This window comes from Pinus tabuliformis, chromosome 8 (assembly GCF_031772625.1).
Source record: "Pinus tabuliformis cultivar Carrire ecotype Pingquan chromosome 8, CPIR1, whole genome shotgun sequence".
Classification (NCBI taxonomy): domain Eukaryota; kingdom Viridiplantae; phylum Streptophyta; class Pinopsida; order Pinales; family Pinaceae; genus Pinus; species Pinus tabuliformis.
This window is the reverse complement of record NC_142294.1, coordinates 17,904,272-17,976,360: the sequence shown is the minus strand read 5'-3', so window position 1 is coordinate 17,976,360 and position 72,089 is coordinate 17,904,272.

Sequence of the window (72,089 nt, the reverse complement as noted above, 5' to 3'; positions counted from 1 at the left end):
AGACATTAATGTTCTTTTAAGGTTGGAAGACATATCCTATTGTTTTTCCTAAGGTCGGGAGAAGAAATTAAAAGGGGAAGGGGTCTTATATTATTTTTCAATATTATTTCCCCTAACCTTACTCTATACCCCTATTTTCCTATAGTCTGCCCCCTATTTATTTCCCTACCCCACCACTCGCTTACCCGTCACATCCCATCTTACCTATCCCCCATCTCTCATCAAATCCCCACTCATCCCATATGATCTGATGGCCCGTGTGCTTTTCTGGCCCCCCCTCACCCTCCGAAAGTTAATCCCGAGTGGGGGGGGGGTCTGAAATCAGTGGTTTCAAACCACTGACATGTCACGCTCTCATGATTTCGCACCCCCCCATACCACTTACCACTCCCCAAGCCCCCCGAAAAATGGTTTATGCCGTTAGTCAAACCGCTTTTCCGCTGTGACCGTTTTCCACTCCCACCACCTCACAACGCCAACCCATCCCATCTACCTATCACCTCCGTTCCTGCCATTATGCATTCAATTGGCTGGACCGTTAGCCAACAGACCTGTGCCAAGTCAGACCAACCCAACGGGAACACTCCAAAGCCATAAAAGCACCATTTCACGCCATTTTCTAATTTTAACTTTCTATCGCTACTATGAGGCGTAATTCCATTCAATTCAGTTATAAGCAGAAAGTGCAGTAAGCTCACTCCAACAACAATACAATTGCAGGAGAATTTATTTTTCTGCAATGATCACATATTCCCTTTCTCAAATCCCACTTCTGGTTTATCCCTTTTCTTTCTCCCTCTCCGAATTCCCATTTCTTCTTATCCCCTTCTGTTATAATTTCAACACAGGTCAGTTTTTAGAGGTTTCTGCAGAAGACAACCATGGCACCAAAGAAAAAGGAACAAGAAGTATTTAATCCAATGGTGCACCCACCATTGGATTTGGATCACATACCACTTGTAGACAGGGATTTTAAGATACATGAAACCCTCTCAGAGTTCGATTTATTTGACATATATTGCTGGTGGGAGGATAAATTTGTGGAGGAGATGGATGACATAGGCCTCTGGGACACTAATCTACCTTTTTACATTTTTCCTAAAACACATAGTTTCCCAGAACTGATTAGGAAATGCCACTCATGCTACAATCCACAACAAAGGGCAGTGATGGCCCCAACATGACATATATTGTTTACCATTGATGCCAAGTCCATTATGCAGATGATGCAGGCCCCTGTTATTGAAGGAACTACTCCCTTTTCCCATGAGATTCTCACTGAAATGTATCAGAAGCTTGATTTTTCTAAGAGAGCCAAAACCTTAGAACTTTTCATGACTGAGCACACACCTCTGCCAAACAAGAATCCTCCTTATTCCTCCTCTGTTTTCCCTGACAGAACTAGACACATTGTCATTGTTCTTTCTTATTTACTTGGCTATTATTCAGATCAATGGCTTGATGAAGCTATCATAGCTTTCCTGTCTATTCTGTCAACAAAATCCAAGCCCTCTGTCCTCTTCAATTTCAGCCAATTTTTAGCAGATGCCATTCATGAGCAGTTTGTCAATTTCTTCATAGAGGAGGTGTTTCAATACTCCTTAGTTTTGGTTTATATGCTTGTTTATTTTCAGGCAGATAGGTTCCAGTTTTCAATGAGCAAGTTGAATGAGGAAGGTGAATCCAAATTTGTTATTTTTTGGACAACGTTAGTGATGAAGGACTCAAAATAATTTAGCTATAAAACATTTGTAAAACTGTTTGTTCACCAAACAATGAGCCTCCTTAGTGGGACTGCAGAACCCAGGATCAATGAAGAAATAAGAAGTATTATGTAGTTGACAGACCAATCAAGAACAGGTGATTGGTGCTTGTATCAAAATTACACTGACGAAGAGTATATGACTCTGAGCTGGCCCCTTATAAGATGCCAAAGTTCCTCCCCATGAGGATCTTTGCACTTGAATACATTAGAAAAATGATTAATGCAGATGAAGTGAATTTTGTAGCAGCTAAGAAAATTCCCAGTTCAGGATCAAATCTCAGATTGGTCCCTTCATTTGTAACAACAAATCAGAAGGGGAGGAGGCAGATAAAAGAATGAAAGAAATTAATTTCACTCACAGTTTTACATGGTCCTATGACCCATGGATATCATCTCCAAGAAGAGGGTGGAGAACAAGTCAACAACCTATATTCACACTCAAAGGTATGAAATTGAAAAATACATGAACCAGATTGAGTGGATGCCTGACACACTACAGGAGGCTGAGGAACAAGTGATTTCTTCTTCCAACGCACAAAATCCAAGACAACAGGAAAAGAAAATCACTGAAGAAAAAAAAAGGGAAAAGAATAAGAACAGGTAGTAGCAGGGAAAAGGCCTAGAGAAGATCAGTCACCAGGGACTAATACTTCTATGAGGGAATTCAAGTTGAAATATAGGAAACATCTCAGAAAGAACATGGACATAGACAAAGGATCACCGAATAAAGCAATCACCAATATCATTGATATTCCAGATTCATCCCCAACTAGGAGGCAATCCTTTCCTGCCACTCTGATTTCAGAAAGGAAACAGTCTCTCCAAGTGTCATCTACAAATATGAATAGAGAAAAGGAAGATATAGTCTTTGACACATTTAGGGAGATCAAAATCAGGAATGAAATATTGAAAAAGAGCACTTATGCTCAACTTTGGAAACAGAGTGCAACTGCACAGGGTAGACTTCTCTCTACCTTTGATTCAGAAAAGGGCAAAGTGCATATTGAATTTTTAGAAGCACAGACAACAGAGCCTAAAACTCCAGCAAAGTACAAGAAAACTTCTTTTGAGTTTGATGCAAGAAGTGTTCATCCAATTGATTAGCTGGAAATGCAAAAACAAATTGGTGAAATGATTTTCTCTACTCTAACCAACACTTCCATGAATTTGTTTAAAATGAAGATAGCCCTATCAAATGCTCAATCCCAGTTAAAGATGGAAAGGATTTCATCACAATCAAATGACACTAAAATTAAGTCTTTAGAAGACATAGTAGTTGTTACACAGTAATTTGTCACTGTCTCCCTGTCAGTTACCCTACTGTGTCAAGAATTCACAATAATCAAGTTCATGCCTTCTGAACTGGCACAAAACCCACTTTTCCAAAGTTTTCCTCATCAGCGCGTCTGTTTCTAAAATATCCGCGCTGACCGGCGGCTCATAGTGTATTCAGTGCGCTGCTAGCGCGGAAGCACATCACTTTTCCGCGCTGGTCGCATTTTATGAGCCAGCGCGCCTCTCCTTTGTATTGGGTCGCGCTGACATGACTTTCCCAGTTATTGAGGCGCGACGTCAGCGCGTCAGTCGCCTTATAATCCACGCTGATCCTGTTTGGGCGAATTTGTTCCAACAGCCAGCCTTCCAGATCACTCCAGGTTTGGTTGTTGGCTTTGTGGGTATCGACTCCCTTCTATGGCATGTTTGTTCGACCCTTTGCAACCACTTCCCTCAAGGATAAGCTCATCCTTCCACCTTTTTAGGAGGCTCCTTCTCCTATATAAACTTCCACCATTACCATGAGCAGCTAGTTTGGAATAGCTTGGATTGTGTAGAGCTTATAGTGCTCAGATTGCTGCTACTATAGGTATTTGATGTGCTAAGTGTGGAAGTGATTGATAGCTTAGGGAAGGTTGTGTTGTGTTTCTTGTGTGAGAGAGAGTTTCTTGTCTTGGGAGAATCATTTCCAAAGGTGAATGCTTGAGACGCTTGCTGACTGGCCCCTCTTGAGAAGGATACCGACGTCAGAACATTTGGTTGTACTCTTCTCTATTTTTGATTAATAATAGATGACTGCTACTATTGTTCCATTCTCATTTGTCTGTGCAATGGTTAAATGTGAATTACATCTTTTCTGACTGATGTATGGTTGCTTTTACTAGATTTCACGCTTGTGTTTGTTTCCCCTTCATGTGTGCAGGTGTCTATTCGCGGGGATCGCGGAGGATTGTGACCAGCCAAAGTGAAGGAGCGAAGGCAGCATCTCTTCATCAAACGACAGCGCTGGAATCCAAGTAGGTGCTCTTTACCTCTTGTTTAATTGTAATTAGGAACATGCATAGCAGCATTGTTTGATTGTTGCTAGACCCTTGCTGGGCTAGTAGGGATCACCTCTATCCGTAGAGGGGATTTACCTCTCCAACAATTTGGCGACTCCACTGGGGATCAACCTTTTTGTCTCTTGAGTCGACTTTTTGTGTTTGAAGTTGATTTTTCTCTCTTTTCAAGTTTTGGGGATTGTTTTCTCTGCCTATAAACTTTCTGGGTGCATCTGGGAAGTGTCTTAATTGTTGAAAGATTCTTACCTTTCGTTTGGGAAGTTTTTGTTTTGGCTTCACTGGTTTTTTACCCTCAGCGTGCTTTAATTCAGAACAGACGCGCTGACGTCGCGCCCCTTCTTCTGTGTTGTCCTTGTCATCGCGCCTGTACAATCAATAGTTGCGCTGACCTCGTTTTTAGAGACAACGCACTTTATCCGTGTGCTTCCGCGCTGACGGCGCGCACCTGCTTCTTTGTCCTCCCTGTCATCGCGCCTGTGTGATTTATAGTCGCGCTGACCTCGTTTTTCTGAGACAGCGCGCTTTATCCGTGTATTTCCGCGCTGACGTCGCAAAGTTGCTACGGGACCCCTCCCGTCAGCGCCGAGTTGCTAAAGGCCACCCGCGCTGATCCTGTAAAACTTGATTTTGTCGAGATCAGCCTCCTGAACTTGTTGCTTTAGCTTTCCCCTCTTCTCTCCACTTGGTTTTTGACTTGTTTTTCATTATTTGAACTCTGAGCTGCTTGCTTGTGAAGTCTTGTTCCACAGGGTTTCGTTTTTGCTCATTTTTCGGGTTTGCATATACCTTCCTTTTCGCTTTCGCTGCTTGGATTGTTTTTCCGCCATCACTTTTACAACTGCTGGATTGTTTTGGATCTCTATTTCACTGGTTGAGACTCTTATCCTCCGGGTGTTTGCTTCTCTCCATTGATTTCGCACTCTAGCCCTAGGGCATCTAGTGGCCGTGTGTGTGTCAAGCCTTCCGTAGGGATTTTGTTTTCTTGTTCGACCAGCTAACTTCAGATTTGTTTATACGCTTGTTCAGTGATTGTTCAAGTGTTTTTGGGTTGTGTTTCTGAGTGGTTTGCGCTTCCTCCTTGCTTGCAATCCTTGCCTGTCTTGCCGAGCTTAGATCACATAGCTCGTGCAGAATTTGGTTTTCCTTTCGATTTGGAAACCTTTGTTGGATCTTTTGGGAACTTTGTGTGCTTTCATTAAGTGATTTGCTTGGTGTTCCAGTTCCTCTGGCTTCATTTAGATGCTTTGTGACATTGAAAGAAAATCAAACTAGTAGCTTTGCTTTTAGGAATTGAAAAGGAAAAGAACGTTTCATTGATTTGCATTTTCAAGAGAAAAAGTTTCCTCTCCTTGCTTTTCGCTGCATTAGGTGGTTTGATTGTTTGTATTCGTTTTTTTTGGTCGAAATCTCTCTACCTTTTCATAGCTAGAATTCATCGAACAAAATGAAATTCTTTGGCATGTAGCTTGCATCTAGGTAATTGTGAGAGAACATACGATAGAGCCTAAAATCGAAACTTAACTCAAGATTAACTATAAAATAAACCGAATAAATCTAAAAACGCATTGGAACTAAACGCAAACATCTAGAGGTCTAGGTTAGAGACGTGTTCCGGCGTCTTTAAACATAGTCACTGTTGTTTCACATTACGGTTGGGTGATTCCTCCTTCTGTGACTCGATAGTGGTCTAACACGGACTGCGCTCCCACGTACCGTCGCGTATATAGGGAGACCCCAATAGGCTTTTATCCTTTATCCATAGGAAGCTGAGTCTGCCGCCTTGTGAACCGTAACACACTGAACACAACATTTGGGAAGATTGACTGCAGTATGGAAAGTCCTTGGCTCTCATACGATTGCTGGGGTGTATAAGCAGTTTTACGGGTTGCTTGGTAAACCTTCTACCTATAGTCTCCAGAGCAATCACTTTTGATCCTTTTCGGACTCCATAAATGAAAAGGTGCCTGTGAGCGTCTTGTCACTTCGTGCTCATTAAACATTCGGAGGAGACTGGAGTCATCTTTTCGTCCTTTTCTCGACTCTCGAAACATGAAAAGGTCAAGTTTGGTTCTTGTGTCTTAAAATTAATTCGGCCACGATAACATCACCTGATTAGATCTTGTGTGTGATAGTTTTGAGTAGGGTTTCTATCGTTAGTTTCCTTTAGGTTTTCTAAGGGGTCTAGTCATCCTGGCTGACCCGTCAACTCCCGGTCCAAGTGATCAAGGTTCTCCATCTTCTGTTGCCCCAGAGGTACCGGTTGTAAGCGATACTCTTCCCATTGTTCCGAGTATCCAGCCTATCAACGTACGTGCCCTAGGCGACGAGGATTACATAGAAGATTGGAATCCTATCTGGGAGCCTGATTATACCCCTCGTACCCCTCGTACTCCTCTCGGTATGTCGTCTCCAATGTCTACTTCCCCCATGGATGAGACAGCTTCCAGCACCGGTGAGACGCCCGTGGTGACGGACATTGAGACTCCGATCCCAGCTTCTTCTCCACTCCCTCCACGATATTCATCAGTGAGGGACAGGATAGCCGCTAGAACTACTTCTACCACTATATGGGATCCTAGTCTTATTGCCACCACCGGGCCCTTTGTTTCGCGACCTCTTAGTACACCTCTTACTTCCAGGCTTGACACGCCCGTTACCTCAGTTCCCACTAGACCCACCGTTTGTGTAGCACGTTCGACTCCGGTCGTCAGTGCTGTACCGACGTCCTCATCTGCAAACCCTGAAGTTGGTCCCTTTTCTGGTGGCATTCCAGGAGCAGGGCCGTATGATGCTCATGGGCAACCCATTACGGACCCAGATTACAAAGGTCCCCTCTTTTATTATGATGAGAACGGTGAGTACCTCGAGAGCATTTTGGTCCTTCCTCATCGTCCTTACTCACATTTTTCATGGGGCCCGAAATCCTTCCGGACAACCCCAAGGACCACCCAATCAAGGCCAACTGCTCTATGTGCAAACCCCTCAGGGGCAACCACTTTATGGCCTGCCTTACCCAGGACAATCTGGGGGCCCACGGGGACAACCCTACCAGGGACAACCCTCGGGCATTGGAGGTCCGTCGTATTCATATCAAGGTCAACCTACTGGCTATCTAGGGCAACCTGGTACCCAGCAGGGTTACCCAACTGGACAACCCGGGCAGCCTTATATTCAACAAGGCCAATCCGGCTTCCAGCAAGGGTACCCATCTGGACAAACTGGGTCAGTTTATAATCCTCAAAATCAACCAGCAGTCCAGCAGGGATATCCTCATGGGCAAGGGGGGCAACCCTACTTACAGCAGGGCCAACCTACTCCCCAGACTGGTCATCTTTCTGGGCAGGGTGGGCAACCCTATGGTCAGCAGGGTCAACCCACTGCTCAATCCACGAATCCTTCTGGGCAAGGGGGGCAGCCTGCTATACAGCAAGGCCAACCCACTGCTCAGCCTATGCACCAAGGAGGGCAGCCTGCTACACAGCAAGCCCATCCCTCTGCTCAGTCTGTGCATCCTGGGGGGTAGACGGGCCAACCTTCTATGCAGCAAGGACGACCAGCTGTCTGCCCTATTCGTTTATCTGGACAAACTGGTCGACCTTAGGGCCGACCAGCTGTTCAGCCGGCTCAGTCGTCTGTTCCGCAAGGACAACCCTTGGTGGCACATGGACAACCTAGTGCCCAGCAAGTCTATCCTGCTGGCCAACCAGGTCCATCTCAAATCCAACCAAGTCAACCTTCGGGACAGATGGTTCAACCCCAGCCGGTTCAAGGACATTACCCTGGGCCTCAAACTCAAATAGGTTATCAACCTTCTTACCAAACGCAGCCTGCCTATCAGGCTCCGTATGGGGCCCAACAACCATATGGCTACCAGCAACCCCAGGGGCAAGCTCACTTTGCTCCTTACCAAAATTTCCAACAGCCACAGGTCACTCCTTATCAAAACTATCAGTATGGTGCACCTGTAGGGCAAGTTGCTAATACATGGGGAGTTGGGGGGCAGACACAGGGACAACCGTCCGCATATGGCCAGAATCCGTATGGACAGAACCCCTACGGACAAACTCCCTATGCGCCAGGCCCTTTCGGGCCAGGTCCATCGGGACAAAATTCTTACGCACCAGGCCCGTTTGGGCCGGGTCCGTCCGGATAGAATCCGTGGGGGCAACCACCGTCTGGGTGGAACCCTAATGTCGCCTCGAATCCGCAGCCACAAATTTCCTTTAACCCGCAGCTACCATTCTTAGCAACGTTGGAACTGCCTGATGTGTCCAAGTTAACAAATGATCCTATTTTGCATAATCCGTATTGGCCACCGGTTCCAACCAAAATACCAGGTGACTGTCCAAAGTTTGACGGCAAAGCCGGTGAAGACCCTCAGGCCCATGTAATGAATTATCACCTTTGGTGTTCATCAAACTCATGGCTTGATGATCTTATCCGACTTTGCCTCTTTCAGAGAACTCTCACTGGTTCAGCTGCTAAATGGTACATCGAACTCAATCGCGGCATGTTTCAAGATTTCAACTCGTTGGCTATGGCCTTCTTGACTCACTTTCAGCTACCCATTCGGTACGAGACTGGGACACATCTTCCCAGGTCTCTCAAACAGGATACGGCTACGCACATCTCTGATCATATACATGAATGGAGAAGGCGTCGTCGCTTGAGTAAGTTTTGGATCCCTGATCAACTCCTGACCGACTGGTTCACGACTTCCTTTGTCCCTAAGATTGCAAAAGATATCGCAATGGGAGCATGTGTAACTGAAGAGCAAGCGATTGCGCGAGCTCAGTACCTCGAATTAGTATATTCTCAGTCAGGTACTTTGTATGAGTATTTTCCAGATGCCCCGAGGCATGGACAGCCCAAAGCTCCACCAAAGCCTTCTGTTGATGGAGTCATTGGTTCTGTGAATGCACCATCAAAGAAGTCAGCTGCGAACCCTGGGAAGCAGAAGCAGAATACCTCTAGCGAAAATGCTCCTCAGGGCCAATCAATTTCTGGGAGTACCTCCGAGGTAAACGCCGTTCAGTCCACCGCGGCGGACAAATCCTCGAAAGGGAAAAAGAAAGGGAAAGCTAAAGATAAATCTGGACAGCCTAAGCAGGACCCTCCTAAGCCTTCTTCCGAGGAAGGAGCTAAACGGAAACCTAAGTATCCTTGTCTCATCTGCGATGAGGATCACTATACCAAGGACTGCCCAAGGCGGTCCGAGGTTAGTCGACTCTTAAAAGGTGCTCCGGGACCCCCTGCTGTGCTAAAAGAGCCTTTCCCTTCCCAGCAGACGCATCAGGTGGCAGATCCCTCTCAATCCTCTTCCTCGTTCGGTTCTCAAGTGTTCATGGCTGGAACGATCCCCATCCATGTTTCAACTCGAGCGAAAGATTATCCATCTCCATCCGGGAAAGAGCCGGAGGTTCCCTACAGCGCTCCTCCGTCCAGTTCTAGTCCCCTTCACATTGAACGGCCCAGCCCTGAGACGATCCCCCGACCCCCTCCCAAAGGTGTACTCAGGAAGTCATCTTATAACCCCAATGCTCGTACTGCTCAACACTATAGCATTTTCGAGGACTTAGCTCAGGCTCCGTCTGCTATGTCCGCATTAGAAGTCCTCCAGAGCTGCCCCTCCCAGAGGAAGTCCCTGCTATCAGCGATTGGTGGCATAGACCCGACGGATTCGGATTTAATTTCTTTTGATATTGAGGGTTTCACACAGAGACTGCCTCATCAGATGGCTTTCCTCATACAGGTTCTCATCAACGGCAAAACGATCCATCGTACAGTCATTGATGAAGGCGCCTCAACCTGCATCATGTCGGTTGCTTGCTGGAAGGCTATTGGTTCTCCTGCTCTGAGCCAGTCTCCTACGACCCTGGAGGCTTTCGATGGAAGAGAATCTCGTCCATATGGTATCCTCACGCGATTGCCTATCTCTTTAGAAGGGAAAACCGTAGAAGTGGAGGTTGAAGTTGTCGACTCTAATCTCACTTACAACCTCCTCCTTGGACGAAGCTGGACGTACGCCATGCAAGCCGTGGCTTCCTCCTTGTTCCGTGTCGTTCGCTTCCCCCATCAAGGAAGAATCGTCACGGTGGACCAGCTGTCCTTTTTTGCTTCCTCTTCTGAAGGAAATGTGCCATTCGTAGAGCATACCTCCAAATCGTTAGTGAGCGTGGGTGCTGGATTATTCAAAGATCCCTCCTTGATGGGAGTATTTCCCCTCCCACCTCCGAATCTCGCCCCTGTTAACATGATTTCAGTGCGTTCCGATCCATGGGTTCTTCCTCCCTTGAATCAAGAAGACTCTTGGGGTGATATGATGCCGTTGAGTCCTGCCGAGCTCAACTACATCAAGATTGTCGCTGCATCGGCTCCCCCTCCTGAACCTGCTTTTCCAAGCAGCGTTCCTGATTCATATGATCACTTCCCTTGGTTGGGAGATGAGGCCACTTCGGATCCCCTGAAGGAATCATTCCCCTCCGATGAGGCTATCATTGAGACTATGTCTCTCGAGGAGCTCCCTTGGTTAGATCACCACCATCGCTCTTCGTTTCTCCCTCCGCATTTGGAAATGGTCGCATGTCTCGAGCGGTTTGCTTCATGTGTTCCGTCTCCACCTCTCCAAACACCTGTTCAGCTATATCAAGTGTCTTCGGAAGGCAATATGTGTAACATCACGCAAACCCAGGCTATCGACATCATCGTCAAACCAGGGATTGTCGAGAATATTTTCATTGGAGTCACATGCACTCCTGAGGAAGTTCAACTTTATACCGCTTTATTTCGTGAATTCCGCGATGTCTTCTCATGGTCTTACGCCTATGTCGAGAAGTTGGCATTGGCAGCTGTCTGTGCCGTCCAACGATTCCGTCACTATATCCTATTGCGCACAACGACCGTGATCTCTGATTGCAACCCCATGACCTACATTTTGTCACGTCAGCTGTTGGGGGGCAAATACTCGAAGTGGATTGTCATCCTCCAAGAGTTCGACTTGGAATTCACTACAGCCAAGTCTAAGAAATCTTTGGTCTTTGCTGAACTGCTCTATTCCTTACCATCTCACTCCGCACCATCTCGCTCAGAGGAGCATATTCCAGATGAAACACTGTTTCTCATCAGCACCCTCGACCCGTGGTACGGGGACATTATCGTATATTTACAGACGTCTTCCTTCCGTCTGAATGTATCGAAAGATGCTCGACAGCGAATTCGTCACCAAGCTCAACCTTATCGCATTTTGGGCGGTACCCTGTACCGCCTCGGCGTTGACTCTGTTCTCCACCGTTGCTTGAATCTCGAGGAGGCTGAGCGAGTGTTGAATGACTGCCACTCTGGTGTTTGTGGCGGCCATATGTCTGGATATGCTATCGCCCAGAAGATCCTCCGTGCTGGTTATTTCTGGCCTTCCATCTTCAAGGATTGCATCCTTGCTGTACGAGCATGTCATGAATGCCAGGTTTACCACCGGAAGATGCGTGCACCTGTTGCACCACTGCACCCTGTTGTCACCGTAGGTCCATTTGCCAAATGGGGCATCGATTACACGTCCTGTAACCCTCGTTCGGCCGGGGGGCATGGGTACATCATCGTTGTCTTGGACTATTTCACCAAGTGGGCCGAAGCGATGCCTACATTGAATGAAGACGGTTACACAGCGACGCAGTTTTTATTCAATCATGTCATTACTCGTTTCAGAGTCCCGCAGGCTATCGTCACGGATCACGGAAAGCATTTCCGTAATCACATGATGACGGAACTAACATCCCAACTAGGCTTACGTCAGGATAGTTCGACACCGTACTATCCACAATCTAATGGTCAAGTCGAGGCTGTGAACAAAGTTTTGATCACTATGCTTCAACGCACCGTCAATACGCACAAGTCTAATTGGCATCTGATGCTGTTCCCAGCCTTGTGGGCCTACCGGACTTTCGTGAAGGACGCCACCGGCTTCACTCCATTTCAATTGGTTTATGGACTGGAGGCTACCCTTCCTGTCGAATGCAAGATTCCTTCGTTGAAACTAGCTGTCGAGTTGCTTCCCAACACCACTCCGGTGGAGGAACGCCTTCTGTACCTAGAACGGTTGGACGAGACTCGTCGATTAGCTTCTCTGGCTATCGAAGCGCAAAAAAGAGAGTCAAAGCTCACTTTGACCAGAGTATTCATCCTCGTTCCTTCGTTGAGGGAGATCTAGTACTGCTCTACGATCAAGCTAAAGATAAGCTGGGGGCAGGAAAACTCGAGTCCATGTGGCTAGGTCCCTATATCGTGAAAAGAGTTTTACAAAAGGGCGCATATGAGTTGATAGATTACGAAGGAAATCCTCTTGACAAACCCCGCAACGGGCTTTATCTGAAGAAATATTACGCATGACTTCGTGCACTCAATTTGTACATACGCGTGTTTAGTGTGTTTTGTGTGCATGATTTCGTGCTTTGCTTTAGTGTGAAGACGTTTCTGCCTCTTATTGTGTTTTCTTCTTCTTGTGTAGATGTCTAGTGCACCTTATGTTGGTTTCACTGATGGCGCCTGCCGTAGCACCTGCAATTTGTCTTCTGCGGCATGGGTGATCTACGATCCTCACGGAGAGTTGCTAGATCTTCAAGGAGTCTGTCTCGGTCATACCACTAATAATGTTGTTGAATACAATGCCGTAATTGAGCTACTAGCCGAAGCAGTTGATCTCGGCATTCGAGCAATGATGGTAAACCTGGACTCCCAACTGGTCGTTCATCAACTTAACGGGCGATATTCCGTCAGAGACCAACGTATCCTAAGGTTGTATCTACGTGTCCGATTGTTAGAAAGGAATTTTGATTATATTACATATCGACATATTCCGAGACGATGAAACACGTTGACTGACGCATTGGAAAATCATGTGTTAGACAGACATTTGCGAAATAGATAACATCATACAAGAAGACATAGAAAGCATAATAGAGTAAAGCATATGTAAATATTTTCTCAAGCATAGTTTGCATGCGTGCTGTGTGTGCTTTTAAGCTTGCATTAAAAACATTAAAATACATGGGTCATGTGTTGTGCAATTCATACATAAGATCACATTTGTACTGAACATTTGCATAACATAAGCAAAAACATCATCATATGTAAACAAGATCCATCCAAAAATCGGTATGTATATATATATATATATATCTATATATATATATATATATATATATATATATATATATATATATATATATATCGTGTGGCGCACTGAGGCGCTAAAAAATAAGTGTATGTGTCAAAAATAAGAGTCATTGTTCTCCATACATTCGAGACATATGTCTCTCAAAACATCAAAAAGAAACCTAGGCGACTACTGTGCTGGGTTGTGCTCTCTGTAGCACACAGCCGCTCGTGCCACCCGCCTCAACAAGCGGTGCACCCTGGGTACCACCCCCACTGTATGGATCTGGTGCTCTATGGGAACCTCCTCGACTCCCTGATAGTCCGGCACACCCTCCAGCAACCCCTCAAGGTTGCGAGCTATGGTCTCTGAAGTATCAACTCCTGGAGGGACCAAGGCAAGGACATTAGCTCCTTGCCCCTCTCTCCGTGCCTCTGGGGCTAAGCCGATGGGTCTAACAGGTCCCACATCTGCACACAGCGACATTTATCAAGACATATACATTAAAATAAAAAAACATTAAAAAACTCAGAAAAATCAAAGTGTCATACCTCCATCATCCCAGTGGTCTCCCGCGGGCAGTGGCATGTCAGGATCGTTGCGGAAGTCCATACCCGCGTACGGCCAGTCCTCAACGAAAACAACCTGCTGCTCCAACCACTCTCGAAAGATCACTCCCCAAGTAGCTGGCCGGCCACCACCTCCGCGTGGCATAATGCGAGCCCACCGAGAAGCCCTCGTCTCCCGAGGACTTCTAGGGGGATCCACGGCCATAGTCTGCAGCCGCATGGCTGGCACCCGCTCCAGAATGAGTGGGAGTAGGAGCGACCCATAGCCAAACTGTTTCGACTCTCCGCGTCGACAGTTGCTGAGTTGCCTCTTCATGCTATTGGTCACCGCAGTGGCCCAGTCAAACACAGTAGGCTGTAGGCAATCAAGAGCTAGCAGCAGGTGGGTCTTCGAGGCCTCATGGTTGGCCAAGCTTCCCGCTGCCCGGGTCACCATAAAAAGGATGGTGCAAAGAACTATATCTCTCACCGTGGGAATTGACACCTTCCCACTCCGCGTTTTCTCCGCCTCTGGACATACTCGAGCCATGAGTTGGTCGAGAGTCTCGCCGCTGGGCCGCTGCCCCTCCAGAATGGGCCTCGCACCCCGGCGTGACAATCCGGTCAAAAAATATATGTCCATATGGTCAAACTCGATGTCTTTACCACGGATGGTAAATTTTCCGTCTATTGGGTTCCATGACCGGATCAGGAACTCAAGTAAGTCATGATGAGCTCTCAAGCGTGGAGTCAGGAAGAATTTTAAAAATCCGCATGCCCGCATGGCATCTCGGCAATCCGCTCTTGCAAAAGCGGCTATGTCCTCAACATCGTGAGCCCTCTCTTGCCACTGGAAGGCCATTGCGTCCTGCATGAACATTAAAAGCAATTAGAACGCTGGCTAATGAAAAATTCACGTCCAAAATATAAAAAATAAAATTTGACTGCGCCAGCGCGGCTGTTTCTAAAACAGCCGCGCTGACAATGGCGGATCCTTTGTATTTTCTCCAGGTCAGCGCGGAAGAACACGAGTTTTCCGCGCTGACCCGAAATTTGGTACATGTAATTTTCATCGGTCAGCGCGGTCCCGAGCGGGAAACCCGCACTGACCGAGAGCGCACCAATGGCTCAAAAAATCGCCCAATTGGGCCAATCCCACCGTCAAAATGCTAATAAAAGGACTCAAAAAAGGGCGCGTGGCAAGAGGAACCTACCTGGAGCAAGCCGTTTGCCAAATGGTGTCCGCACGAGGAAGAATTGGCTCCGTCAACTTCACAGCTTCACAACGTTCTCAAAGGCTCAATTTGGTAACAATGGTAAAAATGACTATTTACCTTTCTATTTATAGCAAAAATGGCTTAATTGACTATAATTCTTACGAATATGGGTTTATGGTCATACTTTTACTATGGATTTAGCGCTTCTGTCGATGTTTTATACGTGTTTTAATATGTTTTTAACATGTCGAACGGATTTATGCGGGTATTTTTATTGTGCAGGACCTTCGGAACGGTGAAAATCATAATGGTCCTAAAATCACTTGGTCACAAACAATGTCGTCTTTGAGCTCTTTTCCGACACAAAACAAGAAAAGATGGCCGAGCCTCCTTTCAGCTCGTTAAAGGGAATGAGAGGCGGTCATTTTAAGCTCTTTTTCCGACCGTGTAACTTAAAAAGATTGCCGGGTGTTTGTCGTTTCGCACTCGTTATCGGCTCTAAAACGACGTGTTTTCAACCGCTTTTTTACTTTTTCAGGTCGAAAGCACTATTTACGAAAAGTACTCCTCGATCGTAATGGTCGGGCGGTTCTTTCGGGCATTGTTTTATACTTTTTCGGGCTCGAGAGACACAACTGTACGAAAAAGGACCCCCCTGGAGTCTCCTTTTCCGCTATCTTTTCAGACTCTCTAAACAAGAAAAGACGCCGAGTTTTTCCTTTGTCAGGCTCGTTAAACACTTGATGACATCGGACGTTGTCGAAATGACACTCTTCAAGCATATGCTATCCCCGTCAAGCTTGTCATCCAAAAATAACCGGTGTACCTGCCAGAAATGGTGGGGACAAAAGGAACTGTAATCACAGTCGTGTCGGCAGTATGTCGCTCTTGAACATGGCACTTCTCTGCTTCGTGTCTGGGTGGGACCACCTCATCTTGATTTTTCACTGGCCTCCGTGGGTTGGGTTATCCCGTTTGACCTCTCATCTGCTCATTGCCATCGTCATCATGCCCTCTGCTCATTTGATGTCAAATACTGCCAAATCCACTGTCGTGCCGCCGATATGTTCAAGAGAAGTTGACCTCTGCAATAATACAACCTCATCTACTATCTCACACAAATCATGTTACCTCTATCTCGTGTCGATGATGTGGGAAACATTATGGCCCACCTTCGATCGAAGTCACTTCCTGTCGACTTCAGCTCATTATCCGGGAAGGTGACTTAGAGACTCCCTTCAGGTGCCTTAGAGCCTGCATGCCCTAATGGCAGGTTCTTCGTGTTCGACGCGAGGTTTACGTCATTGGCCTCCGATCGAATGATTCCGTGGGTGTTCGACACCAGCTCATTGATTCACACGCCGCGGATTGTACCTATAGTACCTTGAGGGCCATTGTCATTATTGGTGGTACCTCTCATGTCTGTTAACAGTTTTCGTCATTGACTGGTAATCAGATGATGTTCATGCGTGTTTGACTCCAGCTCATTTTTTCACACGTTTGAACTTGTACTTTGTTCGGGTCGGGATGGAGCGCAAGACCCTGGATCCCTGTTTGTTATGGTCCAGGTTGCGATTTTGTGGATGATCATTACATGACTCATTGATGGATGGCTGCGCCCATACCTGAGTCTTCATGGATGGCTGCGACCATACCTTATCATTATTCTAATCTCTTTTGCTGGGTGGCTGCATCCATTCCACAGACCTTTTCGCATGTCTTTCGGATGGCTGCGCCCATGCCTAGACAACATGTACTTGATTATCAGAGATATTTGGTCCTTCCTGGTGGTGTTCCGGTTCGGCAAAGTGTTGTAAAGTATTTCACCCCTCCCACTCTCTCGGTCTTCATGCTTTAGGGGGCATCTGTTACACAATAATTTGTCATTGTCTCCCTGTCAGTTACCCTACTGTGTCAAGAATTCACAATAATCAAGCTCATGCCTTCTGAACTGGCCCAAAACCCACTTTTCCAAATTTTTCCTCATCAGCGCGTCTGTTTCTAAAATATCCCCGCTGACCGGCGGCTCATAGTGTATTCAGTGTGCTGCCAGCGCGGAAGCACATCACTTTTCCGCGCTGGTCGCATTTTATGAGCCAGCGCGCCTCTCCTTTGTATTGGGTCGCGCTGACATGACTTTCCCAGTTATTGAGGCGCGACGTTAGCGCGTCAGTCGCCTTATAATCCACGCTGATCCTGTTTGGGCGAATTTGTTCCAGCAGCCAGCCTTCCAGATCACTCCAGGTTTGGTTGTTGGCTTTGTGGGTATCGACTCCCTTCTATGGCATGTCTGTTCGACCCTTTGCAACCACTTCCCTCAAGGATAAGCTCATCCTTCCACCTTTTTAGGAGGCTCCTTCTCCTATATAAACTTCCACCATTACCATGAGCAACTAGTTTGGAATAGCTTGGATTGTGTAGAGCTTATAGTGCTCAGATTGCTGCTACTATAGGTATTTGGTGTGCTAAGTGTGGAAGTGATTGATAGCTTAGGGAAGGTTGTGTTGTGTTGCTTGTGTGAGAGAGAGTTTCTTGTCTCGGGAGAATCATTTCCAAAGGTGAATGCTTGAGACGCTTGCTGACTGGCCCCTCTTGAGAAGGATACCGACGTCAGAACATTTGGTTTTACTCTTCTCTATTTTTGATTAATAATAGATGACTGCTACTATTGTTCCATTCTCATTTGTCTGTGCAATGGTTAAATGTGAATTACATATTTTCTGACTGATGTATGGTTGCTTTTACTAGATTTCACGCTTGTGTTTGTTTCCTCTTCATGTGTGCAGGTGTCTATTCGCGGGGATCGTGGAGGATTGTGACCAGCCAAAGCGAAGGAGCGAAGGCAGCATCTCTTCATCAAACGACAGCGCTGGAATCCAAGTAGGTGCTCTTTACCTCTTGTTTAATTGTAATTAGGAACATGCATAGCAGCATTGTTTGATTGTTGCTAGACCCTTGCTGGGCTAGTAGGGACCGCCTCTATCCGTAGAGGGGATTTACCTCTCCAACAGTAGTGAAGATTGGGTATGATCCCTCAGATGTGAAAGTAGTTGAAGAAATAATAAATAAAAAAGAGATGGATATAGCATCTTTGAAGAAGTAGCTCAAGATGCCTACTACATATGACCCACTGAACAAAGAGATAGAGGAAATAGAGAGACAAAACACTGATATGATGAAATTAATAGTGGAGAAGTCTCTCCAAATCAAACAAATGGAAATAGAGATGGAGAATATGGTGCAAGAGAAATAAAAGGCAGCACAGATGGCCAGCACAACAATAGAGGCCCTTCCTCTAACAACTCTTCCCATAACCACTCCAGCAAGTGCTGCCATAGGAGCAGGAAGCAACACAGAACAACTGGCCAGATCAATGGAAGGCATGAATCTGCAGACTGAGGAGATTAAAAGACTGGAAACTCAAGTTAATGTGCTGCAGGATCAAATCAAAAGGGTCAAAAGTGACCACTTAGTAGAGATGCAGAGGGCAAGGACCTTGATTGAAAGGTTGCAAAAGTCAGAGAAAGAATCATCCATTGGGAACACTCTAGGAAGAGTTAAAGAGATTATTTGGAACAACATAATCAATGGTATGAATGAAATTTGGCCTAGCATCCAAATTATCTTTGAGCAGAAAGAATTAGTGGAGAAGGCTAGAGAAGCTATTTCAGCTACTAATGAAGAGCTGGGAGACATGCCAGCAACAACTAATAGGATAATCAAAATTTTAAACTCAAGAAACATGTATGAGCTGGAAGAGTTGGGAGTGGCAGACAAGTCAAATACTATAGTTCAAGTCAAGAAGCTACTGACTAAGAAGAGCTTAAATGTGCAGCTAGAAGAAAAAAGTCAAAATATGAAGCTAACAGTCAACAGGTTCTTCAACAAAATTCAACCTGAGAGAATTTTTTATGGATAATCAAAATTTTAAACACAAGAAATAGGTATGAGCTGGAAAAGTTTGGAATGGCAGACATGACAAAGACTATACTTCAAGTCAAGAAGGTACTGACTAAGAAGAGCTTAAATGTGCAGCTAGAAGAAAAATGTCAAAATATGGAGTTGACAGTGAATAGGTTCTTCAACATAATGCAACCTGAGAGAATTCAACCGAAAGACTTTGTTTAATTCATTATGGATCACAAAAGCTTGAATACAGAAAAACTAATTCAACCTTTAAATCAGAAAGGTCTCCCCTCTCTGTTTGTCGTAAATGACAAACTCATGGCCAGAGAGGATTATGTCAAGAAACTCCAGGGTATAGCCACAGATGTTGCAAATCTTTCCAACATCAAAGGCATCATAACAAGAAAGGCATTGCTGGAAGCTATCAACAATCAAATCTACATTGAGCATGAGCTTAAACATGTTTTTGTGGTTAAACCCACTTTTGCAAAATACACTAAAGCTGATGAAATATACAGGAGGCTAATGAAGATCAAGATTCTAGATGAAGAAGCATGGAGTGACTTGTGTGATTATTAAGAGGAACGAGACAAAGATGATTGAAGTGACAACGCAAATCTAAGTCAGCACCATCCATGTCAGCAGAGTCACTACAACAAAATTAATTTCTCAACAACAACATCCCTGAAAAGAGGACCAGGTGTCCCAGTTTTCTCAGCGTGGCCACTTCGTGGTTACACTAGTCAATTTTATTTTGTTGTAATTAATAACAGATTTCCAAGTGTATAAGGCAAATCGTTGTAGGTTTTGAGTTAAATACTTCATGCATTGGAAGTATTAGGGGTTGGACCCAAGTCATTTGAACTATCTGTTTTCATTGGAGTATTGTAATATTGAGCTGGAGCATCAATAAAAAAGGACCGTTTGCAAGATACTTGATCTGTTTTGACCTGGTGATGTCTTCCCTTCTGTGCTGAATATATCTATGTTTTATTCATTTATGCATCATTAAGTCTTATTGTAAAGCAGAAATTATAGATTAAGATATGTTGTTGGAGCACCTTATTTCTATTTGTGTTTACAATCTAAATGTTTTCTTCTAATGTATGATTAAGAAATACTTAACTTCTTTTTAATCATTACTGATATCACTTTTTTGTCATCTCATTTCTCATTCTACTTTTAGATCCAGTATAAACAGTTAGATTGCCTTGTAAATTCTCTGGAAAATTGATGTTACCACCCAGCCTTTGACTCCATAGCCCAATGGAAAGGATTCATATACGATCTACCCCAACCAAACAAACAAACAACCAAGCAATTAATTAATAAATCTCCTTCATTTTTACATCTAGCCTAACACATTAGAACTCTAAAAATAAAGTCAAATCCTAAAATACAGAGAGAGCCCTCTCTGAGTCTAGGAGGGCTAGATCCTAGACTCCTAAGCGGTTTGATGTATCTTTTGTGAATTTTGTCTTTCCAATCTTCAAAATCACAGAATGATACTAATAGTGACAGATGGAGGGTCCCCGTTTACATCCCATATGATCCAAAAGTTGGTTGAAAAATACAAAATCCATCATAGAACCACAACACCTTATCATCCATAAGAGAATGGCCAAGTGGAAAGCACCAACAAAGTCATTAAGGGGATTCTTACCAAGGACTGTGGCTAGTCACTGAAGGAATTGGGCCAATAAAATTCCAGAAATACTATGGGCATACATAACTATGTGTAGGAATACCACGAGATTCTCACCATACGAACATGTGTATTGTAAAAATCCCTTATTCCATATTGAGTTCGAAATCAAGACATTGAGAATAGCATTGGAAGTGAATTTGGATTTGGCTATAACACAAAAGCAAAGGTTGAACTAGCTCAATGAATTGGACGAGAAACGACTAGCTACTATCCAACAAATAGAGATTATCCAGTAGAAAAGAGCTAAGTGGCTTGACAGGTTCATTAATAAGAAGAAGTTTAAGAAAAGAGATTGGGCTCTCTTATATGATTCAAGATTCAAGGAATTCAAGGGTAAGCTCTGCACTAGATGGCTAGGTACCTATGAGGTAGATGCAATCTTTGAGAATGGGACTGTGAATTTGGTTACCATTGATAGTGAGAGGACACCATTGCTTGCAAATGGGCACCGTCTTCGGTTATATCCTAAAACTACTTCAAGGGATTCATTTGTTAACATTGTCACGAATTCAGATCTTCAGATTACAGGAGCAGGGGAAAACAACCTCTGTGCTGCCAAAATTCTAATTTTTCAATTAGTGTAACAGCTAAAAACCAACGTTTTTTAGTGGCTGTTTGCTAAAAAAAAGGGAAATAAAATAATATGGCAGTGAAAGCCTTTTTGGGTGCAGACAAGCAATTTCTGTAGCAGTTGAAAACCACTCTATGGTGACTATTACACACGTTATAACAACATTTTTATTTCAAGCATATCCTACAGTAATGCTATTACGCAACTTTTTTGCTTTGCTTTTATCTTTTGTGGAAAATAACTAATACATTAGCAATCATCTTGGTTGTTATAAATGTAACAACCGACGAATTCTAGAAAAATCCAAGTGAATTATTTATTGTGATACACAACATGCATCACCATGATTCGGGAGTAGTTGCCTTGACTGTTGGAATTAAATTTGCGCACCTCGTCACCAACGTCTTCTCTCCATGTCACACCAGGTACGTCATAAAATGGTAATATCACTATCCTCTTTTATTTATTAATTATGACAATCTAACACAATATCCCTTTTGACGGCTGAGGTCGGCTGTCAGATTTAAGCCGGGGGGGGGACTAATTACATGATGACATGACCTTTGCATGACCTATGAGAATTTAAAAACTGCAACCAAAGCATGGTGATCTTGTAATCATTGTAATTTAATGATCGATCATGCCAAAAAAGGGAATTGTACTTCAGATTAGACCTCCCATAACTTAGCATTAATAAGGAAATGTTATTGCGTAGTATGAATCCTGATTTGAAATTATTTCTTGTGTCACCCTACCATTTACCCACTGTTGAAGCATTGCATCCTCATTCAGATTTCTGAGATAGAAGTGGAGGGGAATATTTGCAGGGCTAGAACAACTGAGTATTGTGTCAACTGCTTCAGAACTTCTCAAGGAGGAAAAGAGAGGAGAACAACATTGAATTTGTGTAACAATAGGTGAAGCAACAATTCGACATGAACTAGGATCAACAAATGCTTTGGAAAATTGCCCCAAAGCATGCGAAATTTTTAAAGACGCAGGTTGGTTTGAGTTTTTCTAAAGGCTGGAAGGATCAGATGGGGCAATTGCTATGGAATTCGCGAAGAATTTAGCGAGTAATCAAATGAAGGTTAGGGGATTAAAGCTGGAAGTTACAGAAGAGGTAATTGCTCGAGTGACGACATTACCAATAGAGGGTAAAAGGTGGTTTAACAGAAAAATTAATGACCCCTCCTTAAAGGAGGATTTTCTTCAAGGGGAGCAACGTCCAGTGAAGAAAGGAAGGGGGATTGATAGGTTGTCGCTTCCCTAGCCATGGGACGATGTGTCCCTTTACCTCATCAAGTATATTACATGTGAGTGAAAGGAAAAAATTGTATTTAATTACCACTTCCTATTGCTAAACCAACTCCGACATTGACAATTGATAAACATCCCCTACTTTTCACTGGAAAATATCAAGCATATGGTCGCGAACGTAAAAATAGTTGCGCATCTAGAGACTTGCATCACAAACCACGACCTCATCAAGCTAATTGTGTTGGACGCCCTAAGTCACTAGGGCAGGAGCTGGGAGGAATTCATGAGAAATAAGGCTAGGACTACCCACAGGAAGCAAGCTGGGACATTTGAGGAAGCTCTAATGGAAACCAAGGAGTAGCCGCAGCCCTCGGAAGTAAGGACTAGAAGGAGACCAATTGACAAGCCAATTGGTGATAAGCAACCAAAATAGAGAGTAAGGGTTAGCAGGCACCCAGAGTCCTCATCCATGTCTAAGAAGAAGAAGGATACAAAAAGGAAGGAAGATGAAGAGCATGCTCGGCTAGAGGAACCTTCCTCACCAGGTAAGAACGAGACCCAGTCATTGGTGCTTAAAATTGAAATTTTAGAAAGAGAAAATGAAAAGCTAAGGAAGCAATTAGCAGAGGATAAGGTAGAGGCAAGGGTCTCGGGGTTAGAAACTTTGGATGAGGCTATAGATAGGACCGGGAAGGAAAATTTTTGGGTGTTGTGTGCACAGCCTGTGTTAAGGAGCTAGTGGTAGCAGGGTATAGAGTCTGTGTAGTGGACACCATTTTGAGGGAAACACAAACTGAGTCATGGGAAGCTGATGCACAAAAACCCGTTGAATACTCTGCTGTTACATAAGAACCAACAACTGAGGCAAAGTATTCCACATAAAGTAATTTGGTAGCCGATACACAGGAACCTTTAGTTGACACTTCTGTTACACAAGAACCATCAATTGTTGGCTTATTGGGGCCTAACCCATGTTCAGAGTTAAGTTAGCCAAACAAATCCTGATACTACTGGCCCTTTCAGAAATAGTCCACGGATCACAGACTGAGGTCTCACCCAAAGTAGTATGGGAGGGTGCTAGAACCAGGTTTCCACACCCTGGAGATGTCTGATGAGTTCAAGTGGTCCACGGTTAGACCCTGCGCACACGTTGCTATGCACATTGTCCCGTACCTCGCAACCAAAACTGCTACCTTCGCGCAGCCCTACTCGGGGGCCGAGCATTGTTGTTACCCAAGTCCTTACTAGTATTCTACTGTTAGTTGATTAACTTAGCTTATTTGTATGTGTTAAGTTATATTTAGCAATATAAATCATTCATACATGTGCGTGTAGTAAACAAACAATATATTTGCAATTTACATCAACCATGCATTAATCCAAGAATAGATACACGAATTGGTAACAAAAAATTTCTTTATTAAACTCTTCTTTGGTTACAGATTCAACTCCGTGCTGTGCACTCAGCTACAGACTACTAGGCCTTTGTGCACTCAGCTGCAGAGCCTTTTCCTATCCTACGACCCAAGACTCACTTAGTCACTTAGACTCTATCCTCGCCTCTTTTCTGCTTCCTTTGTTATCTTTCACACTTAGAGACTCACTCTATTTATATAATACCATGGTCCGCGAACCATGGGTAGGCTAAAATTACATGTACAAGACTAGTACGGATAACCCTATGACTCTGTCATACATTTCGTGCTCCGCACCCACAATTCACAGAGACTTTACAACAATATTCGGTCAAAACTTGGGCTTTGAGCCCCAAAACATGCCGTGGGGGGGATTCCATGCCCAAAAATAGTAGAAACATAGGCTAACCAAAGGGAAAAAGAAGAAGATGATATCCATGAACCTGTGGTTGACACTATTATTACACAAGAACTAGTAGTGGAAACAAAAGCTCACCAAGGGGAAAGTGATACACAAGAACCTGTGGATGACATTTCTATTACAAAAGAACCAATAGTGGAAGCGGAAGCTGATCAGAGAGAAAAAGAAACTATTACACAAAATTCCATTGGTGACGTTGTTGTTACATAAGAACCAGCGGCCAAAATGGAGAAGTTTCACCCTCAGGAGGCTGTTACACCTTCAATTATTAGTGCATGTGGGAGAACATCGGGTCCTGATGAAGGATGGTGTTATGAAAGAATGTTGTTTATACTGGAGTTACAAAAATGGAAGCAGAAGGCACACTCTCTACTGTTGGCATTATGATACAGGTATGACACAAGTGTTGTCCTTGATGGCAACTCACTCAGATGACAAATCATAGTTCAGACTCACAGAATGAAGAAAGGTATACACAGGTTCACTATATACCAAGTTGCGTATATACGTAGGTTCACTATATACCAAGTCGTGTACACACGCAGGTTCACTATATACCAAGTCGTGTATATACGCAGGTTCACTATATACCAAGTAGTGTATACACACAGGTTCACTATATACAAGGGTGTGTATAATGTACACACACACTTTCACAGAAGGAAAGGTGCGTACATGTCAGAAAACTAAGTTTTGGTCCGTGGTATTTGGTCCATGGTATTTTGGTATTTGGTCTGAGGTATTGACCCCAGGTATTGGGTCCAAGGTATTGGTCCTACGTGGTTTTGGACCATGGTATTGAGAGAGCCTAAACCTATATAAGGAGAAGAAGATCATTAGGCCAAAGGGGCAAGGGTGCAAGGATTGAATATCTGATGAAGTGTGAGATCTAGTATGCTGGTTATGGGTTTGTGATGCTTTGCTTGATCTGAACCAAGGATGCACCTATGTGGTTGATGATGGATGATGGATCAGGATCATAAGGCTTGGAATGCATTATAATTATGTGGTTTGATCATGGATAGACTAGATCTGAATTATTGATGCATGTTTTATTGTATAAATGTTATGATCTGGGTATGATTGATGTTTGGAATAGCTACAAAGTTATGAGTAAATATTTGTAGATCTATATGCGAGTTGGCTTTGGTAAAAGTGCGTATACACGCTAGTTTGGTTCATCATAGTAGCGTATACATTGTGAGATATGATATTTGAAGTTGCAGTTGGATCTGGTTGTTGTTGCAGAGTTCTGTGTTCTGCTCTGTGTTCTGGTGACTGTGTTTTGTTGACAGGGTTTCAGTGTTGGGTGATTTAGATATTGATGATGCAGGTGTAGTTGATTGGTGTATTGCAGTGGTGATTAATTTTCTGCTTCAATGTTGTTGATGGGTCCAGTATGAAAATTGGATGAAACGTGGCCTTCAGATTATGGTGTTGTGCTTCAGGAGTATCTAGTATGAAAATTTATGAAACGTGGTCCCTAGAGGAAGAGAGAAGGTCGTAGCCTTCTATAGGTTGGCACCTATGTACTGGTAAACATATTGGCCAGTACAAGAGCTAGGGGGTTAGAGCTCCCTTCCAGTAGCAGCTGGAAAACGAGTGAAGGTTGGAGCCTTCAGTAGGCCGACGCCTACGTACTAGTAAACATATCGGCTAGTACAAGAGCCAGGGAGTTGTAGCTCCCTTCCAATAGTAGCTGGAGAATGAGAGAAGGTTGTAGCCTTCTACAGGTGGGTGCCTACATACTGGTATGAGTCTGCACCAATACAATATTGTAAACATGTTTTCCTTATCTTAAAGAAAACAACAGCAAGTGGTTTTTGTCCCGCATTGGGTTTCCACCTTATATCATGGTGTTCATGTGTGCTTCTTATGTGTGATGATTTGTTCTGTTTTACTGTACCTGTTTACTGTTCATATGGTTAATGAATTTCTAATGCACTGATTAAAGATCAACACATAATGGATTAACTGAATCATAAGTTTACTAGATATACGCTAGTTGCATTAAACACAGTTGTGTGTACACGCGAGTTCCCTTAACTAAAGTAGCGTATATGAATCTAAGTATGTAAATGAAAAAGTTAGTGATTTGCTAATACTAATTCACCCACCCCAGTATTATTTCCAACAACTGGTATCAGAGTAGGTCCTTTGGAAGAAGCTTGATCGCTTAAAGGAGATCCGTAGACACAATGGGAAGGAAGCTAAAGAAGAAGAACACAACTCAAAGGAACGGGGACAATAGGAGAGACAATTGGCTGTCAGATGGAAGCAAGGATTCAGATTCCAAATCACCTCAAGAAGAGCAAGCAAATGAAGCATCAGATAAAATCATAGATCAACAAGATCTATTTAACAATAGGGAGAGTGCCCTCAAAGAAGAAGTTATCAGCTTAAAAGCTCAGCTGGAGTGTGCCTTCAGAGTACGTCAAATGCTGTAGGAGCAGAATGAAGAATAAGAAAATGAGATTCTAAAACTAAGGCAACAAGTGGAAGAAGGAAGAAAGTCCGAAGAAATCTTGAAGAAGCAATATCTCGAAAAGGAAGAACAACATCATGTCAAGGTAAATATCTTGAAAGGTAAATTAGAAGAAAAGGATGAACTATTACAATTTCAAGACAGTACTAAGATTTTGGATGATATTCTTAGTAGTCAAAAGTCTCTTGCTACAAAAGTGGTCTTGGTTTCCATGAATCTGTTGAAGGTGAATCTAGTTCACAAGGTGAGGCAAGGAATTCTAATGCAAAATCTGAAATGATCAACAAGGAGATAAGTGGTCAACTACAACAAAAACCAAGGAAAGAAATTATTCAAAGAAAATATTTTTCTCCTAAATATGGAAGTGATAGATGTTTATTTCCTCCGATGAATAATTTTGAATGTTATGTATGTCATCATTTTGGACATGTTGCAGCCAGATGCAAAAGTAGAATGGTTCAATACCATCACACAGAAAGATCATCACGTTCCAGGTACTTTAAGGGATATTGTTTTTCTTGCAATATGTTTGGTCACAAAGATGTTGATTGCTACAGTTGGAATATGAAACATGTAAGATGTTATGCATGTAACAAGCTTGGACATATAGCAAAGGAATGTAGGAACAAAGTACGGGCACCATACCAAAAGGAGAAAACATCATCATAGTCGAAGATATGGAAGAAAAATGAAGTACAGTCAGTAAGATGTGGCATAGCAGAGTATACAGACATCACAGACTCAGAGGGAGATGAAAGTGTGGAACCTCAATGTTCTAAATATCATATGTAATTTTCATGAAGACAAGTCTCGTGTATACGCGAGTTAAAGGCTGCAGAGTTGCGTATATGGATCTATGAAGAAAAAGCAGCAGAACAAACTCAGGAAAAGAGGTTTGATATGGTTCAATCATAGTATATGTTGGCTGGCACAGGTTCAAGGGGAGCATATGCTTCAAATAATTCGTAATTTTTGGCATTATGGTTAGAAGTCTTTGGTGATGATGCTTATTGATACATCTTGCTACTAATTGTTGATTGGCCAAGAGAATGGATTGCAGGTTAGAGGTCTGGATGCTAGTGACAAATGCTTATGGTGCAGATCATATATGGTGTACGATAGTTGCTGATGACTATCATGGTCTTATTTATATTGCTGGTCATTGTTATAAAAGTCATGTATATCATTTGATGTAAAGGTCATGAAAAGACCCAATTTGTAACCCCACTTTGCATGGGAATAATTGTTACAGGGAAAGTGTCTATGCAGAACTACTAATCCCACTAAGGGTGGTAGCTACCTTAGAAAAAAACAAAGTAAAACTACTTTCGTTTTCCTTTATGAAAGATAGATGAGAGAAGAATAAAGGAGACCAACCTCTGTCTTGCGCTTGGTTCCTTGATCGATTCCTCTCTCTTCTGATAGTCCTTTGCTACTTGCTTTCTTGTATACCTAGCTTCACAAAGTACCTGTAGAATCAAAGCAGCATAACACTATACGAGAACATGGATCTATTATCATAAACAATCTAGGACCAGATGTAAATTGACCATACAAATGCATAAAACATAAATCACACAAGAGTATGGAGGAAAACTTGAATAGCTTTATTGATAATCAAGAAAGAGCCAAGAGAGTTACAACCAATCGTTCTGACCCAGCATCATCCTCTCAGCAAGTGAGCTCTTCTTCACCTCATGAAAAGCTTAGATCACCCAACACTATGATGTTGCCTCAAGAAACCAACAACAATTCCTTGCAAGATGCAAAATTCCAGCCTCTGGATCTCTGGGATGAGGGATCCACATATAGATATCTGCAAGAGAGATGATTCAGCTTGTGATTTGATTAGTGTCTTCCCTCTGATAGTTCTTGATTCCACTTGTTGATTGATGATCTCTTACTCATCCCTGGTCGAATTCAGAGAGGCAAGTGTCACAGGAGAAGTTTCTGGAAGATTCCATGCTTCTCCACCTCACGGATTGACACTGCCATTTGTCCCTTCTTGCCCATCGCACCCCATAGAAGGGATTTTTGAAATGCAACGCACCTACTGTGTGTATTTAGGTGAGATGCAACGCACTAGGCCTATGGAGTAGGTGAAATGGTCCAGTTTTGACCAGTTCTGAGCAGTTTTTCATGGAGAACTTCTAGGAGAAGCTGTAATCAGTTGACCTTGTTCTTTTAGGGGTTGGAACAAAACTTTTAGGGACTTAGGAGCCCTTAGTTTATGGACATTTATGCTTGGGGTTGCAGTGCCCAAAAATTTCTATAATAGTTGCCCCCTAAAGCATGAGGTCGTTAATCGTTTTTGATGTCGGGTGAAATGATTTATCATGAGGATCCGAAGTTCTTTCAAGCTGGAAGGAGACCTGTAATAAGATACAATACAATACATTATCTTCATAATATTTTCATGATCTAGCTGAGGCGGGAATTCCCATGCTCATATTTATAAATTCATTTTCATGTACATAAGACAGATAATCGTCTGAGTGTAGACTGATGATTTTGGTAGAGCCATCATCCCTTAGATTGGATGATTATCTGTGCAGCAATGATGTACATTTGATGTATTTATTTTCCTGAATATATATCGCAGCCCAAATGGATGAAACTAGATCTGGGGTCTTCAATCTCGTTCGATCTTCACTCAAAGTACAAGTAGATCTATGTGAGAGATGTTCTGGAGTCCAACATGGAAAGACATCGCCTGATTACCAGCCAATGATGTAAGCTGTTAACAGGCGTGAGAGGAATCACCGATAATGATAATGATCCTCAAGGTACTGCAGTACAATTCACGTGGTGTGAATAGGGGACTTGGCGTTGAACACCACACAAAATATTTCGGTCGAAGGCCATTGATGTAAACCTGTCGCCGGAAGTGAGAAACTTGCCATTGAGGCATGCAAGCTTCAAAGTACTGAAATGGGTGTTCCTAGATCGACTTATTGGATAATGAGCTGATGTCGACAAGAAGCGATCCATCATAGGAGGGCCTTAATGAATCCCACATAAATGACATGGAACGGAGCAAATTATTTTAATGGAGGTGAAAACGATCTGGTGATATAAGGTTCAGGGTGGCGGTCATGAAAGAATGGAGTGTAAATGTATTGCAGTGGGTGAGACACAGGTGAATTCTCTGAGTGACTTCTCTTGAACATATCGGCGACACTGACATGATGGATTGGTAGAATTAACCCCAAATGTGGATGGTGTGATGTGACCATGTTGATGTGACCGGTGAATGAAACAACCCAACCCGACTTGGATGCGGAGTGAAAGTGTCATGTTCAAGAGCAACTTGCTACCAACAAAGTTTCTTCAAGTTTTCTTCCCAATTTTTCCCCAGTCATTGCTGACCAGTACCTCTTTATTTTTGTCAAGCTTGAGGAGGATAACATATGCTTGTTCTATAATTTTCCCTTCGGGCAAACCCATCGCTATGTTTTAACGAGCCTAGCGATAGTGAAACTCGTTCTTGTCTGTTATGGACAAGTTTGTCGCTATTAGGTTTTAACGAGTTTAACGACAAAGATAACTTGTTCCTTTTCAATTTTAGAGAGTTTCAAAAGGGACGTAAAGGAAACTCCAAAAATCCTTTTTCGTCATCTAATCCCTTAGGTCTAAAAAAGTATAAAACAATACAGAAGGGATGAATTTTCGATACTTTTAACGAGCCGAACAAAACAAGCGCTCTATCTTTTTGTGTAATAATCCCTCCGGTCCAAAAAGATTAAAATCTAGAGGAGGGATAGTACTTCCGGTCACTTTAACGAGCTGGAGAGGCCAATGGCTCGACAATCTTTTCATATTTTACGAGTCAGCTAAAAAGAGCTTAAAGGAGACTCGTTTTTTGAGGAACGAGTGATAAATTCGGGTAGCAGCTGATTCCAGGTAAGGTTTGGAATTTCCCAATCACGACAGTGTTACAAGGATGGCTAATAGGATCACTCTTCGCAGCTATTCCTCAAAAGGGGTAAACAATCAAGTGGAGGTGAATGATCGGCCAATACAAAGTGGAGGTGATGATGAGAACACGACCACAGATTCAAAGGCTGAAGTACTACATTCACGATGGTTATTTACCGGAAATTGGTTCATTTTTTAATGATTTTAAACGCTGGGGGAAACATTTTCTCATTGCTTATGTTTATTTTTTAACGAGCATGAAGTCCGCGTTAAAACTGCTCGATTAATCCAGTCATATAATAAGAATGTCTCATATATAAAAACGACATTATTTCAAAGCTTTGCCCCACATCCTTTCTTTATGCAAGTTAGGAAACGACCAATCCTACGAGTTTAAAGGGTTAGAGGACCTACAAATTTAAAAAATAAATGGTCACTCTTCGCTTGCATGCCAAAAGGTTTGCATGCCCCCAGGTATAGAGACATAGAGTTTCAAGGTTACCCCGCAATTTCGCAGACAAAAACATTTGTTTTGCCAAAAGGCCTACCTCTTTCAGGTTACCAAAGATTGTTCTATTCACACCGCAAATAAAACACTTCCTCGGCGATGTCTACTGAAATAGACAAAGGTGAATGGTGCAGACGCCTCCACTCACATAACTTTGACAAGGGAATCTTGTTCCAATCTGACCCCCTTTTCCAATTTCAGATGGGAGTGTCAGACTAGTCATACATCTCTCACAGAAACCTATGTTATACCTGAAGTTTTCCTACCGAAGCAGACCAGGGTGCATGCCCCCTGGGTTTCAGTCATGTCCCCTGAATTACTCATGCTCATCAGGTGGACGGACTGGGGATTGATGAGACATTCCTTGCGTGAAAATACCATTCATGGATGGTATATGACTCTTTTCTATGCATGAACCAGGGAATGAAAGCTGGTCTACGAGCTTGACCACTCTTCCTTCGTGCGGAAAACACATTACTCTAAAGAGTGATGAGACAATGGCTCCCATGCAATAAATATAGTCTCGCCCAAGGAGTAGATTATAATCCAGGGGTTCTTGGACTACCATTACGTTCATGTGAATGGTTTTCCCTCTCAATGTTATGGGCACATTGGGAAGGATCCCTAACGGTCGATTGGTTCCTTGGTCAAAACCTGTTAGATTTCTCATCTCAGGCAAAAGTGATGGTGAAACAAGCGCTTTCCAAGCAGTCGACGAAAGGATACTCACAGAAGCCCCTTCATCTATGATGGTACTGGCCATAACCATTCTATATATTTGAGCAATGATTCAGAATGGTATAACAACCGGTAAATGGGGTCTGCCTAGTAGATTCCAGTCAAAGGAAACAACTAGGTTGCTTGGAGGTGGGACCGAATAGACGGCCGGGTACGACTCTGATGAACTTCCTTCCTGCGGTAAAGGAATGGGTAAATTTCCCCCGTGTTCATCGAAGTCTATGCTTACGAAAAGAATTTGGATGGTGTCATCCTTGTTCTCTTCAGTGACTGTATCATCTAAAGATGGAACCTTTGAAGGCAAGACCGGGTCAACTGTCGCCTCAACCTTTTTACTTTCGTCTGGTATGGATTCAGATGGTTTTTCTTCATTGATAGATACGTCGACCGACCACCTGAGCGTGTCAGCCAGATTTTCAACTAGTGACGGACTCGGCAAGGGTTTCTTATGTCCAGGAGGAAGTCGTAACAGTGAAACCGGACGATCGTCCAAAACTCTTTTAGCCTCGTCTAAGAAGGGACAACGGTGTACGGCGTGATCGCCTTCACACAGTTTACAAGGAAATTTTCTTTTTCCTTTTTGTCTAGGGGCTTCACTTTCACTAGTCGATGGTGTATTTTCAACATGATCATCAGAGGTTGACGACACCGGGTTGTGCAAACGAGGAGACCAGTCCCTTAAGATCCGAGGGATGCAAGGACAATCTCTATGAAAGTGGTCTCCCTTGCAAATGACACATGGCGATTTAGGCCTGGTCAGTGCAGTGTGTGGATTTTCGCTAGACGACGCTTGGTTACCCCTTTTCGCCTTTGGCTCCTTCTTCTTCTTCTCTTTCTTCTTCTTTTCCTTCTTCTTCTCAGGTACTTGATTTTTGGCTTTACCAACCCCATCAAGCGAAGAGGAAGGAGGAGAGGAAGAATTGGACGAAGTAGAGGGTTGGGGGGTAACTCTGGAATTATCTAATTGCTGACTTGATTGTTCAGGAATCGCGGTGTTCTGAACAACGGAGGTTGAGAAAAGCCATATGGGAAAACCGATTGTCAATCCTGGAAGCGACAATGTGGCCATATGGGGTGCACCAACATCTCCCCAAGAGGAGAAGGGACTAGGATTTCCTCCAAGGGGAACTCCTTGGTTGGTGGACTCCATTTTCCTCAACCTAAGACCAACATAGGAAAGGTGATGATTATTCCGTTTAAAATAAATTTGAGACGCTTTGACACAACTTGTTTTTTCAATTTTAAAGAGTCGAGAAAAAACAAAAGATGACTCTAGTTGCCTTCGATTTTTAATGAGCCTGAAGTGACAAGTGCTTAGATGGACCTTTTCCGTTAAGGAGTCTAAAACGAAACGAAAGGGACTGCTCTGGAAATCTAGACAGAGGGATTACCAAACCAATCGCAAAACTGTAGGATACTTTTTACGGTACGGTAGTCAATCTTCCCGAATGCTGTGTTCAGTGCATTGCGATCGATAGGGCATCAGACACGGCTTCATATGGATAAAGGATTAAGCCTATTGTGGTCTCCCAAAATATACTCGACGGTACGTGGGATCACAAGTCCGTACTAGCACTTATCGTCTCAAAGTGGAGGAATCACCCAACCAACAGTGAAAACAATAGTTACCAAGCTTTACGACGCCGGAATACGTCTCTAGCCTAGACTTCTAGATGTTGTGTGTTAGGTTCCAAAGCGTTGTTAGATTCATTAAATTTATTTTATTGTTGATCTTGCTTAAGAAATTTGCCTTTCAGGTTCACCGCGTGATGTAGATGTATAATTCCTAAAATGCAATCTAAGATGATAAACAATCGTTTTATCTTCTTTGTGCAATGAAAATCCTAGCTATTAAGGAAAGAGAGACAATATTCTTCCAACAAAGAGCATAGAGCACACACTATATGCACTGTCCTAAATCAAACCAATCAAACAGTCTAAATGCAAATGCACATGCATGTATTTGTTTTCAGCCTTCTTAATATGTGAATGATAAAAAGAAAGCTAATTCACAAATCTGAATTATTTTTCAAAGCGACAATTACTAACAAGTTTCTTTTCAAATTCAAAATGAAGACAATGACAACACTTTGCGATTTGGAAACGAAAACTTGCTTTCGACACTAGAAAAACTACTAATTCAGATCGAATACAATAGTAACAGGGTAATCGACTATTGAGAACAATCAGATTCTCTTCTATGACTAAAAATGACACCTGCGACACTTTCAAATCAAGAAACGACAGTACAATTATGTTACTTATTTGTAAAGGAGAACTGAAAATGACTCAAAAAACAAATAAAAACATTTACAGTTCTTTGCACAACGGAGGCGGAATAACAGCAAGGAAATGGGTTTCAAACAGAGGTGTACTAACTATAGGCAACAAAACTCTTGAATAGATCTGAAAAGAGTGAATGCAGAAACCAAAATTTAGGAACAATGCCTAGTCTGATTAGCACACCTGTAACATAGTGAAACCGAAATGCAACGCACCTACTACACTCGGGAAGTGCACTGAATTTGAGATTCACAGAACAGATAGTGCGCTGGACCAGGGACGAGACTTTGATTGGGTTCCGGGTCACAATTTGCAGTTCCGTTTAGGGATTTTGGCCGAGCAAGTGGTAATTAGTAAATAAATCACAGGGGTAGATCTAAGGAGGTTACTAGAGCGACCACGAGGGCAATTAGAAAGCTTGTAAATCAATTGTTTAATTCATAAACAAAACCCAGAGATTGACTGAAGCAACGTTGATCTACTTTGCACTTGCATAGCAAATGTAGTTCAAAGGCTAGCTGGCTTGACTTCAGGCTCTGTCTGTAAGTTTATAAAGTAAACAAATGTAGATAAACAATCAATCTATTCGCTCCCCAGTATGGTCGCCATTTTGTTACAGGGAAAAGTGTCTATGCAGAACTGCTAATCCCACTAAGGGTGGTAGCTACCTTAGAAACAAACAAAGTAAAACTACTTTCGTTTTCCTTTATGAAAGATAGATGAGAGAAGAATAAAGGAGACCAACCTCTGTCTTGCGCTTGGTTCCTTGCTCGATTCCTCTCTCTTCTGATAGTCCTTTGCTACTTGCTTTCTTGTATACCCAGCTTCACAGAGTACCTGTAGAATCAAAGCAGCATAACACTATACGAGAACATGGATCTATTATCATAAACAATCTAGGATCAGATGTAAATTGACCATACAAATGCATAAAACACAAATCACACAAGAGTATGGAGGAAAACTTGAATAGCTTTATTGATAATCAAGAAAGAGCTAAGAGAGCTACAACCAATTGTTCTAACCCAGCATCATCCTCTCAGCAAGTGAGCTCTTCTTCACCTCATGAAAAGCTTAGATCACCCAACACTATGATGTTGCCTCAAGAAACCAACAACAATTCCTTACAAGATGCAAAATTCCAGCCTCTGGATCTCTGGGATGAGGGATCCACATATAGATATCTGCAAGGGAGATGAGTCAACTTGTGATTTGATTAGTGTCTTCCCTCTGATAGTTCTTGATTCCACTTGGAGATTGATGATCTCTTACTCATCCCTGGTCGAATTCAGAGAGGCAAGTGTCACAAGAGAAGTTTCTAGAAGATTCCATGCTTCTCCACCTCGCGGATTGACACTGCCATTTGTCCCTTCTCTCCCTGTTAGGATATCTCGACACATAGGAAATAGTTAAGTTCAACTTGGTCTAGTATAGAGTTAGGTAAAGTGTGTTTCTTTACCGTTGTACATTTTGTAACTTACAATCCGACGGTCACGATATGTAGTGATCCGGCGGTTCATTCTCTCCTCGGTATTACCGACACTTGATCCGTGGCTTAACACCCGATTGGTCCATGAGTTCTATTTAAAGCGCATGGAGGGTCATTGTTCGGGTAATCCGTGCATGAGAGAAGCTTATGTAAATTTTCATTCTTTGATTAATAAATTGCCTGTAGTAGCCACGTTGGCGCAGGCCGTGGACTGTTTCCCTCTTTGAGGGTTTTAACCACGTCAAAAATACTGGTGTATTGATCTGTGATCTGGTTGTGAGTAGTGTCCTTTTGGTGTTCTTTCTAAGGAACTTACCTTGTAAATTCCTACATGGTATCAGAGCTATTTGAGGGTCGCTTCCGTTGGTGATCCAAATCTAAAGCCGGTAGAACTGCATGCGGCTGTCGTTTCCTAGATCTGCTATTTCTGACTGCTTTCGGGTCGAGAGGACTGCTCTGGTGCGTTCGGAGCATCTGTTCCATTGAGGAACCCCTTTCGTTTCACGCGAAAAGGTTTCCGGTAACCCTAGCTGCGTCATTTTTCAGATCGGGAGGTATACAGTTTTTTTGCAGTTTACTGTTACTTTCTCTCCGCTTATTTCAGTTTCGGTTTATTTAGCCCTTTTTTTTTAACCGGATCTATACCTTTCATCTCTACGTATGCTCTTTGCCCTGTGACTCTGTGCGATCTGGGCAAATTAGAAACAGAAAGGAAGGATTTTTCTCATGCGTATGCTCTTTTCCCTGCACCTTAGTGTGATCTCGGAAAATCAGAAACATTGAGAAAAATATTTAGTTTTTCGGCTAAAGCTAACTTTGAGATTTTTTTTAAATATCTAGTTTTTTGGCTAAAGCTAACTTCGAGCCGCAAGGTTCGTTTTTCTTTGCATATTCGTGTTGGGTTTTGTGTTTTCTGTTTTATAGGGAAAAAGAGCTTTCTCAAGGCAAGCACACAAACCAAGGCCCCCCCCCCCCTCTCTCTCTCTCTCTCTCTCTCAAATTTTTTGTATAAATCAATTGGTTCAAAGCTATTTTAAGAGAGTAGAGGTCTTGGGTTCAAGTCTCCATTTTGTGGGGGCGGATTTTTTCATTCCCGCAAATTCGCGCACTTTGCCGGCAACTTCAACAATTTTTTTTTTTTTTTCAAAAAGCCATAACTTCTTCATCCGGAAGCCTTTTTCAGAGCCTTTTTTTTTAAAACAGCCTAATTTTTCGAGATATATCCATTGGAACACTTACTTTCAGCATCTTCAGCCTCAGTTTTTTTTAAAAATGGAAAGTCCATGCCAAGTCATTCTTGACAGCACTAACTACTTCCAATGGATAGCCTACATGGAAGATTTACTTAGAAGTAAAGGTCTCTACAGAATAGCCACAGACCAAGAGAAGAAACCAAAAGATGAAGACAAGGCTGCAAAATGGGAAAATAGACAAGATCAAGCACGTGGTTTGATAGGGATGTCTATTTCTCCTGATCTTAGATTCCATATTTCAGAACTTGAGACTCCTCATGAAGCATTGGAAAAAATCGCTAAAGTTTTTGGGATTAAAAATGAAATTAGAGCCCATCAGCTTGAAAATGAGTTGCTTACTTTGGATCCTAATAATTTTTCTTGCATTGAATATTTCTTGTCCAAATTCAAGACCCTTAGATATCTCTTGGAAGGTGTTAAGGTTAAGAAAGAAGATGGTAACCTTATTTATTCCATCCTTACTAAGTTGGGACCAACCTACTCTGTATTTGTTTCCACTTTCCATTCTACAAGGGAAGCTTTCATTTGTCAAGGAAAAGACTACAAGGCCCCTTCCTTTGACTCCTTTTGTGATTCCTTAATAAGAGAACAAGAAAAACTCTTACACCTTGGTCTTCTTAATCTTGGAAACTCTTCCACGAAAGCGTTAGCCGCCCAACAACAACCAAATTCAAAGAATCCTAAGAAGTCATATCCTCAAAAGAATGGTCCTAAACCAACTCAGCCTCAAAATGAAAGATCATTTCAACAAAATGATAAGACCAATAAAAACAAATGGAAGAAGACTGATAGACATTGTAACTTTTGTAATCGAGATGGCCACTTAGAATCTAAATGCTTTAAGAAGATGGAAGCCTTGGAAGCCGCAATGAAGAAACATAACATCCATGTGGAGCCTACTTCAACTTCAACTTCCGGAATGGCACTTTCTGCATGTCGTTGTCAATCATCTCAGTCTGGTTATGCATTAAATGTATCTTCTTCCTCTCCTTCTCATGAGTGGCTCATTGATTCTGGAGCCTCTTATCACATGGCCAAAAACCAAGCCATGTTTTCTTCTTTAAATGATTGTAACACCAAAAATATATATGTTGGTGATGATAGATCTCTTAATGTTGTAGGGACTGGAACTGTTCATCTAGACAATGGTCAGTTTAATGATGTATTATGTGTTCCAACCTTATCCTGCAACCTTCTATCTGTATATCAGATAACTCATTCAGGTGAAGGTAAAATTGTTGAATTTTCACCTCATGATGTTGTAATCAAGGATCTAAGAGATCCTAAACAGATTCTAGCTACTGGTATTGCTGATGATTCCACAAGTTTGTATAAGTTTCACAACTTTGGGTCATCAAATCTTCCCTCAGTATTTATTGCTCATAATGATGAAGTGAGCAAACTTTGGCATGAGCAATTTGGTCACTTAAACTATCGCTTCCTTCAGCATCTATGTAAAGAAAATATGGTGACAGGTATTCCTATGGTATCTTGCAGAGATGGTGTTTGTTCCGGATGTGTACTCGGAAAACATCATCGGGAAAGCTTTGAAAAACGTGCCTCTTGGCATGCCTCAGCCCCTTTACAGCTTGTGCACAGTGATCTATGTGGTCCACTTCCTATTGCTTCATTCTCTGGCTGCAAGTATTTCTTAACTTTCATTGATGATTTCTCCAGACGCACTTGGGTATACTTCTTAAAACTCAAGAGCGAAGTATTTAACACTTTTTTGGCCTTCAAAGCCTTTGTTGAAAAACAATCTGGACATCAAATTCTTAAGCTAAGAACTGATAATGGTGGAGAATATGTTAAAAACACATTCATCAACTTTTGCACCGAAAATGGAATTCAAATGCAACATATTGTTCCATACACTCTACAACAAAATGTTGTAGCTGAAAGAAAAAATCGCACCTTAAAGGAAATGGCTAATTGTATGCTGCAATCTAAAGGACTCAGTCTTGGTTTTTGGGCCGAAGCAATTAATTGTGAAAATTATATAATCAATCGCACTCCTACTAAGGTTCTAGAGAATATCACTCCAGAAGAAGCTTGGAGTTCCATTAAACCAGATGTAAGTCACTTTCGTGTTTTTGGAAGTGAAGCATGGGCCCATATTCCATATGAAAAGCATAAAGCTTTAGGACCTAAGAGTGAGAAATGTACTTTTGTTGGATATTCTGAAGATGTAAAAGGTTATAGACTTATTCCATTTAAGTCCAAAAATGTTATCATTAGAAGAGATTTAAAATTTGATGAAAATAAATCGGCCTGCGAGCCTAGTCCGGCGGATGTGCCACCTCTTCCTATCTCTTCTACTTTTGAAAAAATTTCTTCTTCAGATGATGAAAGTGAGGATGATAATCCTCCCCCACCTTCTCAGGATCCTCAACTTCCAAGATGGGTCCGTGCTACTCGGGATGCAGCAGGTGATCTTGCCGGTGATCCTACAGATCAGCGATGTACATGTTCTCAGTTTGAAAGAGCCTCTTCTTTACTGGCTCAAGCTCCAGTAAATCATGATCCTGACACTTTTGCAGAAGCTTCAGGCCATCCACATTGGGAAGTAGCTATGAATGAAGAATATCATTCATTGTTGACAAATGATACATGGGATCTTGTTCCTCTACCAAAGGGACGCAAACTTGTTAGATGTAAATGGGTTTACAGAACCAAGTATGGACCAGATGGGAAAGTTGATAAACATAAAGCTCGTTTTGTTGCTAAGGGTTTTTCACAGGTTGAAGGCATTGACTACACTGAAACCTTCTCCCCTGTTTCCAAAATGAACTCTATCCACCTTGTTCTTTCCCTTGCTGCCTCTTTAAAATGGGAAGTCCATCAGATGAATGTTAAATCTGCCTTCTTGCATGGGGACTTGCATGAAGAAATCTATATGGAACAACCCATTGGCTTCATCCAAACAGACTCCAGCCTTGTCTGTCGACTTAAGAAATCTCTCTATGGTCTCAAGCAAGCTCCTCGGGCTTGGTATGCCAAAATGGATAGCTTTCTTTTAGAATCTGGCTTTTCTCGGTGTTATTCTGACAATACTGTCTACACCAAGAAAGTGGGCAACTCTCTTATCATCCTTGTTCTTTATGTTGATGATCTTATTCTTACTGGTAGTGATCCCAACCTTATCAACCATGTGAAGTCCAGCCTTAAAAAGAAATTTGAAATGACAGACTGTTAGAAAATTATATATTACGGAGCAATGGAACACATAAAATATTGCAGAAATATAAACACAGAAAACGCACAAAACAAGAGAGATACAGATATACGTGGTTCACCCAGTTTGGGCTACGTCCACCCCGAACAACCAGTCCTTCCTTTCTATTATCCAGCAAAATGTAGAGATACAACCTACAGCAAAACCGCTGTAATATCCTCTGTTTTCTCTCACAGTCTCACCTCTATGTTTCTCGCTCACCGAATACACATATATATCAGCCTCAAATACAATGCCCTCATATAAAGAGAGGGGTTGCCTTCTAGGGCAAAAAACCCTAAACTAAACATAAGTTCTACCGTCAGATCATCCGCCTAATGAACGGCCCAGATTGACTAGAAATTACTATACTTTTACAAGGCAATTTTACAGTTGTTTTTAGCTTCGGGGGCGCTGCCCCCGAAACCCCCCGCCAGGGGGGGGCTCCATAAAGTCGCTGCCGCCCCCCCCTGGACCCCCCACGGCAGCGATCATTTTACGGGCGGCGTTGCCGCCCCATTTTGAACTGGGGTCCAAAATGCCGGTACTATAGAAGATAATCAGGCTCCACACCCAACAATCTCCCACTTGGAGACTGATTGTAGCAACTCCACCGCTGCTCCATTTGCTGGACAATGACTCCTCTTTGGACCTGGCTGTTTCTCATCTTCATCGTCATCCTTGAAGACCAACTGAAACTGAGCATATTCTCAGTTTCTCCCTGGTTACAACTTTTTTTAGCATATCTGCAGGGTTCTGGCTAGTGTGTATCTTTTCCAGCTTCAACTCTCCATCTTCCAACATTGATCGTATGAAATGGTACTTGAGCTGTATGTGTTTTGTCCTGGAATGAAATGCTGAGTTCTTTGCAAGATGAATGGCACTTTGACTATCACTGTATAATGTGCCCATATCATGCTCCTTACCCAATTCACCCATAAACCTTTGTAACCAAATCATTTCTTTACTAGCCTCTGTAGCAGCAACATACTCTGCTTCTGTTGTTGAGAGTGCAACAACACTTTGGATTTTTGAAACCCAACTGACAGCTGTTCCTCCGACAGTAAATACATATCCTGTAGTGCTCCTCCTATTATCTCTGTCACCTGCCATATCTGCATCAACATATCCTTGTAGGGATATGTTTGAACCACCAAAGCATAATGCCTGATTTGTGGTACCTCTCAAATATCCGAGAATCCATTTCACTGCCATCCAATGTTCCTTTCCTGGATTGTTCAGGTACCTGCTTACAACTCCCACTGCATGTGCAATATCAAGCCTTGTGCAGACCATTGCATACATTAAACTTCCAACTGCTGATGCATATGGAACTTTAGACATATAATCCATGTCTTCTTGGGTCTTTGGGCACATTTCTTTGCGAAGTTTGAAATGGCTAGCAAAAGGTGTACTAACTGGTTTTGCATTTTGCATGTTAAATCTTTTCAACACCTTTTGTATGTACTCATTCTGAGACAATGTTAATTTTCTATTTTTCCTGTCTCTAGTTATTCTCATACCAAGGATTTGTTTTGCAGCACCCAAATCCTTCATTGCAAATGAATTTGCCAATTTTCTTTTGAGCACATTTATTTCCTGCATGTTAGATCCTGCAACAAGCATGTCATCTACATACAATAACAATATAATATAGCTGCCATCATTTTGCTTTTTCAGATAAACACAATGATCAGAGTGACATCTAGTATAACCTTGTTCAGACATAAACTTGTCAAATTTTAGATACCACTACCTTGGAGCCTGTTTTAAACCATACAAGCTCTTCTTCAACCTGCACACAAGTTTCTCCTTCCCTTTCACCTCATATCCTTGTGGCTGCTGCATATATATCTCTTCCTCCAAATCCCCATGGAGAAAGGCTGTCTTTACATCTAACTGCTCAAGATGCAAATCTTCAGCTGCTACAAGACTTAAAATAGTTCTGATTGAAGTCATTTTAACAACAGGAGAAAATATTTCATCAAAATCAATACCTTTCTTCTGTGCAAACCCCTTCACCACAAGTCTAGCTTTGTACCTTTGCTTTCCTCCATCTTCTTCCTTCAGCCTGTAAACCCATTTATTCTTCAATTTAGTTTTTCCTACAGGCAACCTGACTAAATCCCAAGTCTGGTTATGCATTAAGGAGTCCATCTCTTCTTCCATGGCTACCTCCCACTTCTTCTTGTTTTCAACCTGCATTGCTTCTTCATAACATTCAGGTTCACCGGAGTCAGTCAACAATAAATAATATAATGAAGGGGAGTATCGTTCAGGAGGTCTACCTATCCTAGTAGATCTTCTAACACCACTTTCAGGTGTTTGGGATGCCTGTTGCTGTTGTGGTGGTTGCTGTTGTTGTGATTGTTGATTATTATTATTTTCAGGCACCTTTACTTTTTCAGTGATTTCATCAAGGACTGCGTATTCCTTGTTTTCCTTTTCCTGTTTCTTTTCCTGCAACTGATTCTTATACAAGACCTTTTCATTGAATATTACATCTCTGCTCCTAATGATTTTGTGATTTTCGTAATCATATAAGCGATAACCAAAATCATTAACACCATATCCAATAAAGGTACATTTCTTTGACTTTGCCTCAAGCTTTGTTCTATTTTCTTTATCAATATGGACAAAGGCCTCACAACCAAAAGGCTTTAAAATAGAGTAGTTTACCTTTTTACCTGTCCATGCTTCCTCTGGAACACCACCATCCAAGGAACTTGAAGGCCCTCTGTTTATTAGATAAACAACAATATCTACAACATCTGCCCAAAACTGTAAAGGCAATCCTGCATGCAATCTCATGCACCTTGCACGCTCCATGATTGTTCTGTTCATCCTTTCTGACACACCATTTTCTTGTGGTGTTCTTGGAACTGTCTTCTCTCTGCGAATTCCATGCTCTGAACAGTACCTATCAAACTCTTTGCTGCAATATTCACCTCCATTGTCTGATCTAAGACACTTCAATTTCTTTCCTGTCTCAATCTCAACCAAAGCTTTCCATTTCTTGAAAGTATCAAATACATCAGATTTATTCTTAATACAATAAATCCAAGTTTTTCTAGTTGCATCATCAATAAAAGTAACATAATAATGAGAGCCACCAAGAGATGATACCTGAGCAGGTCCCCATACGTCTGTATGCACAAGCTCTAATTTTTTCGTTCTTATTTTCTTTCCCAACTCTGAGAAATCTGACTCTCTTTTGTTTTCCATAAATGCAGTTCTCACAGAAGTCCAAATCAACATTCTTCAAACCTGGCAACAAATTCCTTGAGTGAAGAATCTTCATCCCTTTTTCACTCATGTGTCCGAGCCTATGATGCCATAATGCTGCATCTGCTCCTTTGGAAGTCAAAGCATTAACAGAGTTAGAAATACCATTGCATAAATACAATGTACCAACCTTTTCACCTTTTTCTATTACCAGGGCTCCTTTTGTGACCTTCCAAGCTTTATCTGTGAAAGTTGTCACACAACCTTCACTGCCTAACTGCCCTGTTGAAATCAGATTTTTCTTTAGATATGGAACATGCCTTACCTCCTTTAGTAGCCATTGGTTTCCATTCTGCTGTTTTACAAGAACCTTACCCATTCCAACAATTTTACAGGGTTTGTCATCACCCAGACGAACTTGTCCAAAATCTCCTTGAACATAGTCATAAAAGTATTTCTTTTCAGGTGTGGCATGGAATGAGGCCCCTGAATCTACCACCCAGGAATCAGTAATATTTTTGAAAGAAAGAATCAAAGCATCTTGTAACACCTCACCTGTCACATTTGCTTCATGATTGTTTTCTTGCTGTGCATCTCCTTCTTTTCCCTTCCGAGATCTACAGTCTTTCTTTAGGTGTCCTTTCTCTCCACATTTCTAGCACACTATCCCCGATCTGGACTTGGATCTGCCTTTCCTTGATTTACTGCGATATCCTGAGCTCTTTCCTCTATCCATTTTTCTTCCTCTAGACTCTGCATTCAAAGCATTTCCCGATGTCTCACCGGAGCTTTTCCGTCGCATTTCCTCGCTAAGGATAGCACCGACAACATCATCAAACTTTAAAGTACTAGATCCAGAAACGGAGTTACTAATGGCCATTACCAAACCATTCCAACTTTCTGGTAATGAGCACAAGAATAACAGAGCTCTAACTTCATCATCAAAGTTTACCCCTACAGAACTTAACTGGCTTGTAACTGTATTAAAATCATTTAAATGGTTTGCAACAGATCCACCTTCCGACATATTCATATTAAATAACCGTTTCATAAGAAATACCTTGTTTGAGGCTGAGGGTTTTTCATATAGTTTCGACAACGTCTGCATCAAACCCTCTGTCGTGGTTTCCTTCGAAATGTTGAAGGCGACTGATGCAGCAAGACACAACCGTATTGTTCCGAGTGCCTTTCTATCGAGAAGGTTCCATTCTTCATCTTTCATACCCGTCGGCATCTTTGTTTTTCCGCCCAATGGTAGGTATAGATCTTTCTGATACAGATAATCTTCCATCTGCATCTTCCACAGCGAGAAGTTTTGGCCGTTAAATTTCTCAACCCTAAACTTACCATCTTCCGCCATTGCTCCCACTCGAACCAGGAACCCTTCTTTCCTGCGAGTTTATCAGCCAAATAGACCTTCGGCTCCGATACCAGTTGTTAGAAAATTATATATTACGGAGCAATGGAACACATAAAATATTGCAGAAATATAAACACAGAAAACACACAAAACAAGAGAGACACAGATATACGTGGTTCACCCAGTTTGGGCTACGTCCACCCCGAACAGCCAATCCTTCCTTTCTATTATCCTGCAAAATGTAGAGATACAACCTACAGCAAAACCGCTGTAATATCCTCTGTTTTCTCTCACAGTCTCACCTCTATGTTTCTCGCTCACCGAATACACATATATATCAGCCTCAAATACAATGCCCTCATATAAAGAGAGGGGTTTCCTTCTAGGGCAAAAAACCCTAAACTAAACATAAGTTCTACCGTCAGATCATCTGCCTAATGAACGGCCCAGATTGACTAGAAATTACTATACTTTTACAAGGCAATTTTACAGCTGTTTTTAGCTTCGGGGGCGCTACCCCCGAAACCCCCCGCCAGGGGGGGCTCCATAAAGTCGCTGCTGCCCCCCCCTGGACCCCCCACGGCAGCGATCATTTTACGGGCGGCGTTGCCGCCCCATTTTGAACTGGGGTCCAAAATGCCGGTACTATAGAAGATAATCAGGCTCCACACCCAACACAGACTTAGGACACTTACACTATTTTCTCGGTCTTCAAGTCCTTCAATCCAAGGAGGGTATTTCCCTTTCCCAGTCCAAGTATGCTTGTGATATTCTTCGTCATTTTCACATGGAAGACTGTAAGCCAACCCCTTCTCCCTTTCAATCTGGAGTCAAACTTTCAGTCTCTTGTACTTCTCCTGAAGTTGATGCTACCTTATACCGTCAACTTGTAGGAAAACTCTTGTATTTAACCCATACTCATCCTGATCTTTCCTTTGTTGTTGGCCTTGTTGCTCGTTTTATGCAAAACCCCCGTGAAAGTCATTGGAAAGCAGCCAAAAGAATACTTCGTTATGTTCGAGGTACAGTACAATTTGGGATTCATTACAGTGCCAAAGTAGATCCTCTATTAGTTGGTTTCACTGATTTTGATTGGGTTGGTGACCCTGATGATCGGAAGTCTACTGCCGGTTATGTCTTCACTCTTGGTTCAGGACCTATTACATGGGCTTGTAAGAAACAGGCTGCCATTTCTCTTTCGTCAGCAGAAGCAGAGTATCATGGTGTTGTGGAAGCTAGTAAGGAAGCCTTGTGGCTTCGTCAGATCCTATTAGAGTTTGGCTTTGAGCAGCAGCATCCAACCACACTTTGGTGTGATAATCAAAGTGCCATTCAGCTATGCAAAGATCCAGTCCAGCATCAGCGCAGTAAACACATTGAACTACACATGCACTTCATCAGAAAGCTCATTCATGACCATGTTCTTGAAGTGCAATATTGTTCAACGGATGATCAGGTTGCAGACATCTTCACAAAGGCTCTCACAGAGGCGAAGTTCACTAAACTTCGATATATGCTTGGAGTTCAGGAAATTGTCACTAAGGGGGGATAGGCTCTAGTGCCTCCTTCCTTCTCCTATTGTGTCATATTTGTAAATCCTTCAATCCTATCCCAAGTTGTTCTTAAGGGGGGATGTTAGGATATTTCGACACATAGGAAATAGTTAAGTTCAACTTGGTCTAGTATAGAGTTAGGTAAAGTGTGTTTCTTTACCGTTGTACATTTTGTAACTTACAATCCGACGGTCACGATATGTAGTGATCCGACGATTCATTCTCTCCTCGGTATTACCAACACTTGATCCGTGGCTTGACACCTGATTGGTCCATGAGTTCTATTTAAAGCGCATGGAGGGTCATTGTTCGGGTAATCCATGCATGAGAGAAGCTTATGTAAATTTTCATTCTTTGATTAATAAATTGCCTATAGTAGCCACGTTGGCGGAGGCTGTGGACTGTTTCCCTCTTTGAGGGTTTTAACCACGTCAAAAATACTGGTGTATTGATCTGTGATCTGGTTGTGAGTGGTGTCCTTTTGGTGTTCTTTCTAAGGAACTTACCCTGTAAATTCCTACACTCCCATCGCACCCCATAGAAGGGCTTTTGAAATGCAACGCACCTACTGTGTGTATTTAGGTGAAATGCAACGTACTTTGCCTATGGAGCAGGTGAAATGGTCCAGTTTTGACCAGTTCTGAGCAGTTTTTCATGGAGAACTTCTGGGAGAAGCTGTAATCAGTTGACCTTGTTCTTTTAGGGGTTGGAACAAAAATTTTAGGGACTTAGGAGCAGGGAAAATTTTAAGGATGGAAATTTATCTTAAAGTTTAGAAACCTTGGCGAATCCCACTAGTCCATAATATGAAATTTATAAAATGTTTGGAGATATTTTTGTAAAAATATTCAAATTTATAATATTTTTATATAGTCTATATATAATTTTTGGCGATTTTTAGCGTAAAATGATTTCATTCTATAAAATTTGGGCAAATCATTTTTACAAAAAAATGGAAATTAGCGAATCTTTTTTTTGGAAAAAGTATAGAAAATTAGCCCATGGGCGAATATTAGCCCCTAAAATTTTCCCTGCTTAGGAGCCCTTATTTTATGGACATTTATGCTTGGGGTTGCAGTGCCCAAAAATGTCTATAACAATAATGATGTAATAATGTCTATTTCAGTCATGTATAAACATTTGGTATATCCCCACTTGGTTGGGTGGATGAGTTAAAATGGTGTATCCCCACTTGGTTAGGAGATTGATGTATGTATGTGTCATTGGTGATAGGAAGGTCATACTCACTTAGTTGAGTTGTAGAGTCATGTTATTCTCTTGAAAAATATTTTTGCAGAGTCGACATGTGTTCAGGGGGAGCATGGACGGATTGGTACATCTTGGCATGTACAAAGGGGGAGCTTAATTAGATATTTGAGAATGTATTTAGGGGGAGTATGGACAACAGAATGTATATCAAGGGAGAGAATATCTTAATTTTCCCTTTTCCCTTGATGTCAAAGTGGGAGAGTGACTTGGTGTGGTTGTTGCCATCAAGTCCAAAGGGGGGAGATTATTGGCATTATGATACAGGTTTGACATAAGTGTTGTCCTTGATGGAAACTCACTTAGATGACAGATCATCATTCAGACTCACAGAATGAAGAAATAAATGTATACGTAGGTTCACTATATACCAAGTCACGTATATACATAGGTTCACTATATACCAAGTCGTGTACACACGCAGGTTCACTATATACCAAGTTACATATATACGCATGTTCACTATATACCAAGTAGTATATACATGCAGGTTCACTATATACAAGGGTGCGTATAACTTACACATGCACTTTCACAGAAGGAAAGGCGTGTGCATGTCGGAAAACTAAGTTTTGGTCCGTGGTATTTGGTCCATGGTATTTTGTCCGAGGTAATTACCCCAGGTAATCGGTCCAAGGTATTGGTCCTACGTGGTTTTAGACCATGGTATTGAGAGAAGCCTAAACCTATATAAGGAGAAGAAGATCATTAGGCCAAAGGGGCAAGGGTGCAAGGATTGAATATTTGATGAAGTGTAAGATCTAGTATGCTGGTTATGGGTTTGTGTTTCTTTGCTTGACCTAAACCAAGGATGCACCTATGCCGTTGATGATGGATGATGGATCGGGATCGTAAGGCTTGGAATCCATTATCATTATGTGGTTTGATCATGGATAGACTAGATTTGAATTATTGACACATGTTTTATTGTATAAATGTTATGATCTGGGTATGAATGATGTTTGGAATAGCTGCAAAGTTATGAGTAAATATTTGCAGATCTATATGCGGGTTGGCTTTGGTAAAAGCACGTATACACGCTGGTTTGGTTCATCATAGTAGTGTATACATTGTTAGATATGATATTTTAAGTTGCAGTTGGATCTGGTTGTTGTTGCAGATTTCTGTGTTCTGCTTTGTGTTCTAGTGACTGTGTTTTGTTGACAGGGTTTCAGTGTTAGGTGATTTAGAGATTGATGATGCAGGTGTAGTTTATTGGTGTATTGCAGTGGTGATTAATTTTGTGCTTCAATGTTGTTGATGGGTCCAGTATGAAAATTGAATGAAACATGGCCTTCAGATTATGGTGTTGTGCTTTAGGAGTATCTAGTATGAAAATTTATGAAACGTGGTCCTTGGAGGAAAAGAGAAGGTCATAGCCTTCTGTAGGCCGGTGCCTGTGTACTGGTAAACATATCAGCCAGTACAAGAGCCAGGGGGTTAGAGCTCCCTTCTAGTAGTAGATGGAAAATGAGTGAAGGTTGGAGCCTTCGGTAGGCTGACACCTACGTACTAGTAAACATATCAGCTAGTACAAGATCCAGGGGGTTGTAGCTCCCTTCCAGTAGTAGCTGGAGAACGAGAGAAGGTTGTAGCCTTCTACCGGTGGGTGCCTGCGTATTGGTATGAGTCTGTGCTAGTAAAAGATTGTAAACAGGGTTTTCTTATCTTAAAGAAAACAACAGTAGGTGGTTTTTGTCCTGCATTGGGTTTCCACCTTATATCATGGTGTTCATGTGTGCTTCTTATGTGTGATGATCTGTTCTGTTTTATTGCACCTATTTACTGTTCATAGGTTAATTAAGTTTTGATGCACTCATTAAAGATCAAAATATAATGGATTAACTGAATCATAAGTTTACTGGATATACGTTAGTTGCATTAAACACAGTTGCGTGTACACGCGGGTTCCCTTAACTAAAGTAGCGTATATGAATCTAAGTATGGAAGTGAAAAAGTTAGTGATTTTCTAATACTGATTCACCCCCCCTCTCTCAGTATTATTTCCAACATCTACAAGAGGGGATGATCTCGCTCAAGGCACATAAAAAGATGATGGATTCACTCAGGGATAAATGGTTAAAGGAAGAGTGGGATAGAGAGTGTGAAGCACAGAGACATACGGAAGCTATGAAGAAGAAGGATGAACTGCTGCAGTTTTTACAACGATGGGTTCTAGATCTAACAAATGATAAGACAGAGCTTCGTGATCTTGCCTTGAACCTACTAGGATGTAGGTGACCTTCCCCATCATATCCAGTGTTCCTCTGGGAACATTATTATTTATTTTAGAGTTTTTGAGAACATACCTTATTTTGGTTCTTCTACCCGTACTTTTCTTGAAATGTTTCGTACTTGTTATTTTGATGAACAAATCTTACTTTGTGAGATTTTTTTGCTTAACATAATGTGTGAATATGTTAGTACCAAGATGGTGGCAAGTGTTTTATCCTATATGGGGGATTTGCAGTTACGGGCCTTCCTTTTTTTTATGAGGAACCAAATCGAATGGCACATGGCCATAGAATCAGCTAAGACCAATGAAGAAAGGGCAACATTATGGGTCAGAGAAGAACCAAGAATGGTTTATGAACTAAGATGTGATTTTAAGTTGTTCCTGAGTACCGTAGGGGTGTTATGAAACCAAATCACAAAAAGATAGAAAAGATAGATCAACGACTTAGAAATCAACCTCTTCGAGGGGGAAACCTCCTTTACATTACACAAATGATCATCACAAATGACAAAACCTCCTTTCTATATATAGGTCTCTAAGGGGTCACAATATAACGAAAGCTGACCTAACAATAATAATATAAGGGCACAAAAATAACAATACTGTGCTTCTATGGGGCACAAAAATAAAAATATGGGGACAATAGGGGCACACCAATAACAATAAGGGATACAATGACAATAGTAATGGGGGAATCACTAGTATTATAGGGATCTGACCTACCCCTATCCTTCAAAAAAGTGTTGTCCTTTGGGAGGCCTTTGAGAGTCTCAAATAACTTGGAATGATTATCCAAGGCTTTTTGGAGATTTGGAGAAATAAATGATTTCGATGTGGGAAACTCTAGTGAACATAATTGTGAAATTATGCCTCGTTGTTCTTTCTTTAGAAGCTTTGTCATGTTGGAAATAATACTAGGGGGGGTGAACCAGTATTATCAAATTCTTTTCACTATACCTTCCAAATTTATAATTTAATTTATTCTTCAGATGTTGACCATTAATTTGTATGTCAGTACCATATAATAATGAGCAAGAACAAGAAAAACAGATAGTCACAACAAAGAACACTAGATATAAGGTGGAAACCCAATGTGGGTGAAAACCACCTGCTGCAATATGTCTCTATCTTCTTTCAATTAGAAACTTCTTTTTACAATGATTCTGTACTGGTGCAGTCCTTTACCAGTACGCAGGCTGCAACCTGCAGAGAGCTACAACCCTCTCTCATTTTCCAGACTCTCTTGGAAGGGAGCTACAACCCCCTACTTCTTTTTTTCCAAGGACCTCGTTTCATCAATTTTCAGACTGGATCCATGAACATCAAATAATCATCAAGTACATGTGAATCAACCAATCTCCTTTTACAATCAACTAATGAATCAACCAATAGCCTCTCAGAATGCAATAACCAGACAAGCAATACTAGTGATCTAAACCCAGAACACTACAGCTATAGACAAAAGGAAGCCAACAAATATTTCAAGAAAAGTTCGCAACTTCACCAATATAAACCTGCGAATATCCGCACTTTTGTTGTGTCTAGCCTGCGCAGCTCCGCACCTAATCTGTCTACTGGACAACGCAGCTCCGCACCTGATCTGTCTACTATACAACGCACCTTCGCACCTGATCCGTCTACTAGACTGCGCACCTCTGCACCTGCACCTTCTACTGGACTATGGACCTCTGCACCTGCGCTTTCTAATGGATTGTAGACCTCCGCACCTGCGCCATCTACTGGTCTACGTACCTCCGCACCTGCGCTGTCTACTGGTCTGCACACCTTCGTACTTGAGCCGTATCTCACCTGCAGAGCTTCGGATATAAACGATTTATCAATCCTCAATTGTACCCCAGACTGTCAGATCCACAGATCTGACCATGCGCCAAAGAGATCACGACCCCCCAATTGATCAGGCTTCTCATGCTTAGGTTTAATTTTATTTCATCAACCGATTACAAGTATTTCAGATCTTGTTCATCTTAAGATATTCAACATTCACAAGTGTCTGAGCCAAATGATCTCCTTCCCTTTTTATAGTCTAAGCCTTTCTCAAACCATGGACCAAAACCATTGAGAAACAATACCAAGGACTCAATACTTGGGTTCAACTCTTTTGAAAGCAATACCACAGACCAAAACCATAGGATCAAAAACTGTGGACTAAATACCATGGATCAGTCATAAAATTTCCCACGTACGCGCACTTTTCTTCATTGAAGTGAGTGAATTTGATGTCTGCACCTTTTGTTCGGAGAACCTGCGGGTATGCTTGCACTTCTTGTTCGGGGTACCTGCGGGTCCACATATTTTGTTAGGCTCACTTGCGGGTATCTCATTTTCTATTATTTTGAGAGCTTGAACATTGATTTGCCACTTGAGTTAGTTGCCATCAAGGACAACACCTGTTCCATAGCGTCAAACCTGAGTCATAATGCCAACAATCTCCCCCTTTGGACTTGATGGCAACCCCAAGATCCTCAAAGTCATTCTCCCCCTTTGTCATCAAGGGCAAAGGGTTATGCTCCCCCTAAGAACATGCTGAAAACTCTGTTCTACTATGCTGATCATGCTCCCCCTAACTGTAGGCCAGATCTGTAAAATAAATTTTCTTCAAGAAGAACCATAATCAACTATGCACCATAAATGACCTTCCTATCACCAAAAGACTCTATACATACATTCATCACCCAACCAAGTGGGGTTACATCAGAAATTTACATATGACAACCAAGTACATTATAGCTTTCATCCCAGACATAGGCCATTACATGACCTTGACAAAAGAAAGATAAGACATAGAGACAAAACATTAGCAACAGTATTCAGATCAACATCCATGTTCTGCTTCTGTACTTGCTCCTCCAAGATCTTCTACAATAATGCCAACAATACATTATTAGAAGAATATATGCTCCCCCCTGAACCTGTGCCATTTGGTCTTTGACCAATCCATAAACCAGTGAGTGTACACTATACCCCATACGAAACTCGCGTACTACCAACAATCTTTGAAACAGACAAGATTCAACAACAAGATGATGCATCAACTACCCCCAGCTTTTGCCTGAGGTATTCAAAGGTCTCCTTGGGTAGCGGTTTGGTGAGTATATCAGCAACTTGTTCCTTAGAGGGAACATACTCCAACTTGACCTTTTGTTCAAGCACTTGTTCCAGAAGAAAATGATATTTGGTAGGTATATGCTTGGTCTTTAAATGCATGACTAGGTTCTTTGAAATGCTGATAGCACTTGTATTATCACATAGGATGGAGATAGGAGGAGTACAAGTGATTTGAAAGTCCTGCAAAGTTTGCATCATCCAAAGAAGTTGTGTGCAACAAGATGCATCAGCCACATACTCTGCTTGAGCTGTGGACAATGCTATTGAACTCTATTTCTTGCTGAACCAAGATACTAATCTGGAACCCATGAAGAATGCACCACCACTAGTGCTTTTTCTAGCATCCACGCTTGCGGCCCAATATGCATCTGTATAAGCATGAAGTGTGAGATCTGTATCTCTAGGATACCATAAGCCATAGTTTTGAGTTCCTTGAAGATACTTGAAGATTCTCTTAACTGCCTGAAGATGAGTTTCCTTTGGATTTGCCTGAAATCTTCCAACTATTCCCATTGCATGCATGATGTCTGGTCGGGTACCTGTCAAATAAAGCAGACTTCCAATCATGGATCTATAGGTTGGTTGATGCACTGCTGCTGATTCATCATTTGCACTGAGGCTGCATCCCATAACCATAGGGGTACATACTGGTTTTGAATCTTCCATGCCGTATTTCTTCAAGATCTGCTTGAGGTACTTGGTTTGAGATAAAAAGATACCGCCTTTATTTTGTTGGATTTGTAGACCAAGAAAATATGTCAGCTCTCCAAGCAATGAAATTTCGAATTCTTTCTGCATCACCAAGGCAAAGTTTTGACTCATAGCTTATTCATTGATGCCAAAGATAATACCATCTACATACACAACAAGTATTAGCAATTTTTCATTTTCAATTTTTATATAAAGATTGCTATCTGCTGATCCTTTTGAAAAACCTTGTTGATGAAGGTATTTGTCCAAGCGATAGTACCAAGCCCTTGGAACCTGTTTAAGACCATAGAGAGCCTTTTTTAGTCTGCATACAAGACTTGGATCATTCCCAAGGATGAAACCATTTGGTTGCTCAATGTACACTTCTTCTTCTAAGTCTCCATTCAGAAAGGCTGATTTCACATCCATTTGAAATACTTTGAACTTCTGAAAGCTAGAGAGAGCAAGGAACATTTTGATGGCCTCAAGTCTAGCAACGGGAGCAAAAGTTTCTTCAAAGTCTATTCCTTCTTGTTGAGCGTACCCTTTAGAAACAAGTCTGGCCTTGTTTCTAATTACTTCCCCATTTTCATTCAACTTGGTTTTGAAGATCCATTTTGTCCCTATGACATTCTTATCTTTTGGTCTAGGAACCAACTCCCAACTGTTGTTCTTTTCGATCTGCTCAAGTTCTTCATCCATTGCCTTGACCCAGCGTTCATCTTTGCATGCCTCTCTTACATTTTGTGGTTCAGTGGAGGAGAGTAATTCCAAATAGCTTGAAGCTTCTGCAATTGTTCTTCTTGTTTGTATGCCTGCCTCCTTTTGCCCCAAAATTTGAGATTCTGGATGATTCTTTTGAACATACCTAGATGGAGCCTTTTCTTCTATCCTTATCTATTCCTCTAGTGCCTCATGGGTTTCTTCTTCATCATGAATCTGATTTGATGTTGATGGATAGTCCTCATCATCTTCGAATTCTTCAGATCTTACCTGCCTGGGAGTGTTTTCTTTTTCATCCACCACTACATCAATGATGTCGACAATTCTTCCAAGCCTTTTATTGTAACATTTGTATGCTTTGTTGTGAGGAGAATAACCAAGGAGAATGCCGTCATCTGCTCTAGGTTCAAACTTGCCAAGATTTTCATCATTATTTTTAATATAGCATTTTCTTCCAAAAATTTTGAAATGTTTTACCGAAGGAGTCTCACCATACCAGAGCTCATGAGGAGTTTGAGTGCAGTTCACCCGAATATTTGTCTTGTTGAGAATAACAACTGCAACAAATGCAGCTTTACCCCAGAAGGTTGTGGGAGTTCCAGACTCATCAAGCATAGCACGAGCCATTTGTTGAACCATTCTGTTCATCCTTTCCACTACTCCATTTTGCTGAGGAGTCCTAGCTATAGAGAATTCCCTTCTTATTCCATGTTCTTCACAAAAATCGAAAAATCATTCGAGGTAAACTCCCCACCTCTATCAGACTTGAGGCATTTGATTTTGTGATCTGATTCGTTCTCCACCAAGGCTTTGAATGTTTTGAACTTTTCAAAGGCTTCGTCTTTGTGCTTCATAAGTCCTATCCAACACATCCTAGAAAAGTCGTCAATGAATAATATGAAAATGAAATATTCTTCTCCTCGAGGTGACCTTTTCCTAGATGGACCACATATATTAGTATGGACAATTTCAAGTGGCCTGCTAGCTGATCCTTCCGTCTCAGGGAAGTTAGTTATGGTTTGCTTACCAAACTGACATGATTTGCATATTGTATTGTCTAGAATTCTGATGTCTGGAAGACCACGAACTGCCTGGTATTTGCATGCATTCCTTATCTGTGAGAAGCTAATATTCCCCAATCTTCCGTGCCATAGCCAGTGTTCATCATTCTTGCTTAGATAGCATTGATGTTGTCCTTCTTTGAATATGTATAAATTATTTTGAGTTCTTACGCCTTTGATCACTATTTTTCCTGTATCAAGATCATAAACACTACATCCATTTGATCGAAATATTACCTCAATTCCTTGATCACACATCTGACTGAAACTTAATAGATAATGCTTTAAGCCATCAACATACATGACATTTCCAGCTTTGACCCTTTCTTTCAACTGAACAGAACCTTTACCTTTTATGAGAGCAGGGGTGTCATTTCCAAAAGAGACCTTATTCTCCTTCTCTAAGGCACTATATGACTGAAGTTTTTCTTTATCACCTGTCATATGTTTCGAAAATCCATTGTCGATGTACCATTGATTTTCCTGCCCTTTTGCATATACGGCTATACCACATCTTTCTGGTTGTGGTTCTTTTATTCTCCATGATTTGGCACTTGAGGCTTGCTCCTTCTGAGTTGTCTGCCGAAACCTGCTCCTGCATTCAGAATCTTCATGACCGAAATTGTTACAAATAGAACATTCTATTTCATTTTCAAGAGCATAGAAGTTATTGTAGGTCCTTTTCATGATCCCAGTCATACTCCTATGTTTATGAGCTTCTCTAGTCATGATTGTCTTATATGCAACACATTGAGCTGTTTTGTGACCAAAGTTATGACAGGAAAAACATTGGCCATTGAAGAAACTCCCGTGATTATCAAATCTACCAGCCATATGATTGTAGTTCCTATTGACATCCATTCTTGAGGCAAATTGAGAAGGTTTTACCTGTGGCTGGTTGTAGCTTCTGTTTGTCCTTAAAGTAGATTGCCCTCGATTTACCTGGTGATTTCCATTGGGTCTTTGTTCACTTCTCCTTGCTGCATCAAGATAACTCTTGGAGGTAGATGGTTTCTGCGCTTGAGTTGTTTCTTCACTATATCCCAGACCTGTCTTGATTAGTGGAGAGCACTACACTTTGATAATCTCATCTAAAGTGTCAGATCCTTTAACAAATCTAAGATTAAGAGCTTTTGTTTTCTCAATCTCTTTTCTCAGCCCCACAATTTCACATTCTAATTTTTCATGATGTTTTTCCTTTTCATCAAGTTGGAATTGTAGAGTATCTATGATCACATTCTTCTCTTCTAAACAAATTTTGAGTCTAGAAATCTCTTCATAAATACCTTCTTCATCTATAACATCCACAAAATCATCATCTTCAAAAGCCATTAAAAGTTTATAATTATAGCCTTGTTCATCTTCATCATTATTTGAAAGTCCATCACTATCTTCATGAGTGTAATAGCTTTTGTTATTTACATTCTGTTTCTTGTTCCATTTAACAGGTTCCTTACCTTTATCTTTATGAGGACACTTGGCAGCATAGTGACTAACTCTTCCACAAGCAAAGCATTTGAAAGGTAACTTACCTCTGAATCTTGCAGCACCCCGTTGAAGATTCTTGACAAAATTGGATTCTTCCTCTTCTTCTGACATATGTCCTGACTCATAGTAGTATCCTTTGCTTGAAGCCTTGAATGCAACTTCTCTCCTGTCTGATGGTCCTCCTTTCCTCATTTCGTAAGAAGTTAGAATTCCGTGTAACTGTGACATGGTAAGGTTCCGTAGATTCCCCTTTTCTTTTATTGCAGAAACCTTTGATTCAAACTTAGAGGACAAAGATCTTAGAACTTTTTCAACCACAACAACCTCTTTTATTTCTTCACCCAAATTTTTCACACAATTAACAATCTCATCTACACGAAGGAAATAGTTAGCCACACTTTCATCATTGTGCATTCTGAGATTTTCATACTGAATTCTGAGGGTTTGAAGTTTTTCTCGTTTTACCTGTTCATCTCCTTCATAGCTCAGAACAATCTTGTCCCATATTTCTTTTGCAGATTTATACTGCATAACCTTGACGAATTCTGATTGAGATAGACATCCTAATAGAGTATTGACAGCCTTTGCATTTGTTTCATATTGCTTCTTACCAGCTGAATCTGTAGGAGTTGTGGATGGAAAAGTGTACCCTGTATCTATGATATCCCAGACTTCTGTACCAAGAGATTGAAGATAGGCTGTGACTCTTACCTTCCAATAGATGAAGTTGGTTCCATCAAAAATTGGTGGCCTGATAAATGCTTCTCTCTCGTAGTTGCTCATGATGATGGATCTTCCTTCAAGTGATCAAGCTTCTTTAGAAGGACCTGCTCTAATACCAATTGTTGGAAATAATACTGAGAGGGGGGGGGGTGAATTAGTATTATCAAATTCTTTTCACTATACCTTCCATATTTATAATTTAATTTATTCTTCAGATGTTGACCATTAATTTGTATGTCAGTACCATATAATAATGAACAAGAACAAGAAAAACAGATAGTCACACCAAAAAACACCAGATATAAAGTGGAAACCCAATGTGGGTGAAAACCACCTACTGCAATATTTCTCTATCTTCTTTCAATTAGAAAATTCTTTTTACAATGATTCTGTACTGGTGCAGTCCTTTACCAGTACTCAGGCTGCAACCTGCAGAGAGCTACAACCCTCTCTCATTTTCCAGACTCTCCTGGAAGGGAGCTACAACCCCCTACTTCTTTTCTTCCAGGGACCTCGTTTCATCAATTTTCAGACTGGATCCATGAACATCAAATAATCATCAAGTACATGTGAATCAACCAATCTCCTTTTACAATCAACTAATGACTCAACCAATAGCCTCTCAGAATGAAGTAACCAGACAAGCAATACCAGTAATCTAAACCCAGAACACTGAAACTATAGACAAAAGGCAGCCAACAAATATTTCAAGAAAAGTCCGCAACTTCACCAATATAAACCTGCGAATATCTGCACTTCTATTGTGTCTAGCCTGCAAAGCTCCACACCTGATCTGTCTACTGGATAGCGCACCTCTACACCTAATCCGTCTACTGGACTGCGCACCTCCGCACCTGATCCATCTACTAGACTGCGCACCTCCACACCTGCACCTTCTACTAGACTGCGGACCTCCGCACCTCCGCCTTCTACTAGACTGCGGACCTCCGCACCTGCGCCGTCTACTGGTCTGCAGGCCTCCGCACCTGCGCCGTCTACTGGTCTACGCACCTTCGCACTTGAGCCGTATCTCGCCTGCGGACCTCCAGATATAAACACTTTATCAGTCCTCAATTGTACCCTAGACTGTCAAATCCACAGATCTGATCATGCGCCAAAGAGATCATGACCCTCAATTGATGAGTCTTCTCATGCTCAGGTTTAATTTTATTTCATCAACTGATTACAAGTATTTCATATCTTGTTCATTTTAAGATATTCAAAATTCACAAGTGTCTGAGCCAAATGATCTCCTTCCCTTTTTATAGTCTAAGCCTTTCTCAAACCATGGACCAAAACCATTGAGAAACAATACCAATGACTCAATACTTGGGTTCAACTCTTTTGAAAGCAATACCACGGACCAAAACCATAGGATCAAAAACTGCGGACTAAATACCATGGATCAATCATAATATTTCCCACGTGCGCACGCTTTTCTCCATTGAAGTGAGTGAATTTGACGTCCGCACGTTTTGTTCAGAGAACCTGCGGGTATGCCCACACTTCTTGTTCGAGGCACCTGCGGTTCCGCAACTTCTGTTAGGCTCACCTGCGGGTATGTCATTTTCTATTATTTTGAGAGCCTGAACATTGATTTTCCACTTGAGTGAGTTTCCATCAAGGAAAACACCTGTGCCATAGTGCCAAACCTGAGTCATAATGCCAACATGTCATTCTCTTAGTGCTGATTATCTTTCCCGGTTTCCATACGATACCCCTTAATTCAACTTCATTTCCTTCAGAAGAAATTTCATGAAAAGTTCTTGAAAATTAAAAGCTATTATACCCAAGGATTGTAGCCATTGGACTCCTAGCACAACATCAGCACCACCCATTGGAATGGAAAGAATTGGGATATTCAGTACATATTATCCCATGGATAGCTTGATATTATGGAACTTTCTTGAACAATTTATGGTTCCTCCACTTGCAACCATCACTTGACACTCTGGTGCTGGATATAGGAAGCAATTCAATTCCTTGGCTATCTTAGAATGAATAAAATTATGGGTACTGCCCAAATCAATCAACATTATTACCTTTTTATTCTTGATATGCCCTTCTATCTTGATAGTTTTAGGAGTGGTAATTCCAGCCAATGCATTACAATATATGGTCGAATTCATTTCTTCTTTCTCTAGGTTTTGTTCCTAGTGTATATCCTCTTCTTTTAATGTTTCTTATTCCTTTTCTTCCTCCTCTTCACAATCTATGTAAAATAATTTATTCTCAGCACACTTATGACCTTTAGTGTATTTTCTATCACAACTGTAACAAAGCCCTTTTTCTCTTTTTCCTTCCAATTGTTGTGGTGTCAACCTTGTAGGTTGTGGATGGCTACGGGCAACAACACTTCCATCTTTATGATTGTGAGTGGTAGGCTTCCTTGTTGCCATAATTTTTCTTTCCATTTTTCTTGCCAACCTGAATGCCTTCTCCAATGAATCAGGTTCCCAAAGGCGAACCTCATGTTGGATGTTATCCTTCAAATTCCCTATGAACACATCAATCCTATGCTCCTCTGGAATATCTTTTACCCTTATATTCAATTTTTGGAAGTCCTCAATGTGCTTCTTCATTAAACCCTTTCGTTTGAGATTTATCAGTTGGCTAAAAAAAGTGTTGCTTTTGTATCCTCATAATGTGCTATCATTTAATCCGTAAAAATAGCCCAAGTGACAATTTGTTTACAAGATCAAAGCCATCGATACCATACAAACTGATTTGGTTCCAAACATAAATTTGTAATGTGTACCTTTTGTGTGTTTTGTACATTATGGAGATAAAAAAATTGCTCCATCTGTAGTATCCATGTTATGGGATCCTTGCCATCAAACTTCCTCAAATCAATCTTTGGAACATGGTGGGTTTTCGATCCAACGTTAGAGTCTATGAAATCACGATTAACATTTATTTTGTTCTCATCATGAGTTTCCTTTACTACCCTTTCACTATTAGTAAGCATTTCTTGTAGAAACGTTATCAAATCCGTCTTCAAATATTCCATCTTAGCTACCATGCCTTTCTTTAAATCATCCATATTAGCTTCCATGCCATCCATCTTAGCTTCCATGCCACACATATTAGCTTCTACGTCTTTCTTTAAACCATCCATCTTAGCTTCTGTTACTTTTTGTGTGAGTGAATTTTGTTGCAATTTGTCTCGTGATTTTGATATATCACGTTGCATTTCTTCCTCTTCTTCATGAGTCATGCTAGAACTTTCAGGTTACTTACTAGGTGTTTCCATTTTTTTCGAGGAATCAATTACTGATAATAATTCTTCACTAGGCCCTTTGAATTCCTTCAAACTAATTTTTCAAACCAAACTTATGCAAAAATTTAAAAAAAACTACACACTTTTTTTTACTTTGTAGGAGCTCGATATTGAATTTGTTGTATCTCTGTAATTTCGGATCTCCAAGGTCTAAAATTTCTTCTCGCAGTAGAACTCTAAGTCCTCTTTCCAATTCCATCAATATGAGAAAAATTGGGTTCTCCAAGGAAGAGTTATTCCCAACCTCCCACGATGACCTGATTATATAATTTTTTGGTAGAGTGAACTTGTATGATGTTCCACGTGTCACTGTTTCGACCTTCGGATCTGAAAAAGATACACTGAAAACTACAGTTCATGATCTTTCTTCAACTTGGTATGAAATTTCAGTCGGATGCTTACAAAGAAAGTTATGACAAGCTTCCCCAGGTCACCTATTTGGGATGTAATTCGGGAGCCTGCAGAAACCCTAAATATCTTGGCCTGTATCTTTGAAAATATAGAGAAGCAAGATTTGAAATTTGGAATCGAGGTTCAGAACGATTTCGTCTCAAACGGGTTTGTTTATTATAGTATGAAATGTCACAAAAACGGATTTATAGTGAAAATTCCATGAAGGCTTGTTTGGAGCAGTGAAACCCTAGAATCCAAAGCCCTGATACCAAATGTTATGAAACCAGCTCACAAAAAGATAGAAAAGATAGATCAACGACTTAGAAATCAGCCTCTTTGAGGGGGAAACCTCCTTTACATTACACAAATGAACAATTCTTGGATGATACAAATGACAAAACCTCTTTTCTATATATAGGAGTCTAAGGGGTCACAGTATAACCAAAGCTGACCTAACAATAATAATATAAGGACACAAAAATAAAAATTGTGGGCTTTTATGGGGAAAAATAATAACAATATGGGGACAATAGGGGCACAAGAATAACAATAAGGGATAAAATGACAATATTAATGGGGGAATCACTAGTATTGTAGGTATCTAACATGGGGTTAGGGAACAGTCAGCCACTTATAGAAAAAGGATTGGGGGGATTTTCCTCAATTTGTATGCACAAATGAAAAATCGAGCGCTAGTAGGGTGCCTTAAGCGCACCGAGGCCTATAGTGTTAGATTACAAGAAGGAGATCCTTTTGAGTACAGGAATTTCGTGGTTGTTGTTACATGGGTACCCAAATATGCCCGGGTGGTGCAGACATTGGGAGCATTCTGGATCAGACTTAGATTCAAATTTCCTCTGATTTGGTTACTAGTGGAAGAATACCAACTAGATTACTACTGGAACGACTATGAAGAAGAATCCTGGCCGTGATAGCTGATGGTTACTTAGGGGTATAGGGCTCCTGGTGAAGACACTACTGGCGCCTATAATTTTACAAACTTGCATCAGGGGTATAACAGGAGAAGCTGAGATTTTTCATGGGGACATGTAATTGATTTAGTTGGGGGGAGTTGTTGGGTGTGGTTTTTATACCTATTTCCTACACTTTCTTTCCCCAATTTTGATCCTCTTTCCTTCCAGGACAACGGAAATTCACATGTTAATCATCCTTTTTCTCATTATATACAACCTATTGTGCCGTCATGTTATTTTTCCATGTTTGTTGAATATACCAATGCAATATTCCTTTTTGTGGCTAACTGGGGTAAGCATTGGAGGGGTCTTTTGGATCCTCTTCTTTTTTTCAGGTGTTTCTTGCGAAAACGAGGTTATGGAGTGAACAAGCCACACTGATTGGTCCTAGAGAAGGGTAGAGCAGATTGCTGTTACACTCTGTATGATGTTACAGATAGTTGTTACACTCTGTATGATGTTACAGATTACTGTTACACATTGTATGCTATTACAGGTGTTTCCATTACACCACGAGTTGTTAAAGGTGACTATTGTTACACTTCAGATGCTGTTACATCCCAAACCACCATTTGACCGCAGGATTCTATTGCATCGTAGTTGGAAAAGTTGTAGGTATTATTCCACACAACAACCGTTGGAAGTTATGAATTGTTTATTTAGAGGAAACAAATATAAATAGTTGTGATCTTAACCAATGTATCTGAATAGAATTTGTATTTAGGAACATGTTATAACAATTTCTATTTTATGATCAACATGAGAATCATGAGATTTTCATGACTGATCTATTCCTGATTTGGGTATGTAATAACTATAAGAGAAACTCAATCTTACATGTAAGGAGACGACATAGAGAGAAATGCTATTTTGATCTTGTAACTTTTAATTATTTTTAATATTGATGACACTGTGGTGATGCTGTTACTTTTTCTCATTTGATTGTTTAAGTAATCTCATGTTCATTCCGGCGCCCCTTCTAGGGAGGAAAGACCCAACGAATTTATAACGAAAATTCCACGAAGGCCTGTTTGGAGTAGTGAAACCCTAGAATCCAAATCCCTGATACCAAATGTTATGCAACCAACTCACAAAAAGATAGAAAAGATAGATCAACGACTTAGAAATTAGCCTCTTTGAGGGGGGAACCTCCTTTACATTACAAAAATGAACAATTATTGGATGATACAAATGAAAAAACCTATTTTCTATATATAGGAGTCTAAGGGGTCATAATATAACCAAAACCGACCTAACAATAATAATATAAGGGCACAAAAATAACAATTGTGGGCTTCTATGGGGAAAAATAATAACAATATGGGGACAATAGGGGCACAAGAATAACAATAAGGGATACAATGACAATAGTAATGGGAGAATCAATAGTATTATAGGTATCTAACATGGGGTTAGGGAACAGTTAGCCACTGATAGTAGAAGGGTTGTGGGGATTTTCCTCAATTTGTATGCACAAATGAAAAGTCGAGCACTATTTGGGTGCCTTAAGCGCACCGAGGCCTATAGTGCTGTATTACAAGAAGGAGATCCTTTTGAGTACAGGAATTTCGTGGTTGCTGCTACATGGGTACCCGAATATGCCCGAGTCGTGCAGACATTGGGAGAATTCTGGATTAGACTTAGATTCAAATTTCCTCTAATTTGGTTACTAGTGAAAGAATACCAAGCAGATTACTACTGGTGTGACTATGAAGAAGAATCCTGGTCGTGACAACTAATGGTTACTCAGGGGTACAGGGCTTCTAGTGAAGACACTACTGGTGCCTATAGTTTTACAGACTTGCATTAGGGGTATAACAAGAGAAGCTGAGATTTTTCATGGGGACATGTAATTGCTTCAGTTGGGGGGCGTTGTTGGGTGTGGTTTTTGTACCTATTTCCTACACTTTCTTTCCCAAATTTTGATCCTCTTTCCCTCCAGGACAACGAAAATTCACATGTTAATCACCCTTTTTATCATTATATACAGCCTATTTCACTGTCATGTTATTTTTCCATGTTTCTTGAAAATAACGATGTAATATTCCTTTTTGTGGCTAACTGGGGTAAGCATTGGAGAGGTCTTTTGGATCCTCTTCTCTTTTTTAGGTGTTTCTTCCGAGAACAAGGTTATGGAGTGAACAAGCTACACTGATTGGTCCCAGAGAAGGGTAGAGAATATTGTTGTTACACTCTGTATGCTGTTACAGATAGTTGTTACACTATGTATGATGTTACAGATTACTGTTACACATTGTATGTTGTTACAGGTGTTGTCGTTACACCACAAGTTGTTAAAGGTGATTACTGTTACACTTCGGATGCCGTTACAAGGATGTTGTTACCCATTAATTGTTGTTACATCCCAAAGTGCCATTTGACCACAGGATTCTATTGCACCGTAGTTGGAAAAGTTGTAGGTACTATTCACGCAACAACTCTTGGAAGTTATGAATTGTTTATTTAGAGGAAACAAATCCAAATGGTTGTGATTTTAACCGATGTATTTGAATAGAATTTGTATTTAGGAACATGTTATAACAATTTCTATTTTATGTTTAGCATGAGAATCATGAGATTTTCATGACTAATCTATTCCTGATTTTGGGTATGTAATAACTATAAGAGAAACTCAATCTCTCATGTACATAAACGACATAGAGAGCACTTTTATTTTGATCTTGTAACTTTTAATTATTTTTAATATTGATGACACTGTAGTGATGTTGTTACTGTTTCTCATTTGATTGTTTAAGTAATCTCATGTTCATTCTTGTGCCCCTTCTAAGGAGGAAGGACCCTCCTCTTTAGCAGGGATTGTAGCAGTAGAAGTAGTTGTCTATTATTGTTTATATGGTTTTCTGCTGTTGCTGTATAAATTATAGAATATATATGCTTCAGTTCTAGAATTATGTTATGATGTTGCACTGGTATGGTTAACCGTATGGTAGTTGACCAACTGATGTAGTTATTAGTTTAGTGTGTGGCATTCCCTTGCTCTGGTAATCATGATGTGTGATTTTATTTATATAGAGTGTTTTAATTTTTTCTTGAATGATTTAATTTATGCAATTGATTCAATGACATTCTTTACTATTTTTTCAATTTTCATTCTTGGCTATAGTGTATCGGCATAGATAGTGCAAACTCCATTGAAACAACAAGACCTACCCTGGGTTGACAATTAAATGGTTGCAGTCTTGGTCAATTAGGATTGATTAAAACAACACTATAGTGGGGGTCCATGATCTGTCACTTGCCGTACATAACAACTGATAATATTAAGTCTCCATTTGTTAGCATTTTTTTTTCTCACCACTATGATGCTCATCCCTTGTTTCTCATCATTGATGTCCAAACATTTTATTGTGGTAGTGGGTGGTAGTCTATGGATACCCGGCCCATAGTTATTCAAAATTTGTTAACAATGTGGAGCCTTACAAGACAACCTCTTAGAATTTTCCACCTCATTTACCACGTCACTATCTTCCATGTGTCAAGCCATGTCACTTACATGTGTCTTCTCCTTAAGTTACAACATCATCTCTATGCCACCCATCGTGCCACATCATTACCACGTGTCACTCGGAAAAGGGCCACGTTTCCATCCAAAAATTCCAAATCCACCTCCCATGTGTCATTTCCACAAAGTGTCACATGTCATCATGTAAATGTCACTACCACTTTTCATCACCTCATTGGGACACATTATTATCCTGCTACCTTTCTTTGCCACCTAGCACCTTCAAAAATGTGCCAAGGCTTTCCACCTATCGTTCGTCGCTCATTCTTTTATGTGTACATTGTTTGTTCCTGATAGTTTGATGAGAACTTTGGTGAATAGGCTAAGTGTCACACGGAATCAGTCAAGGGTGCGGACACAACTGACCTTCCTAGAAGTCTAAGACATTCTAATGACAAACAAAACAAACTGGAGCTATCCTTCTCTAAACATACATTATGATATGAGAAATCAAGTGTTTCGTTCTTACCTTTGTCCAAACGCTGTTGTAGAAGTCCAAGCTTTGTTGATCTGGATGAGCTCCTCCTTTTCTCCAAAACCTGCAATCACCAACGGTCAAACAATTAAATAGCACCTGATTATAACATAAAACAAAGCATATTCAACACATAGACCAAGGAGTACATGAAATAACCCATAAACAACAAGTTATTGAGAAGAATGGACCAATTTGCATTAAAGGTAATCAAAAGGAACCATTACAGCCTGAGCCTTGGTGTTGTGCAAGCTCCTTCCAGGGTCCACAAGAGTCTTCTTCTACTTTGACAAAGCTCACCCACTTCCAAATAGAACAAGTAAAGATGGCAATCTCTCCTCACAAGCTTCTAAATGGGAGTCCTAATTCCTGCAACATTTACCCTTAGAAATCTATAGCTTTCAACCTCTTCTCCTTCTGGCCCAATTCCTGTATTTATAGTGCTCAAGAGGAAGTTAATCAGGTCCACCATTAATGGGATAGTCCCCTCTTTGGATGGGATCACTCCCTTATTGATGGGATAAGTTCCTCTTTGGTAGGAGTGCATGAACCATCTGGAGGCGCTCAATACACATCAAACAACCTTCTAGAATGCTCTAGAAATGACCACAAGTAAGTTTTTGAAGATAAAACTTGCGCATTTTAACCTTTTTAGAGGGACGCACCTGCCCCTTTAGATACAGAGCGTCCTTGGACGCAGACCTTATGAACAATAGGTGCGTACCCGCAGGCAAGGTTTGAGAGAACCTGCGTACCCAGAGATAAACATATTTATAAAGACTTTCTCTCTTTCTTGGAGTTTGACATGAATAGCAGAGGCATAAGACTTGCTCAAGAGGGTAGTATGACTGTTGATAGAGCCATACCAACTGTAAATAGCCATGGTGACATTTTTTAGTGTAACAGATTGCCCCCTAAAGTGCGAAGCCTGGAATAGATTAGGGTTTTGTATTATCTAGGAAGGGTGAAGCGCTTTATCATTTCGAGGATTATCTCGTGGAGAACCTGGTCAGAACCTGCAATTTTCAACACAAAATACATGTATAAGATTATATCATCACTGAGGTAGGCATTCCCATACTCAGATTAAAATTTTAACTAACAGACTAACTACTCTGATACAGAAATGATTTTGCAGTACATCATGATCATAGACTTTTGTAGACACAGTATGGGCGCAGCCATCTGTTTATGGTTAGTCTACTTAGATAATGAATACAAAATTCCTCGCAGCCTAGATGGTAAAGATTTGATCCAGGGTCTTCATTCCTACTTCTCGAATTGGTACGATTCTAGCCATGCGAATAAATGAGTCGATGTCGAACATGGTAGAAACCACTTGATTACCAGTCGATGATGTGAACTGTTAACAAGCGTGAGAGAGACCACCAATAATGTCAATGGTTCTCAAAGTACCCAGTACAATCCATGAGATGTGAATGAATGAGTTGATGTCGAACATTTCACGGAATCCTTTGATCGAAAGTCAACGATGTAAACTGACGTCAAAGGCGAGAAACCTGCCATTGATGCATGCAGACTTCAAGGTACTGACGATTTCTAAGTCATCTCTCTAGATAATGTGCTGATGTTGATAGAAAGTGACCCGTTGCAGGCAAGCCCACAACACGAAATCATTGTTCAAGTTGAAGAAATGTTGCTGTAAGGACTGACTCAGGGATGGTCAAATGGATGATAAGTATTTTGCAGATGAAAGTTTTGTTTGCAGACCTCTTGGACACATAACGACACGACAGATGGTTTGGTGCTAAATAACTCAAAGTTAATCCCTGGAACCCGGTTGAAGACTTTCAAAAGTGGTTTGATCAACTGTGAGGTAAAGGATTTCCCAACCCAGGTGAATGAAAAGTGTCGTGTCCAAGAGTGGTAATAAAGTTTCTTCTGAGACAAAAGGTAACAAATAGGCTCATTCTTCTCTCTTTTCCCCCACCATTTCTGGCAAGTACCTCTTTATTTTTAACAAGCTTGAGGAGGATAACATATGCTTGATTATAAGCTCATCCTTCGGATGAGTCCAACCTAGTTTTGATTCGAACCCTAGGAAGGAGTGGTTCGTTCCTGTTTGTAATTGAACAGGTCCTTTACTGTGAAATGTTTAACGAGCCCAGTATAGGAGAAACTCGGCGTTTTTCAATTTTAGAGAGTCTGAAAAACTTAAGAAAACTCCAAGTTGAACTTTTTCGTAAATTTGTGTCCCTCAAACCCGAAAAAGTATAAAATAATACCTGGGGGAACCGCTTGATCTTGCGACCAAGGAGTACTTTCATAATTAGTGTCACTGACCTGAAAAGTAAAAAGCGATCAAGGACACATCGTTTTATTTCCGTATCGAGTTTGAAACGACAAAAACACGGCAATCTTTTCCTGATTTTACGGTCAGAAAAGAGCTATAAGGGGACCGTCTTTTAATTCCGTTTTAACGAGTGTAAAAGAAACGCTCGGCAATCTTTTCATGTTTTAGGAGTCAGAAAAGGGCTTAAAAGATGACTCTGATATTTTGTTTGTGAAAAAATGACAATTTTCCCTCTAAGTCCCTTTGTCACGCACAAAAGCGACACATTACTCATACCTGTTTAAGATAGGCAAAAATTCATCGAAAAACATCTTTCCATGGTGAAAAATGAACAAATTCATCCAAAAAACCTATAAAAAGACTTTTTACCATGTCATTTTACCGTTTGACTGTTGGGGTTGAAAAAGGAGCTTTTGACAAGAAACATCCCGTGGTCGCTGCGGAAAATCCGACCGTTAGAATCGAACGCCGTCTCTTCCAGGTATTTCACAACATCCTCCTTGTCAATTTCATCCGTTTAGAATTTTATTTTAGGTTTCATTTTTTATTTTTGGGGGGTTTTGGGTTTTGGAAACTGCTCTGCGGGGGACGCAGGTTTCCTAAAGGCTGGCCTGCGTCCCCCGACTTTTTCCTACACAGGGAAAAGGTTGGGGGACACAGGTTACCTTCAGGCCACCTGCGTCCGGGCGCACTGTGCGCCAAACGCGGGGTGCGTCCTCCGCAAAACGCGAATTTTGAAACCCCAAGCTCCCAAATTAACCATTGAAATTACCCAAAATTTATTTTAATGCCTGTTTGTTCATGTGTAGGGCACTTATCATGCTGGATTGGAGAGAAAGAGAGCATGAGGAGGTTGATGAAGCTGCAATCAATCATCAACCTTCCCTCGATGCCCTAAGAGGATGTGGATTATACAAATACTGGGCCATACCCGGCATGAGAGCTCAGGTAAGATTCTTGGAGTGGCTGGTCGAGAGATGGAATGTTCAAGAGCAATGCTTTTATATCGGCGGGCAACAACTCGAGATAGAGCCTGCTGATATTTACTTTCTCACTGGCTTGCCGAACAGAGGTGAGCAACTCAATCTGGCTGGGACTAGGCCGGGTGGCCAATCCCTTGATAGTCTCCGAGCAGATTGGTGCCTACCTGATCGAGACCATAAGAAAGGCATAGAGATCAAATATGTCTCTCGGCGTGAACTCATGGTCTTAGCTTTCACTGTGACCAGGATTTGTGGCTCAGCCACTTTACATATTGCTACTGGGTCTCAATTTCGGATGGCAATTGACTGTCTCCAAGGCACCATCTTCAACTGGTGTGATGCGTTGTCGGCTAACTTGAAAGCCCAACTGACCAGGGCAAAGACCGGGAGACTAAAGACCTTTGGATATGGGCCTATAGTCATGAGCTTTGCCCTAGAGAGGATTCCAATGCTGATCCCTCAGCATCTCACTGTTGATATTTCGGGTCCTCAGGAGCCAAAGCTGGTACGATGGGTTGCGGTGATGGCCCGGCATCCGGACGAGGGTGCGGCAGTTGTTCGATTCACCGACAGTTAGTTTCACTGGTTAGAAGACCAGGTGTTTGCGATTCAGGACTTTCCGTATGCCGGAATAGATTTTCGAGGTGATCCGGACATGGTTCTTCCACAGGGAGAACAATGGGATGACAGAGGTACTTTATTTTTCACGAGTTTTCAAATTATGTATATTTTTTTTTGTTTTTTTTTATATATATTGTCTCAAAACTGACAGTAAAATTTTCAAAATGCAGATGTTGGTCCACAGCGTCCAGCCAACCTCCGGCCTTTCGAGAGGAGACATCCAGTTGCACCGGTACCGGCCCCACAGGACGCGGCGGCTGCAGAGGTACTAGCTGAGTTGGAGCATGATCTACAGCGTCTGACGGCGGATATACCTGAGACTACTATGGATGATATTCCTATCAGACTTCAGCGCTACGTAGTCGCGGTCCCTGGACCGTTGAGGAGATTTTTGCGCAAGGTAGCCCGTGCAGTGGTGTCGTATAGGGAGCACCACCAGTGATTGGCTAGTCACTTTGTAGACACATGTGACATTTTTGACTTTTTGTACTCTATCATTTTTGCCGATCATAAGGTGTTTTTCAACCTATGATCGAAGACGATGTATATTTTTTGACACACTTCTATCTATATATATATCACTATTACCGGCTCATCTTGTTTAACATGTATGATGAAATGTTTTTAAATTTACTTGCATGATTATCGTAAATGTCTGTCCAACACTCGAGAAGCAATTGCATCTGCTAATGTATTTAAGGACCTTGGAATATGCTGATATTCAATGTAATCAAATTCACGTTCCAAGAGACGCACTCTCAAAAACAACCTTAATAACACAGGATTTCTAATGGCATAAACTCTATTAAGCTGTAATACAACAAGTTCAGAATCTAACCTCACTATCAAACGTCGAATTCCAAATGAAATAGATTCGGATAATAATTCAACCACTGCACTGTATTCTGCAATGTTATTCGTTGTTTGACCGAGGCTTACCCCATGCATAGAAACTAACTCGTCAGAGGGTGAATAGATAACCCAAGCTGCGGAAGAGATATTCCGTGTACTACGACAAGCACCATCAGCAAATCCAATGTATGTTTGGAGGGGCGTCGACATCTACAATATCAAGAGCAAAACCAAGATAAGCCAGAATAACGACGAAAAACACACTCACTAAGCTAAGCACACTGACTAACTAACAATCATACTAGCTAGAAAGAAAACCTAACCTAACTAAAAATTCTCCATACCCACCATTTAAGCATAATACCTCTTTAGGTAAAGTCCATTTCTGGGTTTACCCAAAGAGTCCCCATCAAAATCTACCAGCTCATAAGCCCCTTTTGCTAGCTTTCGCTTTACAATATAGGGTCCATGCCACATAGGAACGAATTTTCCAGCACCTAGCTTATCGTTAGCTTGATCATATAAGAGCACTAGGTCTCCCTCCGAAAAACTTCGAGGGGTCACATTTCTATCATACTGAGCTTTCATTCGCTTCGCGTGAGTCTCGATTGCCAATGCAGCGTCACGTCGAGTCTCATCTAATTTAGCTAAGTACAATAAACGTTTCTCCTCTTCGGAAGTAGCTGGAAGTAATTCGACAGCCATTTGAAGTGATGGGATTTCACATTCAATGGGTAACACTGCTTCCAAGCCATAAACTAGCTGGAAAGGAGTGAACCCTGTTGAGGTTTTTACTGAGGTTCGGTATGCCCATAGCGCCGAAAATAACATGTTGTGCCAATTCGACCGATGAATACCAATGGTTCGTCGGATCATGATAACCAGAACTTTGTTGATAGACTCAACCAAACCGTTGGCTTGCGGATAATAAGGAGTAGAGCTGTCATGGCGCAAACCAAGCTGGCTTGTAAGTTCAGTCATCATGGTGTTTCGAAAATGGCTCCCATGGTCAGTAATAATTGCTTGTGGGACACCAAACC